The sequence below is a fragment of the Ictidomys tridecemlineatus genome, chromosome 13 (assembly GCF_052094955.1).
Source record: "Ictidomys tridecemlineatus isolate mIctTri1 chromosome 13, mIctTri1.hap1, whole genome shotgun sequence".
NCBI classification, from domain to species: domain Eukaryota; kingdom Metazoa; phylum Chordata; class Mammalia; order Rodentia; family Sciuridae; genus Ictidomys; species Ictidomys tridecemlineatus.
The window spans coordinates 92,361,181-92,432,329 of NC_135489.1; the positions used below are offsets into that span (position 1 = coordinate 92,361,181).

At 49.1% G+C, this 71,149-nt stretch overlaps 1 protein-coding gene and 1 long non-coding RNA gene across 3 annotated transcripts; one reads left to right on the top strand and one right to left on the bottom strand.

The window, feature by feature from the left end:
* Positions 1–24,091: 24,091 nt before the first annotated feature.
* Positions 24,092–54,355, bottom strand: Hsd17b3 (hydroxysteroid 17-beta dehydrogenase 3). Of its 2 annotated transcripts, XR_013429891.1 has the most exons (12): positions 54,142–54,355; positions 51,311–51,357; positions 40,989–41,064; positions 39,532–39,639; positions 38,127–38,194; positions 36,446–36,481; positions 32,874–32,908; positions 31,955–32,036; positions 30,993–31,058; positions 27,884–28,033; positions 25,852–26,534; positions 24,366–24,478 (listed from the first exon to the last, which is right to left on the bottom strand). XR_013429891.1 is itself a non-coding variant. In XM_078030546.1 (11 exons), exons 1-11 carry the CDS (start codon positions 54,293–54,295, stop codon positions 24,368–24,370), a joined length of 933 nt encoding a protein of 310 aa, XP_077886672.1. In that variant the 5' UTR covers positions 54,296–54,353; the 3' UTR covers positions 24,092–24,367. The 2 variants fall into 2 exon arrangements, 1 of the variants encoding a protein (XP_077886672.1); XM_078030546.1 differs by lacking the exon at positions 25,852–26,534 and having other exon boundaries at positions 24,092–24,478; positions 54,142–54,353.
* Positions 35,804–50,212, top strand: LOC144369994 (uncharacterized). The gene is made up of 5 exons (XR_013429892.1): positions 35,804–36,689; positions 42,755–42,938; positions 44,183–44,321; positions 45,291–46,005; positions 46,454–50,212. It is a non-coding gene; the product is annotated as an uncharacterized LOC144369994 (long non-coding RNA).
* Positions 54,356–71,149: the final 16,794 nt, after the last annotated feature.

Below are 71,149 nucleotides of genomic sequence, written 5' to 3' on the forward strand. Positions count from 1 at the left end.
AGGGTAGGTGAGCTGGAGACTGCAGGCCAGGCGAGGGGCTGGGGCACCATGTGTTCCAAGAGCTCTGCTTTGCACGTGTGTGGGCTCTTTTTTAAATTTTTTTTAATCAAACTCTTAACACTTCCATCTTGGTATTTGATCTAATCTCTCTAAAGCTGGATGGATAAAAATCAAATTTTAACCATAGCATCTATTTTAGTTCATGGGAAAAAAAAAAAAAAGAAGAAGAAAAAGAATTCTGCTCCTGTGAATCCATTCCAAGATCATCATGGAGTTCCTCCAGCGTGAGATCTACCTGCAGGCCCTGGGACACCCCACCCCCACCCACCCCCACCCCCACCCCCGAGGAGAACACCCAGATCTGCGCGTGGCCAGAGGGCTCCCTTGGGTTCCGGGACACTTCCAATGCGATGGCTGCAGCTCAGCCTCTTTCTAGTGAGCCTTCCCGCGAGATGCCTGCGTTGGCTCTACGGACCAAAGTGCGAGGCCCACGGTGCTCAGTGACCCTGGGCGGGGAGTGGGCTTACCCCCATCCGACAGGGGCTCTGAGACCCGTGAGCCGCTTAGCTCCAGCTAACAGGTTGAAGTGGCGTGAACTGGGCCACACATGTGCCGTTCCCATGACCACACGTGGCAGCTGGTGTCAAATGGCACACGTCCCTTCCGCCACGTGGCAGGGACAGCTCCAGCGTGCTCCAGACACCCACCCAGGAGGTGGGGGACCCTCAACATCCCTTGCCGTGACATTCTGTGGCAGAAGCTAGGAAGGCCCGCGGAGGTAGAACAAGACAATGCTCACCTTGCCAGGCAGGAGCCTCCGAGAGTCCTCAGTTCCAGCGCCCGCTCCTCCTGTCCCCGGGCCCTCAGGTGCTCTCTGAGAGACCCCTGGGTGGGAGCCCGCGGCCCCTGGCTGACCTTACCAGGGTCAATGTGAGGATTAAATGAGACACTCCGTAAAGCAGGCCTGGCACACTGTAACAGGGCCCAACAACCACGGTTACGTGACACAGTGGACTCCTTGGGGAATGGACCCGTCGGCATTTGGATTTATGGCTCAGGAATGTCATGGAGTTCCCCTTTCAGCCAGGGCCTCTAAGTTTTGCTTCTCTGTTCCTTGGAGTCTCTTCCTGGAGCCTCCGACATACATATCGGGCTCAGGCCTCCACCTGCCCAGATAACAAATACCGTATTTAAGAAGTCAACTCTGAAACGCATCTCTTGCCCGTTCTGGGTAAACCTCGAAATTGTACTAGAACACATCCTACCTTAACTTTCTAAGAGTTCAATAATAGTAAGTTTTTCAGTTCTTGCAAGTTTGAAAATGACTTCATTTTGATTCATAGTTTGGCTGGGTATAGAAACCTGGATTGAAAATCAATTTGCCTATAACTGTTTTTAAATAGATCATCTCTGTCTTGTATTTATTTATTTTTATGTGATGCTGAGAATCAAACCCAGCACCTCACACGGGCTGGGCAAGTGCTCTACCCCTGGGCTCCAGCCCCAGCCCCATCCTCTAATATTTAAAGGTATTATCTAACCACCTTCCAGCTCCTAGGGATGTTATGGGGAAGATCAACATTATATTCTTTATCATTCCATTGTGTATCAACGCTTTTCCTTCTCTTTCTAGAAGCTTGTAGGATATTGTTTTTTTATCTTGGCCCATGTTCTGTTGTTATGACAAAACACCTGGAGCTCGGTGATTTATGAAGAAGAGTTGTTTGGCTCATGGTTCTGGTGTCTGGGAAACCCAAGCACACCCCACCGGCATTTGGCATGGGCCTTCTTGTTGCATCAACACATGCTGAAGCCTGGGTGTGGTGGCACACACCTGTGATCCCAGCATCTCAGGAGGCTAAGGCAGGAGGATCGCAAGTTCAAGGCCAGCCCCAGCAACTCAGCAAGGCCCTAAGCAGCTCAGAGAGAGACCCTGTCTCAAAATAAAAAATAAAAAGGGCTAAGGATGTGGCTGAGTGGGTAAGAGCCCCTGGGTTCAATCCTCATCATGGAGGGGCACGCGCACGCGCATGCACACACATGCACACACACAATCACAGTGGAGGGAACTGCATGGTAAGACACAGCAACCAACTAGTTCTCGTGCTCTTCTTATAAAGCCACTAATGCCACCCTGGGGACCTTACCCTCATCTCCTCCTCGTCTAATTCTATTTCCCTCCAAAAGCCCTACCTTCAAATACCATTGGTATGTGAGCTTGGGAATTAACTCTAACACCTGGATGTTAGGGGGACACGTTCAAACCACACAGTAACTTTGATGTCTGGAATTTGAAATTTTACAGAGAAATATTCAAAATTCCTAATTTAAGAGAAAAAATTTCAAATAAAAAAGTGAATTTGAAATTCCACGGTAACAGGGATCGGCTTTCACTCATCATTCTGGGTGCATAAAGGGAACGTTGAGTCTAGAACTGTGCGGCAGGACTTCCTGCAGTGGTGGACATGCTTAGATCCACTTGTTCAAAGTGGCATTCACCTGAAATGTGGCTAGGGTGACAGAGGAACTGACGTTTTCATTTCAGCTCATTTCCATCTACTTAGCCAGAAGGGTTAAGGGCTACCACACTGAAGGGTGCAGATCTAAACACTCATGAATAAATTCTGATGAGTTTTTTTTTCCTTAATCTTTTATTTTTCCTCCTTTTGTCTGGTTCCGTTTTGAATTCTTCATATTTAGATTCCCTCAATCGACCGTCTCAAGTTTCTTACATTTTATTTTATTTTTCCCATCTTTCTTTTTTTTTTTCTTTCCTTCATTTGGAACATTTCCTTTTTTTTTTTTTCATTTTGACTTTTCTACTGACATTTTTATTTTGCTTTTTTTTCTTTAAGTTTCAAAAGCTCTTCTTATGATCGGTGGCTTTTAAAGGGTCCTCTTCATAATCTACAGATGCAATAGGCTACTTTATCTTTTAGGGATTTTTTTTTAAAAGTTTTTATGTATTCTGTCCGTTTTCTATCCCTCTAAGCTCCTTTTATTCTGTCTCCGTCAAGTTAATGGTGCCCCTTCACTGTCTGGTAATCCAGGGCTATTTGCTCATTTTTAAGATTTAAGCGCTGGGAGTCGGATTGAAAGCTCTGCGCAGGGGCCCAGCTTCTCGCCTGCTGGCGCAGCTTCTCTGACAGCCATCAGATGACAAGTCGACTCCTTAAACGTCAGTGTCAGAGTCTCTAGGGCCGTTGAGTTTCCCATGAGAATAATCCCTCAGCCGTGTGCCTGCGGGAGGTCACGGGCAGGCCAGGGCCGTGTTTCCCTTCCCATGTTCCAGGGGCGAGGGCGACGAGTCCACCGGTCACCGTGAGACGTCCACCACCCCGTCCCACCCCTGACCCTGCGCCCGACTCCTCTCCTGCACTGCGCGGGCTCCACGCTCTGCCTCCAGCTTCCAGCCTCCTGGGGAGAGGACGCCGGTCTCCCAGGGGTCTGGGAAACTTCATTCAGATCCTCCTCACCTGCCTACGTCTCCCACGATTCATTGACACAGACCTTTCGTTCCAGCAAATGTCACACTGATTTCCAACTTTTCTTGCTCACGTGGCTTTCTTTATTTTCTATTGATTTGACCTCAGATCCCACTCTCTCGGGGACGCATTCAAGGATTGGTTTAGCCCATAACATTTTTTTTATATTCTCAAATTCTTTGGGCGCCTCTGGCTTGCAAATGTATTCTCATCTTATTTATTTGTTCACACATTTCTTCCTTTACAGGTTAACTAGGATCTCGTTTCCAAAGAATGTTCGCCGACGTCTCGAGTCTCCTTTGGGTCCTTCCTACTTGGCCTAGATGGTTGTGTCTGTGCTAAATTCCTGCATTACTTTTCTCTTGTGATTCTCCAAACAATGTAGTACAGCAACTATTTACCTTGCGTTTACATTGTGTTTGGTATGAATTATAAGCAATCTAGAGATGATTTAAAAATACACAGGAGATGTGGGGGTGGTTATATGCACCGACTGTGTCATTTCATGTAAGGCGCTTGAGCATCTGCAGATTTGGGTATCCTTGGGGGGTCCTGGAACCTTCCAGTGATGAGGGATGATTGTGTACAAATGCAAGGTATTGTTGTCTTCTTACTGCCCGTGTCTTTCCTGCGGGTTAGATGACACTTGGAGAGGCCGTACTGCCAAATCTCCTGTTTTGAAGATGCTGAAGGCAACCTACCACACGACAGGCCTTGCGACCCGTCAGACTGAACTGTGTCAGAAGTCCAAGGCCACCTCCCAGCCTCCCCTGCCTGAGCTCAGAACAGGCAGCCTAACACAGCAGAGGCTGATACAGAGGGAAATGAGGTCCCTTGGGATGGCAACTGTGCCCTAATGCCTCAGGTGCCTCCGCAACACAGTGACACTTTATTACTCTGGTTTACAGAGAAGTGAAAGGAACGGTCCAAATATCAGCCAGCAAGTGCTAGGGAGGTTCAGAGTCCTACCCTCCATTGGGCATCCACCGCGGTCTAAATAATTTGTCTAAGCAGGGGCTAGGATGACGAGTCGGGTGGTCAGTTCTCCACCAACTGTAACCAACCCGGCCCTGCAAACGCACACTTCTGCATACACACATTATACAAAACCCTGATAACCCCCGCAGCAATGGCAACAAGCACATAACAGTAGCAGTAAATAAAACCCAGTCTTCTGGGGATACGGGCTGGGCAAGTTCTTTAAATCTGATTTAAAGTTAGGTTGGGGGAAACATGCTAGATAGAATCTTCATTTAAAACCCTGGAATAGGGGCTGGGGATGTGGCTCAAGCGGTAGCGCGCTCGCCTGGCATGTGTGCGGCCCGGGTTCGATCCTCAGCACCACATACAAAGATGTTGTGTCTGCCGATAACTAAAAAATAAATATTAAAAATTCTCTCTCCCTCTCTCTCTCTCTCTCTCTTTAAAAAAAAAAACAAACAAACAAACAAAAAAAACCTTGGAATACGGCGCTGGGGACCAGCTCAGTGGTAGAGTACTTGCCTAGTATGCACAAGGCCCTGAATTCAATCCCCAGTATTGGAGGCAAGGGGTTGGGGCAGGGGGCTTGGAGTACAAGTCCTTTGTTTAAAGTCTGTTTCACGCCCCAGGAAAAGAACATTGTCTTTCTTAGGCTTTGTCTAAGAGTAGAAGCCCTTCTGCTTGGAGACAGACCACTTCAGATGTCCCAGGGAAACATATAGAAGCAAAAGAAAACTCTGTTTCCCACAACTAGCTTCACCCCAAACATCAGCAGCCTATCATGCACCCCAAACTGCTGGACACGTAGATGGTCCAGTCATGGGTCACCAGGAGAGGCAGCCAGAGGTGGAGGGCAGAGGAAACCACTTACAGCAACATAGTTAATGCCCGAGTGACCAATAAGGTGCAGGACCCTGGGGTCAAAGGTCACCAGCATGTAGGCCTCAAGGTGGAGTTTTTGAGACTCCTAGTACACTAGGAGTCTTTACAAAGGCTGGTTAAGACTTAAACCAACCTTCCCACCCAAGATAGCTAAAAAGCTGGAAAAAAATTTTTTTAACCTGCTAAAAGCATTTAAAAAAAAATTTTTTTTTTTTTTTTGTAAAACCCTGATAATTATCAGGCCAAGACTAAATGAAGCCAGAAACCTAGAGTTTGCTGTGATTTGAAGCTCTCTTGCCCTAGGGGTGTTTGCTGAACTTGGCACATTTGAGCTTCAATTTTTACAGCCTCCTGCAGCATTAGGGAAGAAGAAGATACCTAGGGACCACCCAAGATGGGAAACCTAATATGAAAGTGTGACCCAGAAGGTGTGTCCGTCCCCCCCCCCCACCCCCGGACTGCAAAGAAAAGCGGCCTCAGAGCAGGGCAAAGGAAACCCATCCAAGAAAAGTTGCATCTGGGAGGCAGCCCTCCTGGGTATTCGCAGCCAAAACCCAGCGACCTCAAGCTGGGAATCTGGTTCACGGCATTCCACATGGAGACTGGCCTGGGGGAGCAGGGTGCACACAGAGGCTCTCGGAGGAAGTGCCCCCCAATCCTTATATAAGGACTTAAGTACCCAAGGATTTTGGCATCTGTGGGGGTCCTGGAACCCATTCCCAGAAGATACTGAAGGACAACTGTGTTTCCAACTACCAAGGCCCTTCTGCTTGGCTCTGAATCACCAGCCCACCTGGCCGGCTCTGCAGAGACCCCAGACCTGGAGCAGAGCATCAACCACTCACAGCTCATGGTCCTCTCAGAATCAGTCTCTGCAAGTTCTTTCCACCAATGCTACTGCACTTCCTGCAAAATGGGAGCAGTTTGGTTAAGGGTGATTAACGCCATTTCCTTTTGCTTCAAGACCTTTACACTGTTTTCTAAATAATCCGTCTCCACTTCAATAATAGTGTCCAAACCCGAGATCCATCTGACAGTCCCTCCTTTTTCTCCAGTCCTACAACTTCACCATCACTTTGACCACCCACCACCATCTCACGCCACCCAACCGACTCTACACCCTACAAGGGTTTGAGCCTCTGCACGTGGCCCTGCTCCTCTCTTGATGCTGACTTTCTATCCAGCCTGAGCTCCTGATCCGTCTCTGTGACACTGCCCTGCACTGGGGACCCACATCCCTCTTCCCTGTTCTGGGACTCACCCTCCATTCTTACACTAGGCAGTCACCCTTTCCCATGGTTCATGGATACAGCAGTGAACCTCAGCTCCCACCTGCCCTACAGGTGGGCACAGTGACCCAGGGTTCCCCCAGTAAGCAGGGGGCATCTTCTAGCCACAGTGATTGGTCCAGGGGTGGGGGTGGGGCCCAAGCCAGGCCAATCAGAGCTAAGTAGCTTTTCCTTGAGGGTTTCCCAGTCAGTAAAGATCTAGGTTAGGAGCAATTTTGTCACTACTTGCAAAAATGTCTTAGGGGAAAATAGAAAATAAAAAACAGGGTTAAGAATTAAAGAGTAGAGCATACACTTAGCAAGCATGAGGTCCTGGGTTCAGCCTCCAGCATCCAAAAAGAAAAAATAGAAATTAAAAAAAAAAAAAAAAGAGTTAGAGGGAGAAAGAGAGGATTCCTGAAAACATCATTTGATCTCCAGGACCCAGTTTCCACGAGACAGTACCCGGACATCTCTCACAAATGCAAGTGAAGGCTTTGATCTTTCTTCCCTGGGCCAGGTTGAGTGGGTTTCTGTCCCACTTGTAACCTGACTCAGGTACCCAAAACCCTGGCCCAAAGCCATGTGCATCTTATTTCTATTAACATCACTCTTGCCCAGATCACCTGTCCTGTCAGCCCTGCTTCTAGGCAAATGCCGACCCGTAGACAAGATGTCCTTCAGACCAGCACCACCCACTGGAGACTCAGGTAACATCCACAGAGGCTTGCTTCTCTAATAAGTTTATAAGTTCAATCATCTTCCCTTTTTTATTGACTATGTTCCAGGTTTTGTGCTGGGGACCTGGGAATCGGGCACAAGAGACAGTTAAGACCCCTACTCTTACGGAGGTGCATCTGGTCAGGAGTGGGGACAATCACAAAGTAGCCGCTAAGGAAACAAGAACATTCCATAAAGTGATAGTTGTTTTAAAAGAAAGAAGACCATAATGTGGAAGAAGATCCAACACAACGTGGGGTGGTCAGGAAAGAGGGCTTTGCTAGGGTCGCTAACCTTTGACACAAGACCTGAATGACAACCGGTGGCTGCCACATGGCATGTGAACCAGGAGCATTCCAAGTAGTGCAGTAAGTAGGTACAAAAGGCCCTAAGGTGGGCACAAGCTTAACAATTCCAAGAAACATACAGGAGGCCAGTACGCTCGATGGGGGTTGAGTGGGGCTTGGGGGGACCGCAGGAGAACACAATTAAATAAAGTTATAGGTGTGACAACATTGCTCAGTGATTGGCGCACCAGCACAATTACACTTCTTTTCCTTCTCCATTCAGTGGTATCCAAACACTCCCAAGCTTCTAGCATTGAAAGTACAGCCAGATCTGACAGGGGCTGGAAGACCAGGAAGAAACATTGAACTTGACCTTGATCCCATAGACAAGCTGGTAGAGAGTTTCAGGCAAAGGAATGATGAGTCTGAATGATAGTTTTAAAAAATCGTTTTGGGGACTGTGTGGACAGTGGATTTTCAGGGAGCAAAAATGAGTGTTCAAGGAGGCATTGAGGAGGTCCATCCCCCTGGACTTGCTGACCACTTGCTGACGGTGGCCAGCTCCAGCTTCCCACTGCTGCATCTGAGGGCTTTCTCCCAGAACCTCCACCCTCTGAGCCACAATCCCAGCTTAGAATGTGGTTTATTTTTAGGAAATAGAGATCAAAGCATTTAGAGAAAGGGGGACATGAGTCTGGGAGCAGGAAAAACAGTAATTCTCTGTATAATTCGGGTACTGTTTTCAGAAGATCCAGATTATTTCAGAATAAAAAGTTAAAAAATAAAATGGGCATTAACTCTAGAATCAGATTTTTTTTATTATTATTATTAAGAAAGAGAAGGTGTCTATAGCCATAGCTTGTGCTATCAATGGGATAGATTTCTGCTGTCAGCGGAGCTTCCAACAGCCCCCGGAAGAATAAGGAACCAAAGCAGAGCCCTCCTGCCCTTCTAAGCTGTCAGGAGTCCCAGACACCAAGCCCAGCCTCTCCCAGCTTTGCCGAAAGATAAGTGCTGATAAGAGCTCCAGGCCAGCACGACCCCCCAGCTCGCTGGAAGGGGGCAGCGCTCCCAGAGCTCAGCCAGACACAAACCAGAAGACCTGCCTATCTTCCAAGCAGAGGGCTGCGCTCAGCAGCTGAGGTCTGAGCTGCCCCTCCGCAGGGTGTCCACCGGAGTGAGGGCACTGCCTGCGCCCCTTCCCAGAGAGGTAGGAGGTCATGGCCAAAGCCTCCTTCAAGTTTACAGGGTTGAAGGTTGAATCTCCTCTGCCTTCTGATTCAGGAAATGGAACAAAATCTCAACATCACTCAGTGAAAAGATAAGCTATGAAAACAACTAGTGGCCTGCATCTGAGTTTCTCAGCAAATCCACAGCACAGTGGACCTCGGAAAGCCGGCATTTGGGCGGTGCCTGCCTGGTGGGCTGGGCCAGCCTTTGACACTAACCTCTTGGAGGCAAAAGACCAATTCCACCGGCCAGATTCTCTTTTTGGAATGGCCATGACAGCGATTCCTGGCCAGGTTGGCCACAATGACTAGTCTTCCCAGGGAAGTACGGTTCGTTATCTCCCCCCCCCCCCGCCCCCGCATCCATGCGCTGCGCTCCGCATCCGTGCGCTCCCCTCCGCAGACTCAACCAACCAAGGATCAAAAATATTCAGGGGAAAGTGTCAGCATAGAGCAGAAACAGACGCCCCTTCCCCCTTGCCATAATTTCCTAAACAATGTACCATAGCAACTATTTGAATAGCATTTGCATGGCTCTAGATGTGTCATCTAGAGAGGATTTAAGTACCGGGATGTGCATCCAAAGGTGCAAAGCCCGCACCATTTTGTAGAAGGAACTTGATGATGGGGGGGTGGGGCGGATAGGAGGTGTAGACGAGGTGTGCTGGAACCAGTCCTCCCCGGACGCTGAGGAACACCGATGTCACTTCGAAACAACTGTCGAGTCAAGTCTTGTGTCTGGAATCAGGACCCCAGTCTGCGGTGCGCAGGGTTTCATGGCAGCACAATGACACCGCGATCTCCCCGACTTTAATTTTGGGGAGAAGCGGTCTTTATACAGCCCCCCAACACACCACACACACACACCCACACACCCACACACACACCCTACCAACGACTCAAACCTTGTCCGTGTCGCGGACCCCGCGGACCCCGCACGTCTTCCAGGGGGCGCGGGGCGCTGGCGCGTGGGCACACTGCCCCCTTGCGATGGTTCGAGTCAGTCCGCTCGGCCGCTCGCTAGGACCGGGATCAGCGCCCCTCATTTGGCCACTTCCCCTCCTAAAGGGATGTGAGATGAAAGGGCGATCACTGCCTTCCTCCATGGTGGCTAAAGACCGGTCCATGAGCATCGGCTCCACCCCGGCCGGCAGGGAGAACGGTCCAGATGTCTCGGAGTGAGTAGCCACAGGTTGTAAGGTGTGGCCCTGGAACTCTGGGCAAGTTGCTGAAATTCTGTTCTCACTTCAAAGTCGGGAAAATAATTAAAACCTGTGTTGTTTATACAGAGGACTATGTAAAGCTCACAGGGGTGGTGAGTGTGACCAAGGGCTTACATGCTGTGCATACACACACACACACACACACACACACACACACACACGATCACGATTGTCCTCTTTCCAAGGGATTTTATTCAAAACACAGCCCCTAGTAATGCTCTCTAGCACAGCTGCCCACCTCTTGCTCCTCACACAGGGTATGTGGGTTGTAAGGAGCCTCCCACCCACCTCCACTGGCTCAAGGTCGGGGTGGAGCAGGTACCACAGCCTGCAGGGGACACTGGGGGGTATCCAAGGACAGCCTCTGTCCTGCAACTAAGCCCAGACCTAGCTCTGAGGGGTCCCAGCTCCCCTCCTGCCTGGGCTTCTCTGTCTCTCCCAAGCGGCCTTTCCCACCTCATGCACAGTCCTCTCTGCTCCTGGTCACTGGCACCCTGTGCATGGTTTCCAGCTCATCTTGTCTAAATTCAAAGTAGCTTTCATGGTCCCATGGTCACCAAACATGGCCACCAGCCTGTCTCTCCACTCCCATCCGCGTATCCTCTAAGAGACACGTCATCAGCCCTGGTCATCTTTTGGAGCTAGGCCCTGGGCTGACTGACAGTCTGTGGATGGGCCACACCCGAGACCAGGGAAATAGTCTTTTTTGCCTAAAACATGCATGTGCCTCTTTGCAGAATCTGTCCGGAATCGCTGGGAAGTGACAAGGGCCAAAGACCCAGCTGGAAGGTGGGGAAGGCGGAGACCCCACCTCTTGTGACATGCTGGCCCTGTGAACTTGACCCCCAGGGCAACTACGTGTGTATTTCCTTGAACATGGGAGTTACAGAGCCCTAGGACCTTGTGAGATGCCTCTGGGCCACCCCTGGCAGAAGGTCGGCAAGCCTGGGGATAAGAGGCTCCTTCCAGGTGGCAGAGTGGCAGGTCCACAGTGAGCCCCTAGGCTCCCTAGCTGCCAGCCACCCCTGGTGGAGAGACATCTGGTACTAGAACATTTGCAGGTGGTTCTCAAACACACCAGGGAGCTCAGGAGACAGGCTGAAAACAGATGCTTCTCAGCCTCCTCTGAACCAGACAGCCCCCCCCATTCCATGTGCCCTGGCCCTGCCAGAGAATCCTCCAGACCACTTTCCCAGATCCCATTCTTTCCTTAACACTTCTCTCTCTCTCTCTCTCTCTCTCTCTCTCTCTCTCTCCCTCCCTCCCTCCCTCCCTCTGTCTCTCTCTATCCCTCTCCCTTCCTCCCCACCCCACACATACAGAGTCAGCAGAATCATACAGCTTCTGAAGTAGTTCAGATCTGCCAGACAGGGACTCCCAGGGGGGCCAAGCCTCACTCTCCTGGCCCCTAAATAGCAAATCCAATAAAGTCCTAAGGCAGAGCACGAGGCCAACAGGGTCGCTTGCATTGCTCCACCCAGCATAGGTTCATGAACATGTGTTGGGGGAACACAGCATCCTGTTCAGGTGACCCTCTGTCCCTGCGCTTAGGTGAGATAAGCCAGGTGCATAATCGGCGCCTGATCCCCCACAGCCTCGCCACTGCACCCTCTCACCTCGTCGTGCAGAAATGAAACAGGGAAAGAAATGAAATGATCTTTAATACTCACATGTGCCCAACTTTAAACCCGATACCATTTCACTGCATCTTATGAAAGAGGGACCCAGTGATGCGAAGCTTGAGAAAGAGAAGAGAATTCAGCACAGTCTTCCAGGTCATGGCTTCAGCTGGCAGAGAGGAAGAGGAAAGAGGGCCTTGGAGTCCCCTCGTGGCTCCTGTGCCTGTGAGGTTGTGTCGTATTTCAGACAGATGCACTGCCTGCATGTCCAACCCCAAGCACCACCCCACTCGGGCCTCCGCCCACCTGGTCCAGGTCCCCGGGAGCACTGCCCAGATCAGTATGGTCAAAGAACAGCCTCAGACTGTGCGGGGCCTGTGGCTCACTATCGCTGGGATGGTTATTTAAAAATTCAGGTCCTTCGAGATGTGAAGCAACTGACCTCTCTCACACTGTGGGTGGGAATGTAAATTGGTGTAACCACTTTGGAAAACCACCTGGCAGCTTCTCAAAAAAATTCAAAAAATGACCTATCATTTAACCCAGATATTCTTCTCCTAGCTATTTACCCAAGAGAAATGAAATCTGTGCATACAAAGAACTCGAACACGAGTGTTGGTGACAGCTTCTACTTGTAATAACCCAAAATTGTCCACCAGCAGGGGAATGGATCAATTGTGGTTCAGCCAGTCCATGGAACACAGTGCAGGATTTAAAAATAATAAATTATTGGTATATGCAACAACGGAGTGAATCTCCAAATAATTATGTTGAATAAAAGAAGCCAGATCAAAAAGAGTATGGACTGTATAACTGCCCATGATGTAAATTTCTAGGAAATACTAATGAATCTGCAGTGACAGAAGCAGATCACTGGTTCCATGGCTTGGGATGGGGCAAGAGAGAGGGATTACAAAGGGCAGGTGGAAATTTAGGACAGTGGATGGTGGTCAATATGGTCTTCCTTGTGATTGATTGAGAGGATAGCTTCAAAACCCCAAAATAAGAGCTGGGGTTGTGGCTCAGTGGCAGAGCATCTAGAATGTATGAGGCCCTAGGTCCGATCCTCAGCACCACATAAATAAATAAATGTATTGTGTCCATCTACAACTAAATATATATATATGAAACAAAATGATATGATTTTAACAGGTGCGAGCTTATTGTATGTCATTATGTCAATGTTATCCCCTGTAAAGCTGTTTAAATTTAAAAAAAAAAAATCTTCAAATCCCTGGGCTGAACCTGTTGGAGAGAGAAGCAAATTTTACTCTAGAATCCCTCTCGGCAGTGACTCTTCAAAGCCACCCTGGCAAATCTTTTCTCCTGGGTACCCCCCCCCAAACGGTTGTTCCATTTTCCCCAGAATTTTGCAAGTTCAACATCCATGGTCTGAATCATGATTTGGGCTCACAGGAATGTTTGTTCCTGAACATTGCTCTATTGTGAAAAGAGAGAAGGAGGAGGAGGAGGACGAGGAGGAGGAGGAGGAGGAGAGTTGAGCTGGACACAGGGACGTGCACAGACAGAAGGCCATTCCAGGACATCCCTCTGCAAGCCAAGGCGGGGAGGCCTAGGAGAAGCTCCCCGCTGCCTGCCGACACCTGGGAGCTGGCCCTGCAGGCTCCCGAGCTGAGAGCGTATCTTCTAGTGCCTGAGCCACCCCATCACGGTATCTCATCAGGGCAGCCTGGGATGACTCATGCACCGGTCAAGTCTGTTCCTTAGCCCTTGACATGGAAGGTGGTAGAATGAATCCCAAGCCTAGTGCCTGACAGGGAGAAGGTGCAGACCCTACAAATCAGTGTGGATTTGCCTTCCAAGGGAAGGTTTCCAACCCCAACACTGTCCTCCATTACAGGGAAAGCACCAGATGACCAGGTCAGTGAAGGGAGGCACAAGCCCCTCGGGCATCTGTCTGGATGTGGTGCAGCGGCTCACGGGGTGGTCTCTGGAAGAGATCTTGAGACACCCTTCCTGCTGTCCAGGCAAAGCAGAGCCGAGTCCCGGGGTCTCGGTACCTGCCAGGGGGGAGGGACACTAGATCATGAGGATGGCCAGGCCCGACTCCAAGCCTGAGTTCGAACCCCTGTGGCTGATAGGGAGGGGAGGGCCCCGGGGAATGAGATTTGTGTTGTTTCCCACTGGAGACTTCATAAAACCAGGTACAAGTACTTAACTAGTGATCATAACTGCTAGGATTTATTGAGTGCTAATGAAAAGCCTGGCCTTCCCTCAGCTCTGCGTTAACTCACACCCGGACTAGGCAACAGACGTGTGGAGTCACGGAAGGAATATTCTCTCCTTCTCTCCCTGGAAGCCCCAGAAGCACCCGGGGTAACCCACAGGCAGGCAGCCTTGGCATCCCTGAAGAGGGCACGGGAGGAGGCTGGGAGGAGGCTGCCCACGGTGGCCAGTGAGCGGGGCTGCTGGCCTGGATGTCAAGCCAGGTTCGCCCCTGAGTAGACAGAGGTCCACAGAGCTTCCTCCAACCAGCACCCCGGGAAGCCCTCCTGGCCGGGTCTCTCCAGCACCATCCTGGAAATTCTTTTCTCCCGGGGTTCCTTCCAAACAGTTGCTCCATTTTTCCCCAGGATTTTACAAGTCCGACATCTGTGGTTTAGATCATGATTTGGGCTCACACGAGTGTTTGTTCCTGTAGATTTTGTATATTTTTAAAAGAAAAAGAAAAGTTCAATTTTTACATTACTTGTCCAAACAGATTTGCAGCTTCAATGTTTTTAAAACTGGGGTTTGGACTCTGGGTTGAAATTCCCTAGTGATTCAGGAAAGTTTTATTGCTAAAAGCTGAGTTGCTTCAAGCTTTCCTCTCCTCGCCTCCCACTTTCTGTGTGGCATAGAATCCCAGAGGGACATCGCCGACAGCCTCACTCCCGCAAGAGAATGTCCTTCTCTAGGCCAAACTGGAATAGAATAACTTGGAATAGAATAACTTGGAAAGAAGAAGGCCCATTAAATGTGGACAAGATTTAAGCCACTGTCCAACAGGCAAAGAACTGAAAAGAAAAATACAGAGTCAAGAGCTGTGGAATAAACTGCATTCATTAAGAATCATCTCTAAAATATATGCCAGCCCAGGCAGTTTTAGAAGCAAGTAATTTCACACCCTCCAGGAATTGGAAAGGTCTTTGCTATTTAAACTGCTGTAGGATAGAAACAAATGAAAAACCTCTAAGTTCGTTTCCCTTGGCTAACCCAACCCTGAGGCCAGGGCTGGTGGGGGGCCAGTGAGCCCATGGGATCAGGTTCAAGGAAACCAGGGTGTGGCATCAGGAAGTCACACAAAGCCAGTGGCCAAAATAAGAGCCAGTTAGTGACCAGTGGACTGGCAACATAAGGTTTGCTGCTGACCACAACCAGCACGGTCTCCACGGAGAGGTGAGAGTCGACGCTGATTGGCGTGAATGAGGAGGCCAGTGAAGAGAGGAAGCAGGGACAATAATACAGGAAAACTCCTTCTAGAAGCTTCAAGAAGGGGAACAGAGGGGACACAGCAGCTGCAACGTGATGACCACGAAGGACTATTGTTTTATTGGTACACACTAGACCTTGTTTGGATACTGATAAGAATGATCCAGAAGTGGAGGTGAAACTGATGGCGAAGATTGTGATGTGCACAGAGAATGTGTTGTAAAGACATTTACTGGAAAAAAAAAGGGGAACAACCTAAATGTCCAATAGGGACGTTGGCTAAATACACCAGATTATTATGCAGCCATTAAAAGTGATATTATAGACCTACAGCTATATAATATCAGTCTCTAACCACTTGTTAAAGGCTGAGTGCTTCCCCTAAGGTAGGAAACTAAGCAAGAATTCCTGGTCTCATCACACCTGTTCAACACCTGTTCAACATACTGGAAACCCTAGCCAGTGCAATAAGGCAAGAAAAAGAAATAAAAGGCATGCAGATTGAGGAAAAGAAGATATAAAACTCTCCTTCTTTCCAGACAACTATCTACAAAATATTTCAAGGAATCTACAAAAGAAGGAGAAGGAAGAGGAGGAGGAGGAACCCTTAAGACTAATGGATTTAGCTTAAACCAAAAAATACAAAGTCTGCACAGAAAAATTAATTGTATTTCTGGAAACTACCAAAGAACAATTGGAAATTGAAACTAAAAACAATATATTTATAACTTCTGAGAAAGGCAAGGAAAAGAAAGGAAAATAAGGGAGGGAGGAAAGAAATTGGGCATAAATCTAACAAAACATTCATTCATAAAGATGTGTGTTGAAAACTACAAAAGAAATCAAAGAAGAGATAAATAAATAGAGAGACACATCATGTTCATGGATTGTTAGGGCTCAACATAGTAAAAATGTCAAATCTCAAATTGATCTACAGGCTTGACACAAAATCCTATCAGGATTCTTTGAAGACATAGACAAACTAAACCTAAATTTTAGATGGAAAAGCAAAATAACTAAGTCGCAAAAACAATTTTGAGAAAGAACATAATTAGAAGAATTGTATCACCTGTTTTTAAGAATTGCTACACTTACACTACTGAGATAATATGGTATTGACAGAGCCATAGACACAAATCAAGAAAACAGAAAAGAGATTCAGAAATAGACCCACACAGGGATGGCCAACTGATTTTTTTTTTAATGTAATACAACTCAATAGAAAGAAATAGTCTTTTCAACAAACAGTATTTGAAAAATTAGACATTAACTTCAACACAAACTTTACATATTTTAAAAAATAACTAGGGCTGGGCTGGGATATGGCTCAAGCGGTAGTGCGCTCACCTGGCGTGCGTGCGGCCCGGGTTCGATCCTCAGCATCACATACAAACAAAGATGTTGCGTCTGCCGAGAACTAAAAAATAAATATTAAAAAATTCTCTCTCTCTCTCTCTCTCTCTCTCTCTCTCTCTCTCTCTCTCTCTCTCTCTCTCTCTCTCTCTCTCTCTCTCCCCCTCTCCTTCTCCCTCTCCCTCTCCTCTCTCTTTTTTTTTTTTTTTTTTTAAACAGAGAGTGAGAGAGAGAGAATTTCCAATATTTATTTTTCAGTTCTCGGCAGACACAACATCTTTGTTGGTATGTGGTGCTGAGGATCGAACCCGGGTCGCACGCATGCCAGGCGAGCGCGCTACCGCTTGAGCCACATCCCCAGCCCTCCCTCTCCTCTCTCTTAAAAAATAAATAAATAAATAACTAGGGCTGGGGATACAGCTCAGTCAGTAGAGTGCTTGCCTTGCACGCACAAAGCCCTGGGTTAAAAAAAAAAGAAAGAAAGAAAGAAAAGAAAAAGAGAAACAGTGGATCATAGATCTAAATAAAAATATAAAAAACTTTAAGAGAAAAATATAAGAGAAAATGTTTATGACCCAGGATTAAGCACAGAATTTGTGAATATGTCACCAAAAACACAATCCACAAAAGACAATATTAATCAATTATATTTCATCCAAATTTAAAATGTTTCTCTGCCCAAGGCTCTGTTTAAAGGATAAGAAGACAAGCAAAAGATTTGAAAACTGACAAAAGATTTAATTGCAGATGCACCCAGAACTCTCTAAACTCTGCACTAAGAAAAAAATCCAATTTATAAAATGGGTAGCCAGGCCTGGTGGCACACACTTGTAATCCCAGTGGCTCAGGAGGCTGAGGTAGGAGGATTGCAAGTTCAAAGCCAGCCTCAGCAGCTTAGTGAGGCCCTGGCTCAAAACGTAAAACGGGCTGAGCATGTGGCTCAGTGGTTCAGCACCCCTGGGTTCAATCCCCAGTACCTAATCCATTAATTAGGCAAAAGACTTGAGCAGGCACTTCATCAAAGAAGGCCCATGGATGGCCTGAAGACATGTTCTTTATCCTCCACTTGAAATCAATAGAAATAACTCTACCCTAGGTCGAAAAAAAAACAAAGCTGTTACTAAAAATTTACCGGGACATTCATGGGGCTTCTAATCACAGCTTCAGGCAACAAGTTCCTTCAATTGAAGGACGCAGGAAAAGAGACCTTCAGGCCCTCCCAGTCCCTGGCCATGGTCACCTCCGTCCACTCAGGCTTCCAGCCAAGGTTCCACACAGCTGGAAGCAGATTCGAGAACCTCCACCACTCCCTGTCCAAGCCGGGTATGCAGAAACTCTGAACTCAATAGTTGCTTGAAGCTGCTAAGGATGACTCTTGCCCTGCAGTAGTAACCAGAACAAGGCACACTCTTGTGTGCCCTCTCAAAAGCACACTGACTGCAGATCAGAGTCAACACCTTACAACGCTTGCCACCAAATAGAAAGCCACTGTCTGCCAGGTATCCGCTTGTTTCCTCCTACCAATGAAGTGATGTGCATATGAAGAGGCATCGTGTTGTTCCCCAGCCTGCCAAAGTCAGTTCTGCTCATTGTTATAAATACACAACCAAATTAAAAATATATAAACCAGCCGGGCACGGCGGTGCATGCCTGTAATCCCAGCTGCCCAGGAGGCTGAAGCAGGAGGATCGCGAGTTCAAAGCCAGCCTCAGCAATGGGGAGGCAATAAGCAACTCAGTGAGACCTTGTCTCTAAATAAATTACAAAAAAAAAATGAGGGGATTGTTAGGAATGTGGCTCAGTTGTTGAGTGCCCCTGAGTTCAATCCCTAGTACACCCTCTCAAATTATATATATATATATATATATATATATATATATATATATATATAGAGAGAGAGAGAGAGAGAGAGAGAGAGAGAGAGAGAGAGAGAGAGACCCAATCACCTCCCACAGGTCTCACCTCTGGAGGTCAAGGTCCCCACACATGACTTCCAGGAGACACACTACAACCATCCGAAAGAGCAAAAAATAAAAGTCACTGTGACAGAAGGAAGTGGGGGCAAGATAACTGTAAAATATCACTGAGGGGAATTTTGAAAATCCAAAAGGCTTCTGCATGCCAATGGCTTTTATTAAGTTCTCTGACCACTTTAAAGACATCCAAGCTGATACTGCTACCATGGGTGGTTTACGTAAGACAGACAAGCTGCCATTCCAATCAGCAGGCTCCTACTTGGAGGAAAGGGCTTGGCCCCACATCAAAAGATTGGCAACATCGTATAGTTTTGTATGTTTTAAGTTAAAATAAAATGTTTAATACACCCACCCTTTGACCCAGCAAATCCACTCCCGAGTATAAACCCAGGAGAAATGAAAACATATGTCCGCAAAAATACTCAGGCAGAAATGTCCGTAGCAGTACTATTCATGTCCCCCACGCTGAAAAACCAAATGTCCGTCAACAGGAGAAGGGGTGAACAAATTGTAACATATTCCTACATGAAATAATACCCAATGCAGTGACGCGGAGACAGAGCCGGCCGGAGGCTTGGTAAAAGAAGCCAGACCAGAGAGATCCCAGACCATACGTATGATTTCACTTACAGAAAACGCCAGTACAGACACCATTAATCCCTGGGGGGATGATTCCAGAAGCTTCCGGGGGTCATGGAAACGTTTGGTATCTTGACAGGACGGTGGATCCCACTCCCTCTGTATTTAAATATGTATAGATTTTACCTAAAGAAAATAGGACTTAGAAGGTCCAGTGGAGGGTGGGGAGAAGGATGCAGCTGCCGATAAAATGAGAGTGGACGAAGGCTGGGCACTGATAAACCCGGGTGATGAGACACATCACGTGTGTCTGGTACGTTTGCCCGTATTTGGAATTTCCCACAAGGACGTTTAAGGGACAATGTCTAAGGAATTTGTCCCCTACCTCCTGTGACTCCCGGCCTTACCCAATCTTCTGATGAACTGACCGCTCTCTGCTGCCGCCAGGGTCTCTGCTGCACACGTTCCCAAGTGCTGTCTCCAGAGGGTCTGCACTGTGCCCTGGAGCGGGGTCAGCAGAGCTGAGCTCTGAAAGCCGCAGCCAGCACTAGGGGACATCTGCTCTGGGACACCTGCTCTAACAGTTCCCAAATACCTACACAGTTTCCTAATGGATTCTTGCCTTGGTTCTGATTAAGTCATCCTGTGACGGGCAGGTGCTCCGGCAGAAAAGCATACAAACTTGAGAGTCGGGGTCAAGTCCCGGGTATGGCATTGTCCACCTCTCTACAGCAACTCAGTGTCCTCAAGCTTCTGCAGATTCCAAGATTGTGCAGGTTACTGTTGTCTCTGATATCTGTCCCCGCTTTGTGTGAATGGTGTCACAGGAGGTCAGCCTTCATGGCCGCTGGGTTTGGCCAAAGGACCAAGTTCAACTTGGGAGAGGTTAAGGCATGCGTCGCATGACCGCTCCTAGGAACCTTCCCCAAGTCCACACTGGCACCTACTGCTTGCTTCTCTCTCATCCTCCTTCTTTCCCATCTTGCTGCCTGGATGTGGACATGATGGCTGGAGATGCAGGCGCCATTTTGGACGTGAGAGAAATGGAGCAGAGGTTTACCTGGCATTTCAAAACTTCATGAAAGAGATATGGCATGGCGACCCCAGACTGCTAACTTAGAGATTTTTATGTGCCTTCCTTGTTGAAGCTATTGTTGGAGTCTCTATTACACAATTACCTAATGAACTTAAACCTGATACACTAGTCGTGAACTTGAGCCTAATACACGACCTGCTCCACTGTGTGCAGTGAAGACTGAATGTACGTATCTATACATAGCACATCAGCTGTTATAAACAGTAGGAACTGATTGCTATCATGACATCTGGTTCGGTAATGCCTCGTTGGCTTTCAGTATCCTGCTACGGGTCCAGCAATACGTCACACTTGGTGGGCTTTGACGAATACTCCTGTGACACCATTCACACTAGATTTTAGTGACAGGCGACATCTCCAAAGGTGAATAATTTAAAAGGATAATGGTTAATCCCTTGATCAGGCAAGATTTAACATAAGCCTAAAACCAAGAAGGGATGGAGGAGAACGAGAATATATGGACAGGCGCCTGGTCCATTTCAGATTGAAGTTCCTCACCAATGGATATTTGGGGACAGTTGATTCTGGGGGGGGGGGGAGGAAGAGGCTCTCCTGTACTTTGCAGAACATTTTCAAAAGCATCCCTGGCGTCTACCAAGGGCATGCTCCTTCCTCAAGGTGTGGCAACCAAAAATGTGTCCAGACCTTGCAAAATGCCTCCTGGGGCACCATCCGACCCCCACCCCGGCCACCATTTGCGGGAAGCACCGCTGAAGGCGCGGGTTGCACTTACAGAGCTCTTCCAGAAACCGTGTGGCAGAAAGCGTGAGGAACTTTAACACCGGGGGACGTTTCACCCAGGAATCCGTAGCCACGGAGAGAGGCACACACGTTAGCCAAGGACAAGCTGGCTTCCAAAACGGACCAAGGATCTGGGTGCACATTTCCCTAAAGGAGATACGCACACTGCCTCCAAAACTTCAACAGAGCACCACACCACCCCGCGATCCCAGGTACACACCCAAGAGAAACAAAAACACCCCTCTGTGCACAAACTTGTACAAAAATGTCCACATCCACCTGACCCATGGGATCCGAAAAGTGGAACCAGCCTAGATGTCCATCAACTGATGAATTAATAAAGAAAACAAGGACGTCACACAATGGAATATGAAAATAATCACACAATGGCATTGGGTACTACCGCACGTGACAGCATGGATGAAACGGGAAGACAACACACATTCCAAAGAACTGGAGGGAATAAAATGAGGGATTTCTTCCCCCAAGTCTGTCTGTCCTAAGTCTCTGCAGGATGAGGCAGGAGTGGCCGACAGTGCCTCCCCGCACCATTAGGGGGCATCAGCGAGTCGCCCGCTGCCCCACCCCCACCCCCGGCACAGTGGATCCAGGACAGTAAGGCCCACCCTTCTGGGCCTCAGGAGCAGACCAGCCTGATGAAGACGGTGCTGGCCCCAGGATGGCCGCCTTCAGCTGTCTCTGGCAAGCTGGCCACTCTGGTTCCCATCCTCGGAGCAGGAAAAGGGGGATCCCCCAGGAACCGCCCAGCCTCAGCGGCCAGGGACCCCTCCTCACCTCGTTTTCTGGCTCCCAGCGTGATCTGAGGGACTCCCCAGCCTCTGGCCTCCTGGGAGGCAGCCCGGATGGAAGGCCAGAAGGACGTCTCTCCCAGCCGCAGCTTCCCAGGCCCCTCCCTGGGAGACCTCGGCCTCCATGGTGAGAAACAAGAGCCCAGCCCTCTGCTAAGGAAGTGAAGGCCAGCCACGCCGGCCAGCCTCCTCTGCCAGCCTCCTCCGCCTGAGTGGTTCTCAGTCTGTGGTGAGTTTGGAAGGTGGTGGGTGGTGAGGTGCAGAAGGTGGGCCTGGCTGCAGAAGCCTGTTCCTCCCCACGTCTCCGTGACACGTGAAGACGAAGGAGCTGGAGCTGGGGGTGCGCCCACCTTCCCTGACTGTGACAAAACACCTGAGATGTCAACTGAGGAGGACGGAAGGTTCATTTTGGCTCACAGATTTAGAGGCTTCAGTCACAGCCACCAGACCCATTGCGTTGGGCCTGTGAGGGGGCAGAGCATCATGGTGCGAGCAGGCCGTGACAGAGGAGGACAGCAGAGGGAGAGGGGAAGGCACAGCGACCCGGGGCCCTTCTAGGGCACACCCCCCCCAGTGACCCAACTTCCTCCTCCTGGCCCACCTCCTGAGGCTCCACCCCCCCCCAGGTGCCCCAGGCTGGAGAACAAGCCCCCAACGCACAGCACCTGGGGACACTGGCCCACGGCAGGGGCAGAGTGTTCCCAGTGTTTGCCACTGATGACGGAGAAATACCTTCAGCCGGGACAGGTGCCACGGCGGTGTATGTGCCTAGGAGAGTGCGGACCGAGAGGAGAAGACCCCATCCAAATCCCACCTCTGCCCCCCGCTGCCAAGGCAAATCTGCACACGTCACTCAGCCTTTGTGGGTTTTTCTCCATTTCTTCATCTGTGAACCAGAAGCAGCAGTAAGGGCACCTATTTCTCAGGTTGCCGGGGGCTTCATGTAGCCCCTGACTGGGATCAGCGCTCAACACGTGTCGGCCTTCGCCTCACCGGAGGGTGATGGGGATAAAGATCTTCAAACACAGAGCGTTCCTGCCCCCAGTTTCGTACGTGTCTGGGGGCTTCTGCTGTGGTGTTAGTCAGCTTTTCGTTGCTGTGACCAAACGTGTGAGGAAAATCAATTTAAAAGGAGGAAAGATGGATCTTGGCTGGCCGTGTCCCAGGGTGCAGTCACTTTGGTGAGACAGAACGTCGTGGTGGAGAGCATACGGTAAAGCACAGTCCCCTCCTGGTGGCCGGGAAGCAGAGAGAGAAAGGGAAGAGGCTGGAGGGGTCCCAACCCCTCCTTCTGCTGCCGCTGGGACCGACTTCCTTCTACAAGGACCCACACCCTAAAGGTTCTGCCACCTCCCAACGGAGCCACCGACCGGAGACCCAACCGAGGACTTTCAGGGGACATTTAAGATCCAAGTTAAAGGACCTACAAAGGAATTCTCTCTTTAAAGGCTCTTAAGAAGCTCTTAAGAATCTCCCAGGCTTCGCTCTCGGGCTGGCCCCAGGGTGCATAACCGAAGCACCCTAACTCCTGCACACGAGGCTCTTCCCAAACTGCAGATTCACCAGGGCTTGAGATGAAGTTCCAGAAAACCGAGGCCTATATTTTACAAGTGACTTTATCACTGATGGGAAGACCAAGTCATTCATCAAAATTCATATGCGAGGACAAAAACTTAGGCAAAAATTAACCAGCGTGGCACTTTTCATTTTCCAAAGGGGGCCCGGACCCAGCTTCCTCCACCAGGCCCCCCCCCATTACATATGTGATACCCCTTCCATGGAGAAGAGGTTTGGGGTCCCCTCCTGCTGAATCTGGGAGGGCTCACGGTGACATGACCCCCATGCTGGCTGCCTCCTGGTTCTGTCTGGGACGCACGTGCTTAGAACCCGGCCACCTGGGCCACATAGAGCCGCGGCATCTGGCAGCCCAGCTGGGGTCCCCACTAACCACCCCTCAGTCACAGAATGTGTCAAGGCACAATCCTTCGGGCGATTCCAGCCCTGGTGTCCCCAGCACCCCTACAGCCAGTACCCCATTTCTACCGTCGGTGATTCTTGCATTGATTACTTTTAAACCATCTTTAGGAACATATTCTGTTTTTGTTTTTACACACGCAGTCTTCCATAGAAACACGAGTATTCATATAGAAGATAAAGCCCGTGCCCCATGGGTTGAAATGGGGGCTGGGGGCCAGAAAGAGGCCTGACGCAGCCGTTGCCCTGTGCTTTCCCCAATCCCATTTCCTGGGTCTCCGAGGAACCCAGTTTCAGAAATTGTGAATCCTCCAAGCCAACAGAAGTCCTGAACAAGTGGAGTGACCTCAGATATTCTTTGGATCTCTGATTTTTGTACCTAGCTGTCAAAGTCATTTACTCGGTATAATCGTTTCCAATGTTCCAAGCATCACAGGTTTCTTCTCACTGTGTTTATTTAAGAAGCCCCCTGAGACCCTTCTCCAGTGACATCCACGCCCCCCCTCCCCTCCTTACACATAAAACCCCAGAGACCCCTTTACAACAGGTGTTTTTAGGCCACGGTTTTCCCAAAGGCCTCCGGACTTGGGTTCTAGGGCCCCACACCAGCGTGTCCTCTGAGTCCCTGCTCCTCTGGCTCCGGTGGGACAGGCGGCCAGCTCCTCTGGTCCCTGCAGGCCAGCCAAGGGCGCCTGGGTCCTGGGCGTCCGGGACTACCTGGTGCTGATGTTCTGCCGCAGGTAATCCGTGTAGCGGGTCAGCAGGAACCTTTGGAAGGCGCGGCTGTAGAAGGCCCAGGCGGGGATGAGGCTGAGAAAGCTGGCCTTTAACAGACAGAAAACCGTGAGCGTCCGCAGAAGAGGGAGCCCAGAAATTAAAAATCAAACCCCTCCACTTAGAGTCACGGCGGTCTTCAAGAAATGTTTTTTCTAACTATTGAAGTTCTGAAGTTTTAGGGTCTTGGGACAAGACCTCGATTCTATTAAAAGGAGATTCCCAGGATCAGAAACACTGCCCGTCAGCTGATACTAAGCAAGTAGCCAAGGGGCTTTGCTCTTACCAGGAGAGGAAGCCCGTCGTGAAGGCCTGAACCCGGGAGCCATGCCTGCCCCCAGGATGCTCTCGCTAGTCCAGCGCCCCTGGGCCCACCCACTCCCCACACAGCAGGACTTCAGCCAGAAAACCTGAGCTGCTTCGGGCAGCCCAGCTCCTGGGACCTGTGTGCCTCCCAGAGCAACCGTCTGAAGATGGCTTCTGAGAAGCCAAGCTGAACTCTTCCACCGGCCACGTCACTGAACCAACCCAACGCCTTCCTCTAGAACTTTCTCCCAATTAGAGCTTTTTGGTCTCACAGCGAAATTAAGCCCTCCCATTAGCTTTTGTCTTGAGCTAAATGTTTTGGATTAGTGGGCTCAGCCATGAAAAAAATGAATGAATTAATTAAAATTCCAGGCCCCTTGAAAATGTTCCAAAACAATCCCTCCTCGTTTCCTTCTTTTGTCTATCCCCTCCTGAGCTGGAGGGGACAGGTAGAAGGAACTAGAAAGTCTGCCCCATCGGGCACAAGTGGACCTACATCCAGCACTGCCGCTGCCCGCTGGGGGGCCTGGGGCCAGCGGACTCAGCTCTGAGCTTCAGTTTTCTTGAATTGTAAAAGGGAATCCATAAAAGCATGATCTCTCGAGATGATGAGGGCCAGGTAGCAGCCAGAGCCGCCACCTTGATGTAACTGGCCTGGTGCCTGCCTTAACCTCCCCCTGGGTACACGGGATGCCATCTTTGCCTTGCCTCTTGGTAAAAGAAAGGATGCTGTTTGCTGTTGATTCAGTGCAATTACCCATCTCTTTAGATTCGATAATCTTCCTAAATCCTAACAAGGGCCAACTGATCTGAACGATTAACATATTTTCATTCCTCTCCTGCTTCTCCAGGCACAAAACTTTCTCTTTCCTAGCCTGTGCTAGGCATCTGTCTGCCTGAGAGATTAGAATTTGTTCCCTAAGAAATCCAAAGAGAATGGCCAGGAAAACATTCCACAATGTTTGACAATGCAGGACTGGCCCACGCAGCAAGACGTGTAGCAACAGCATCACACGCGATGGTCCCCAGGACACATTTTCCAGAAGCGATGGAGCCCCGTTAGGATGTCCTGGATGACTAAGGCCACAGAGTTCAGAAGGTGGAGGGGATGTCACACCTTCTGGAGATGGCTAACCCCGGAGGCCGGCAGGCGGTGGCACCAGGAACACGTGCAGGAGGTCTACACCTTTCCTGCCTTGGAGACGGTGGGTGTGGGAGGCGATTAAGAAGAAGTGGTAAGAATGTGCCCTCCCCTATGTGCGGCCTCTGGGCTTATCCTGGGGGCTGGAGAAATCGGGGTAAAAACAGAGAAGTGTGATAAATCAGTAAGTTTGACACTGAGGACCAAGGAGAAGTTACCCAGTCTGCTGAGGAACAACCCCCCAAAAGTTATGTCAGCAGGGTGAGGTGAGTGCTGGGGTGGTTATTAGTGAGCTCTTAACACAACTGCTTGCTTTTTCCCACATTGTGCCGATGCAGAATGCAGGCCGGAGGGAGGGCCTCTGTGAGCCAAAGCTACAGATGGACAGCAGAAGTGACAGAGATTCAGGGGTCTACGGCCCTCGGTAGCTGGGAGGCCCTGGTCAAGCCTTCAACACCCACTTTAGGACCAGCCTGAATCCCAGGACTCCTCTCTGCAACGTCATTTTAGTAAGAAAGGCAGCCAGAAGGGAGGCTCCCAAGTACACACAACATTTTTCTCTGTGTGATCGCTTCCTGAACAGCCGGTTTCTGTGATCAGATGAAACCGAGTCCAAACTCATTGGCATCTGACTAGTTTTCCTGCAGCCAAATGGAGACCTGGAGGAAGACCAGACCAACAACAGGAAAAATAAAGATTTTTTTTTTTTTAACATCAGGAAGCAGGACTTTATTCTGCAAGATGGAGGAAACATGCTTTGCCCACCTGCCCCCGACATAAATCATTACCACTCAGGAACTGGCCGGCAATGCCCCCTGTGGACCCCTTACAGGGTTCAAAAGACAAACCAGAGGCTGAAAATTCTTTCTTCCCTTAAACATTCTTTCCAAATGTCCCTTGTGTACTGTGAGTTAAATTGGTGATTCTGCACAGTGCCAGGGTTCCGCGGGAAAAGGCAAGCAATTGCGATAAGAAAGTTCAGTATCTCCTGTCAAAGTCTCTGTGTGTCCCAGGAGGTACGTGATGGGGAACACGGTGCATGGGGCCAGGAAGCCCCTGGCATCCATGAAAAGCCGATAGCGATAGAGGGGACAGGGGCGAGAAGAAGGTGGAGGAAAGAGGCGGAGACACAGGACACTAATAACCATGCCGAGACAGAAGAGCCATGAGCAGAGGAGAAAATGGACAGATGATGGGCAGTGGACAGGGTCCATCCAAAATTGGATGGGGCTGGAAACAAAGCTACATTGGCTCTGTGTGTGTGTGAGAGACTGTGTGTGTGAATGTGTGTGAGTCTGTGTGAGTGTGTGGGTGTGAGTGTGTGTGAGTGTGTGGGTGTGAGTATGTGTGAATCTGTGTGTGAGTGTGTGCATGTGTGTTTCAGTATTAGTCGCAATGCTCAGTCTCCCTTGGTTTTTTATGTTGGTCTTGCAGCCCAGAAATGGAAAGCGCCCAGTGCCACATGCCATGAACCTCATTTCTATCGTACGGGGTTCGAGGCAGGCTGGACTGAGGCCTGCTCACAGGGCGGGACGGTGTGCACCTCTCCTCCGTTCACGTGCTTGATAGTCACGGTGGGATATTTATACCACGGAAATCGGCAAATGGTACAAGTCACAATGGCCCTCCTCTCTTTCCCCTGGAGGGCTGATAGTTCCGTGTCGACTAGAGCAGAGAGCCGAGGAAGAGAGCGGTCCCCATGTGGAAGCTCCGGGAGTCCTGGTCCTTTGTACCCAAGAGCTCCTGGGAGCCTCTTCCATCCCAAGGGGAAAAGCAAGGCGTCCAAGGAGCTCTGGGCTCCCCGAGGACTGAGCAGCCAGGCCTCCAGCCTGTCCCCTCCTCGCCACAGACTCCCGTTCACTGGCTGTGACCATGTGGCAGCACAGCCACTGGCCTCGTGTGGGTGCCATGAGAGAGAAGGGCTGAGTGTCCCAACAGCAAGGAAGACCAGCTACACCCGGCACCTCCCTCCTGTCTGGTGTCAAGGGGAGAAGAAGAAATGGGTTACCAAGACTTCATGGGCCAGGCAGCCACAGGTCTCATCTCCCACCGTGACGAAATTCAGTGATTCTCTAACAAACTCATCGGCCCTCTTGGTGACCATGTTGGTATTCAGATACTTGGTCATTGGGGTGGAAACCGCGTATGGGGTCAGCACCTACAGGGTGAGATAAAGACAGAAGTATGCATGACCCAGAAGGCTCCGTCCACACCCCCTTTACCACCCACCATTTCCCAACTTTTCTCTTCCCATAAACAGTTTAGGATCCTTAAATATAAAAGGTGTAGAACCAGCACAAAGCTGGGAACCAGAAAGGTTGACTTCCCGTGAGCTGTCATCACACAATGCTAGGTGGCTCAAATTCCTGCTGCAGCACACAGGGTGACCGAGAGGGGACAGGAGCTCTCTGGGAACAGGGACGCTGGACACAGCAAGTGAAAACACAGGAGACGCTAAAGTCCAGGCTGACAACCAATAAACTTCAGCGTGATCATGTACATGTGGCATGGGACACACTTACTGCAAAATATCATTCGTACTCATCTGAAATTCAAATTGAACTGGATGTTGGATATTTCATCAGAAATATTAGCTATTAGATAAATATGAGATATTCATCTCAGAAGATCATTTCTAATCCGTGTAATAACCAAAGTTGAAGAACTTAAAGCCTGTTGGATTCCCACTCTCACACCCCACTTTGGCACCATGATCTGCACGAACGTCATAATCTTTCCTCTCGAAGTAAGAAGAGTGAAGTGTGCGTCCTGGAGTCCACAGCCGTTGCTCCTGCCGTGAGGACCCAATCTGGGGTTTTGTGACGTCCCCCCAGAATCAGAGACCTGGCATCATTAGAAGGAAAAAGATCCAGGATAGTGTTCCCAGTTTTATTTTCCTTCTCATCCCATCTGAAATCACCTTGTTTTATAACTGAACGTGATTATGTGTCCACCCATCCAATTGAATTGGTTCTTATGGAAATCAATGCTGTGATTGATTTGACACTTTTCATCCAGGGACCTCAAAATGTTCCTCTTTGGGAAATATCAGGAGCACTGTCAAACCCAGACTTCAGATAGGGAAATAGTAGTCAGTGTTTTCATTCCTACAGTGAGTTTGGTACGGAAAGGCGTACAAAAGAGGAGCTCAGTAAATACGGTTAAACTTGCACATTTACTTAGTCATTAGATCTTTGTGATTAATCCAGAGAAATCGGGCGCTATTATAAACCTGTTGATGGATGGGAAACTGAGGCTCTCAGATTTTAAATGAGCTAAGACTTGCTCAGGGGGTAAGAGCCGAACAGGGGTCGAATTTAAACCCGTGCCTGCGGTACACAGGTCCGCACTGATTTGACACACATTTATTGAGCACCAACCCTAGAGAAGCCTGTGGGTTTTGAAAGGTCACAGCTCTTTTGCCTTCACTCCCTTGCCTTGTTGAACCCAGCTGGGGCAGCTGCAGTACCTCTGGTCCACAAGAATCAAGATCAAGTTGATGCTGAGTGTCACGTGGCTAAGGAGCAGCAGGTGGCTAGGGCAATCGTTCATGTTTAGAAGTGACCAAGGCCGGGCACAGTGGCGCGTGCCTGGAATCCCAGCAGCTCGGGAGGCTGGGGCAGGGGGATCGATCTCAAGTTCAAAGCCAGCCTCAGCAACTTAGCAAGGCCCCAAGCAACTCAGTGAGACCCTGTCTCTAAATAAAATACAAAAAAGGGCTGGGGATGTGGCTCCGTGGTTAAAGACCCCTGGGTTCAATCCCCAGTGCCAAACAAAAGACGCCACCAAGGATCTCCCTTCTTTCTCCTCCCACACACATGCTGGATCTGAACCTCCTGGAGTAAGATCATGTTACGGGATCTGGCCAGTAAGGTATGAGCAGAAATGCCCCGTGTCACTTCGGGGCCACAGCACTTAATTGCCAGAGCAAGATCTTGTAGAATCCAGGCTACATCAACTCTGCTGGATCAAATGACAGCACTCAAGATGGCAGCCGCCCATCATTAACACAATGAGCTGTGCCTTCTGCCGGCTCCCAGTGAGCGGGGAGCATGAATGCAGAATGGAGATTTCAGGGGTTGTTCTTGACTGCGGCAAACTTAGCCAGAGTGGAGAAGCTCTGTTGCAAAAGGAAGTGCCAACCCCACTGGGAGTCCGAGTGGACAGCCCCGTGTGGGGGAGAAAGACCCCCCCCATGGTGAGACGGGCTCACAGGGCAGAGAAGGGGACTGTGGTACCGGGACACGGCAGTCACAATCACGCACTATGGCCAGGAAAATGTTGTGTTTGGCCAAATTCCTACCATCGACATATAGCCTGGGCCCTGAGCTTCATTCCATCCCTGGTTCTCTGGGTGCCTGACCTGCTCCCCGCGTGGGGAACTTCATCTAAAACCACTGGGTGCAGCCATGATGATGTCACCCAACCTCTTCCCCGACAACAATGACAAAACAACACAAAGTAAACACCTCTGTGTGCTTAGGTTCTAGAAACCCCTGAACTCTGAACCAAGCTCGTGTAGGTCATCAACACCTCAGAATGTCACTCGTTCCGTCTGCAGAGGGCAGCGGCCACCCAGCCCTGTTGAGGTGGAGGCAGGGGATCTCCAGGACGGCCCTTCCCTCCCTGCCCGAGACCGGAGTGAAGGGTCTCTGGGGTCCATCACAGATCAGCAGCCCCTGGGGGAAGACCCTCCCCTGCCCCGTAGTGGACCAAGTACCCAGCTTTCCCTTGTTCCGTCTCCACAGTTCCTCCCATGTGAGCCCACCTTGTGAATATGAGTCAGAGAAGAAACGGTGGTCAGACCAGAGCCCCATTTCTGTTCTGACGCAGCATGAGGTGGCAAAGGGGGCCACATCGTTTTTGAGCAACCACATCCCTGCCTCATTTCCTCCCCCAGCACCCAGGGCACAAGTGAGGGCAGCAGAAACCACAGCAGCAAGTGGGATCACAGTGGCTGCAGCTGCTCCAGCAACGATCACAGGAACCCCCATAGCATCCACCCAGTCCACCTCCCAATTGGCTGCCTATGCATAGCCAGTCCTGCAGGAGTAGAGGCCCCTGCCCCACAGAGGGCCAGAACTTCCTCTCCCAAGGACGACAGCTCTCTACTTCACCTGGATGATGATTCCTTTTGCTCTGTATTCTGCTTGCAGTGCCTTGGAAAATGTGCACACAAAAGCCTGTAGTAAGAAAAGGAATCACGTCAGGTTCCAGGGCTCGTCCTCTCTGTTTACAACCAACTTGCTCTGATTTCAAGGGGCCCCACAGAGACGCTATGCTGCAGAGACACAGCCTCCCTGGAGGAGATGTGGGCAGCAATTTTCGTTCCATGGGATAAAGATTTCAGAGATCTGTTGTACAACACAGCGTATTATATACTTGAAAGTTGCTAAGAGCGTAGATCTTCAGAGTTCTCCCTGCAGAACAATAAGTACATGAGGCCAAGGCTACGCTAACAATCATGTCACACTCTGTGCTCTCATCAAAGCATAGCCCCACGGTGTAGATCATACGCCGAATTTATTTGTCAGTTATACCTGGACAAATTTAGGGCAGGGGAGGAGAAAGTAGAGGAACTGCAGTGACTTGTCATGACGGGCATGTGCACTTCATCCCCTGGCCTCGGAGGAGGCCCTGAGGGCATCGGGAGCACGAATGTGTATTTTAGGATAATACATCCCTGAGGCCATTCAGTGTGAATATATCTCCAGGGCCACTGCAAACCGATTAAATTCCTGCGGATGCTCTTCCTGGTAAGGCACGTGCTATCCCAGGGCTGTTTTTGTGACCAGGGCTTGCCGACACCAGGCTAGGAAGTCACCGGGGTCAGTGGGAAGTGAGCCAGGACCCCGGTCTAGGAGGCCCTTGGGCTCAGCCCCTGGGCTGGCTGCGCAGAGGGGGCGTGTCTTTATAATTTGCATACAGACTCCCCATTGGCTAGCTCGCCCTGTACCTATGAGACTGCCTCCAGGCAACGCTCCATCAATCAGCCAGAGTATCCCAAGCAGAGCACCACTGGGACACACACCCGGCCCCCAGCAGAAGAAGGGAGAGGCGCGGACAGCTGATCACTCACCTTGGAAGCCGAGTAAAGAGTGTACAGAGGCCACGGGCAGAGCGCTACCCCAGAAGAAATGTTCAAGATGAGCCCCCTCCGCCTAAAAGGCAAAGAAGCAAGCTTCCATTACTTTGCAGCTTGATCCCAACTCGGTGGAAGGAAACCAAAGGGTCTCCCGTGAGCACCGTCCAACTCCAGCCTCCCCAGACTCCCACGTCTGCCCAGAGCTCTGCTGCCAAGAACAGGAGCTGAACTTCCCCTAAGTTCTTGAGGAGGACATCACACAGTGGTGTCACTTGGCAGCCATGTGACATTAAAGGCTTTTTACTGGAAACAAAGGATCTGCTAGGACAAGGGTCTCCATGTCAAAGTACAGACAGCCAACCCCGCTCAGACAAGACTCAGGGGCAGGGACCTTCCACCCTAACTATGACCACAGGAGCTCTAGGTCTCTCTGGGCCCAGAGAGTCACCCTAAGACACGTCACGGGTCATATGGTGGAATCCCATCTCGAGCAGAATTAGGATGATATAAACTCGCAATAAATGAAGGAACTGATACAGTGGAGATTTTTACCCATGTATCAGAGTCTTCATTCTGACCAAAGCTGAAATTCATACTAACAAAGACACGCTCTTGGCCTCAGGCCAACTGGCTTCTTTTATGAGTTAATTGTTTTCAATCCAAGGTGTGCTGACACCGCTGCTGCCTCCCTCCCTCCCCTGCGTCACACTTGACCTTCCAAGTGCCAGTCTGTCTGAGGAGCTGCCTGGCCCAGAATGTTACTTTTCCCCCAAAACCTCCGAGTCTTCTCATCCTAGTCTTTATCTTTGGTTAAGGCAGCAGTGGGCTGAACGCTGTCCCCCACGTCCCCAGGTGGGTTGACAACAGGTCAGGGAGGCCATGTGACTCCACAGTTTTCCAGCAGTGACCTTACCTTGATTCCATGGGTTTCAGAACGAGCTGTGTCATCTGGAAGAGAAGGCCACAGTTAGGCCCTGACGGAGGAAGGAGCAAATTACAAGACGCTGGAGCGAATTACAAGACCAAGGAGCAAATTACAAGACCCATCCCAACCCGCCACCCCTGGAAAGGTCTTCCCTGCTTGTTCTAAGCCTGCATGTTGATTAAAGAAGATTTTTGCCAGGTACAGTAGTGCACACCTGTCATCCCAGCTACTCAGGGGGCTGAGGCAGGAGGATGGCAAGTTGGAGGTCAGCCTCAGCCAACTTAGTAAGACCCTAAGCCACCTGGTGAGGTCCTGTCTCAAAACCAAAGAATTTAAAAGAGCTGGGGATGTGGCTCAGTGGTGGTGCACTTGCCTAGCATGAGTACCTAGGTTCAATCTCCAGTAATGCAAAATAGTAAATAAATAATGCTTTTTACTAAATAATTACAAGGCACCCATTTGAAGAATTAAAAAAGAAAGCTGGGTGTGGCGGCACACACCTGTCACTCTAGTGTATTCAGGAGGCTGAGGCAGGAGGATCCCAAGTTGAAAGCCAGCCTCAGCAATTTAGAGAGGCTCTAAGCAACTAGCAAGACCCTGTCTCTAAATAAATTAGTAAAAAGGCTGGGGATGTGGCTCAGTGCTTAAGTGCCCTGGGTTCAATCCCTGCTACCAAAAAAAAAAAAAATTAAGAAAGAGGCTGCCCATGGACTAAAATGTCCTCCAAAGCACAACAGTACTGAAATCAGGCTTTGTCCTTGAAGCAGGTCTGAGACAGAAAGGATTCCAGTGGAAGAAAGAGGGACAGAAATCAAGGACCTGGGGAATCAGCAGCATATTTTGGCCAATATCTCTGTGCTATCCAGAGCCCTGCAGCAGCTTCTCAGTGGACTCTCTCTTGACACTGCTCCTGTCCCCTAGGCCAGGCCCCCACCCCTGTCTCAGAGACCCTCCGTACAATGTCTTCCCTACAGGGGCCCATGGGGAGGGGGCAGCAGAACTCTCTAGACCACCCTGGACTGACACTGAAATGTGGGGTTCGGAGGGAGGTGAGAGAAGGAAGTGGGTATTGGGGTGTCCTGCACCCTCCCTGACTCTCAGCTTCTTTGGGAACATTAAGTCCTGCTGGACACACAAGCCCATCCCCAAAGTCTCCCACACGAGCTCCCCAGCCTTGCTGGGTGCACGGTCCCAACTGGAGAGGCAGCCTTGGACAGGGTGGGTTCCTGTCCCCCAACGCACACCCACTCCCCTGCCTCCAACTCATTCTCCGGCCCTGCCCTTGACCTAGAGGGAGCTGGACAGGTTCCAGATGGCATCTTTGAAGTCGTTAGGCAACACCGGCCATGCTTCCAACCAGCGAGGCCAGTGAGGGCCTGGCATCTTGAGATGCTAACCTTTCATTACTTGCCTTTGTTACTCAGGGAACTTAGTGTCTGTCAGTAAATAAAACAATTTTTTGAAAAACAAATCAAAGCATTTCCCTGCTACAGGAATCAGAAGGTTGTCACATCCATTTGGGGAAACCCAAATGATCAAACAGCCCAAGATGGAAAGATCAGTGTGTAAAATACTGGGGGGGGGGGGGTCTAGTGGTAAGGCTGCAGACAACGCTGGACATATAAAACTTAAAGTGACATCGGCAGAGAGCTGCCCACGGCCATCGATTGCTCAGCATGAAAAGAACGTGTGCGCCCAGTAATGACGGAGCAGGAAACTATAAAATTCCAGCATGCTGACAGAAAACAAGCAGCACTGGAAATAACTGCGGTCGCCCTACTTATCCTCCCGAAAAGGATCTGTGTGTGTGTGTGTCTGATGGGCTTCCATCGCCCCTCTTTCTGCTGACAGTGACCCCATGGCTGAGCACCCTCGTTGTCTATACTAGTGACACTGAGCTTCCCTGTTCTCCATCCAGGGTCCCAGCTCTTTGAAATCAGGGATCAGACCTCATTCATCGCTGCAGGTCCCCTGCTCCTCCAGAGCAGTCACCAGGACGCCTTGCACGGTTGTCCACTTTGTATACTGAGCAAGGTGCTCAGCTGCCCGGGGACGACAGGTTGAAAGCACAAGGCTGACTGGCTAGCTACAGTAGAGGAAGGGGACTCTACCCCCCAGAGGAAGGGGAGACATCGTATTCACAAAAAAGCACCATCCAGCCGGGCGCCAGAGAGCGGGCCTGTCATCCCAGCACCTCGGGAGGCTGAGGTGGAAGGATCACAAGTTCAAAGCCAGCCTCAGCAACTCAGCAAGGTCCAAAGCAACTCAGTGAGACCCTGTCTCTAAATAAAATATAAAAAGGGCTGGGGGTGTCCTCAGTGGCTAGGCATCTCTGGGTTCAATCTCCCCAGTACCCCCCCCCAAAAAAAGCGTCATCTACCCACCAAGCCACGAGGCCTGAGACTGCGTCCATTCTTAAGAGGAACCTTTCCTAAACTGTCTGTCCCAAGAGGGGCGCCTCTTTCTTCTCCATGCAAAGACATAGTACAGGGCAGCTTTGGGGGAGTCACCTAAATTGAGAACGCAGCTGAAGAGCCAAAGGCTTCCAGGCAAACTGCACCTAAGGGCTTGCTCCAGCACGCCTTAGTAACAGGGGCAGAATCTGGGGCTCAGGGAGCTGGGTGACCTGCCCAGTGCTGACCAACCAATCAGCCGCCTCGCTGGGGTCTGAATACAGTCGTCTCCACTGACCTGTGGGGATACCCTCCAAGACCCTCAGTGGAAGCCTGAAATCAAGGGTAGAACTACCCCTCCATGCGCCACGGTAAAGTTTAACTTATAAACTAGGCCTGGTAAGAGATTAACAGCCCCTGTGACAAAACAGAACAATTACAATAGCACACTGGGGTAGAAGTAATGCGAATGTGCCTTCCCTCTCTCTTTCTCCCTCAAAATACGGAATTTCCAGCCTGGCATGGTGGCACACGCCTATAACTTCAGCAGCTCAGACGCTGAGGCAGGAGGATATCGAGTTCAAGGTCAGCCTCTGCAACTTAGCGAGGCCCTCAGCAACTCTACAAGACCCTGCCTCAAAATGAAACAAAAAGGTTGGGCACGTGGCTCAGTGGTTAAGCACCCCTGGGTTCAATCCCTGGTATGTATATATAATTTTCTATTTGATATTTGTGGACCAGGGTGGGCCACAGATAACTAAGACTGTGGAAAGCAAAACCTTGGGGAAGAGAAGACAATGGGATAGATGACCTTGAACTTCAACTCAGTAAATACACATTGAACCACAAAAGTCCAGGAAACCTAAGTCGAGCCCTCTGGCATTTCCCCCAACAGAGTGAACTTTAGTCTATTTACAAAGCCTCGAATCAGAGAAAGCGTTTAAACTTTTTAAATGTCCCTGGAATTCTGAACAAGTCCCAGCATCACAGGCCTCACGCGTGACCAAACTGAATGTGGAAACAGGCTGCAGATACTGGAGAGAGAGAGAGTCTCCAGGTTGTGTCTCAGGCCGTCCTCCCCCTTGGGGCCGGGGGGGGGGACACTTCCCCTGCACTTCCGAATTCCAACGGCCACCACGGTTCAATTAGCACAGGGGCACCACGTACCTTGACCACGGAGGTGACGTTGCACTGGATGAGGCTCTGAAATAAGAAATCACAACCACACATCAGCCGACCAGCAGGGAAATCGTCCCAGGAAGGGTTCAGGGCTCGGGAACCACGAGTGGGCAAAGGACAACGGCCAGTGGGAGCCTCCACCTCAGCCTTCATATGAGGCTCCTGACTGCCGTCCAGCGAGGGAGCTCCAGAATCCAGTAACATCTGACAGTCACTCGACGATTCTACCCAGGTATGGCTTGGGGCTGGGGAGGGAGTGTAACCAGGGATTGAACCCAGGGCTCTCTACCACAGAGTCGCATCCCAGCCCTTTTGATTTCTTAGAGGCTGGTCTCGAATTTGTAGATCCTCCCGCCTTAGCCTCCCAAGTTGCTGGGATGACAGGCATGTGCCACGGCACCCAGCCCAGATAGAAATCAATTAAGAGTCTGCTGTAAAAATTAGGAGGAATATATTTTTTCACAGTAAGATACCGAGGATTCCTGACTCAGGATGGTTCACCTTCACAGGTGCAAAACCAACACCTGTGTGGCAGAAAACACACTTTGAATTTGGATCTTTTCCTGGGCCAGCAACAACATGTGACACAATACTCTCTTTTGGTACCAGGGAGATTGAACCCAGGGCACTTAACCACTCAGCCACATCCCCAGCCCTTTTGTTTAATATTTTGCTTAGAGACAGGGTCTCACTGAACTGCTTAGGGCCTTGCCAAGTTGCTGAGGCTGGCTTTGAACTCGTGATTCTTCTGCCTCAGCCTCCAGGATGCTGGGATTATAGGTGTGCAGAGGCATAGTGTAGGGGTGGGATTACGGGCGTGCAAAGGCACACCTCCTTGAGCTACTGGCGCACCCCATGACTTCACAGCTCAGGGCCATGAGAATGGCCAGTGGCCTGCCTTTGAGGACTGTTCAATGCAGAACATTTACCCCTGACCACACCGACAGCCGTGGGCCTGAGCCGAGATCACTGAGCATACAGCACCTCCAACCACAGAGTCTGAGTCAGACACAATCAGTCCTCCATGTTCACAGGCTCCACGTCAGCTATGGATCAAAATTGTTTCTTTAAAAATTGCACCTGGGGCTGGGGTTGTGGCTCAGCGGTAGAGCACTCGCCTAGCACGTGCCAGGTCCTGGCGTCGATCCTCAGCACCGCATAAAAATAATAAATAAAATAAAGGTACTGTGTCCAACCAACTACAACTAAAAAATAAATATCAAAAAAATAATTGCACCCGACTGAACACATACAGACTTTTTCTTGTCCTTATTTCCTAAGCAATATAGTATAACAGCTATGTGCAGGACATAAGTATAAGGGAAGTCTTAGAGCATACTGGATGATTTGTGCAGGTTGTATGCAAATTCCATGCCCTCCATGGATTTTGATGTCCCAGGGGGCCCTGGAACCAGACCCCCTTAGATACGGAGGATGGCTGTACACCCCTTGCGCTGAAACTTGAATAAATCTTATTATTTAGGGAAACAGACTAGAGCCAAAGAGTTGGCAGCTCCCAGGTACATCATACTGTCCCTGAATTTGTTGGGCATAGTTACTCTTCTATAAAGCAGGGCACAGAGTCCCCAAAGAATGATCGTCCAGCGGCACATAGTCACCTGTGCTCATCCTGTTCCCTGTGTACCTGGGAGGGGAGAACACGGCCCACCTGGATCTCATCCGTCACACTGAGGAAACGGCTCGGGAGAAGGTTTGGAAGCATCCCAACGTTGTTGACTGACCAGAGACACAAGACAAGAATGGGTCAGAAGAGCCTGAAGAAACCTGGACAAAAATATCCACATACAACGTTGTTCAATGCGACAGGATTTGACTGCAGTAAGGGAACAGATGGCAGAAAACACGTCGTCCGTAACAGGAGGCCCGCGAACCAGACCAGGGCAGGTCGGTCTGCAGCCCAGTCACTAAAAACCATGGCTGCTACCACAAGATGCGAGGTTAGGCCCTGTGTCGGTGTGACAAGTCAAAAGACATTCTGCTGTCATGTGTAACTAAAAGGAACCAATAAAAAAATTTTAAGAAAAACTATGGCTGCTGAGAATTTTATAGACACGGGAAGACATTTGTGATACAAGTGGATTTTTTTTTTCATGTTACAAAATGCATGTACATATGATCCCAGTTTTGAAAACATGTATATAGGTTGGGAAGAATGCACAACAAGATGCTATCTTGGATTTGGGGGATTTTAAGAAATCCATAGCTGGGTGAAGTGGCCCATGCCTGTCATCCCAATAACTCAGGAGGCTGAGGCTGAAGGATCACAAGTTCAAAGCTAGCCTCCACCATTTAGCAAGGCCCAGAGCAACTTAGTGAGACCTTGTCTCCAAATAAAAAATAAAAAGATGTAGGGATGTGGCTCCGTGGTAGAGCACCCTGGGTTCAGTCCAGGAAAAAAAGAAGAAGAAGAAGAAGAAAGAAAGAAAAAAAAGAAAGAAATTCATATTTCTTTTATGTGCCTAAGTCTTCCAATCCTTTCCAACTTTTCTGCAATGATATGCTTCCCATTTTTACTCGTGAAAATGTAATTATCTTTTAAATTCAGCAGGAAGTTTAGAAACCAAATCTTACTTTCTTCTGTGTACAGCACAAATATTGCACTTGGCATGTGGCTAGAAGATACCTTCTCTATAAATCATTACAGAAAAATACTGTCTTGTGTTCTGAAAGCAAAAGACGTGAGCTCTCCAACCACCACACTGGCTCTGCTTGGTGGACGACACCTCCTGCGTCTGTTTGCTGACCCAATTCCTTCAGGTCAGTGTTTCTGGGATGGCTTTTTGGTATCAAACATCAACGTCAGGTCTGTGAAAGAAAATTCACTTTCGTATTAAAAAATCTAGTTTGGAAGGTCAGAATATGGAAGTCTGACGCGTCCCTCGACCATATATTAATTTTTGAATCCTGTGATGGCTGCAGAATGATCCTTTTCATGCTGCAGCTTAAAACACAGTCGTGGGTTAGGTTTAAGCTACCAAGAAATACTTGAGCGTCATCAAAGATGATTGTCTTCACTGCGGCATCCCAAGCTTGGCATTTTGCAATGCACTCACCTAAAATCCCAACTTCTAAGCCTTTCAGTTCTTCTTTGATCGACTCATAGATGTCATCTTTGGTAAAATCTGCTTGGATCACCCTCACACGGCTCCCTGTGGTTCGCTCTGCGTGAGGGCCAAGGTGGGATGTTTAAGGAACAAGCGTGCAAGTCCCTCTCTGGACCTTGAAGCTCCGGGCACCCTCCTACGGTCCCTAAGCAGCCAAAGCCAGATCGGATGCGGCCTCTGCTCAGGGTCAGGTCCCTCCGCAGGGTCCCACCAGCCCCCGTCTGTCCAGCACTGGAGCCCTTGCCTGAGCCATGTCCTGTCTTAATCTCCCTCCCGCATGAAGTCAGCCCTGTCCCCAGGTGCCACCGCAGGCCGAGGCTCAGGGAAGCCAGCATCTGGCCCCAGGGCTGTCCACTGCTCTGTTGGCGTGCCTGGTGCCAGGGGTCTTGGGGCGGAGGACGGAGCCTCAGACACTTCAGCCGTCCCCTGGTGAGATCCCTTTCCCTTGGGAGGGAGTGAGGCCCACTGTGCTGAGGAGCCAGCGTGAGGCAGTTTGGGGAAATGGGATTCTCTTGAAGACACTGCTTGCTTCCCAAAAGGATCATGAAAAGCACAGTTTACCCTGTGGGGAAAGCCCTCAAGAGTATCTGGGTCTGAGCAAAAGTTACTTCTAATCGGCAGACGCAGAACAAAAGCGGAATTCAACAGTTTAAGGTCACTGAGCCTTCTGGGAGTGACTGCACAGCCCCAACTCCCACGTCCACCCCGTCCCAAACCTCCCCGGACAGATATGGCCGATCCCAGACAGCCTGCCACGGCCCTCGCAAATCTTCACAATCGAAGACCCATCCCTTGGCATTAGAAAGCTTATTCATTAATACATTAACGAGTACTAAAGTTCCAACACCCCAAGGGAAATATATGGTCGATATTAACTCATGATACTTCTAAGCAAATCATCTTAATAAAACATTCTGGCATAAGAGCTGCCTCTGTGGGTTGTACGGTGTACAACTCTCGCAACCAGACATGGCAACCCTTGATCAGATCTTTTTTAAAAAACTCTGACGAGCACCAGGAAACCTTCTCACTCACCCTCCTGCAAGGAGCAAGGCAGAGACACAGGAAGGCCCTCACACTGATCCTGCTTTTGAAAAGAACCGCAGAAGCTACCAAGCAGCTGAGACCTCTGCGAGAGCAGACATCGTCCTAAGCATGAAGCCCCTGGGTCAGACAAGATGGTGGACCTACTTGTGCCTGAGCCTCTGCCTGCCTCCCCCAGCCCACGAATCCACGATGAGCCAAAGCCTGCGCCTTCAACCTTGAGCTTCACCTCATAAACTGGGTTCTCCCTGGCACCAAGGTCACCCCAGGCTGCAGACGCCCGACTGGGAGTCCACAGGCAGGACAGGGCCTGCTGGGCTGGGGGCTCCATGAGCACCTCCCTTGTTTGGGGCATCACTCACCAATCTCCCTGGCAAGGACCTGCAGTTTCTCCAGGGTCCGGCTGATAAGCACCACGTTGAGTCCACATTTTGCCAACTAGGGGGTGGAAGGGGAAGGATGAAGACGTTAATCAGTGGGGCAGGAGGCTTGCTGGCCAGGTGGACTGGTCCCAGCTGTCTCTCTGGGTTATGGGCTGCGGTACTTGTTTCTCCAGGCTTCACCATGCAGAAGGGACAAAGAGTTTGAGTGATGGGCAACACGGTCCCCTGGACAGGGCTGACAGCGGCATCGCCATAGTAACCGGTGCTTTGTCACATGTGACGTTTGTACCAGGAACTACCATAAATGCTTTTCTTCTACAGGCCCAACGTCTGGAACACGTGGGGTTCGCTGCGCATAGGAACTCATCCCATTAGGGACCGTACACTGTACCCAGGTCTCCAGATTCTGGGGTTCCACGTCAGTGGAGTCAACCAATCACAGGTTGGAAATATTGGGGAGAGAATCATCATGTCTGTACTGAGCATGTACAGACCTCTTTCCCTCGTCATTTTTCCCTAAATCATATTGTATGGTATTTAAAAAACCATTTCAGTAACCTGGAGATGATTTGAAATGTTCAGAGGATGTGTATAGATCTCAGACAAAGTACTGTGCCGTCTTGTGTAAAAGATCTGAGCATCGTGGTGTTTGGTGACAACAGGGTTACCAGTCCTGCTCAGGCACCCAGGGACAGCTGCATCCGGTAGCTGGGTCTAGGACAGCGCCCCACAATTTAAAACAATGTTTCTTGGCTGTGATTTTAATAAAGAATTGTATGTTCCCGAAAACACGGAAGGAGCCGAGTTATAGAGTTGACTATGTGGCCCCCAGGACCCTCCTGTGCACTCTTCAGGCCCAGGTGTCAGGACCACCTGGGGAGCCGCCAAGATCCACCCATTCCCACCAAAACCATCCAAGTAAAAAAATCTCCGGAGTTGGAGCCTTAACATTTACATCTTTTTCTATTTTAATTAGCAAACTGCATTGTTAACCCCAGAGCTACATTCTCGTTGTAGAAGATTCAAACAACACCAAGGCAAAAAGAGTCCCAATGTCCCCTAGTCCCATCTCCCCACATGGCTCCTCTGCCTCCGGTGCGGCATGGATCCTGCTCCGACTTCCCTGCACCTGTGGCATGTATAGGTACAGATAGGAGTGAAAGTTGGCTTTGGGGGATCAATGTCTCCAAATCCTCCATAACTGACATCTTAACTATGGTCTTGCAACGTTCCCTTAATGATGGGTCTTGTCTCTGGGGCTGTATCCACCTCCACCCTGGGCCCTGAAGGACCACGTGACTCTTTCCTCATTGCTTCCTAGTGTTCTGTAGTTCCCCTTTCGCTGAGCACCTAGGTTATTTTCAAATTTTCCTACTGCCAGTGTCACTACAGAAGAAGCCCTTCTTGGCGTGTCTGTAGACATTGATTCCTGGAGTGGACGGGTGGAATCGCCACGTCACGGGCTACATGCTTGTCAAATTTGAATACTATTGTCAAACCACCCTCCCTTCATATTGTGTCATCAACAGCATGATCATCGCCGTCCCTCCACGGTCTCATTAAGATCTGTTTGATGTTCACACCTTTTTCAACCTGATGTAGCCCTTCATTGTTTTAATTTCTGTTTTTTTCAATTATCAGTGTGGCTGAGCATGTGTGAATTACCAGCATACCATTTTTATCCTGTGTTATTTTATTTATTTGTTTGTTTGTTTGTTTGTTTGTTTTGGTGGCCTCTGGGGCAGGGGAAAGGAGTAGGCATGACGTGGCTCAGGTGTCCAACATGCCGGGGACTGAAAGAACCTGGATACTGGTCCCCATGGAATTGGAACCACATTTGTATCTGGAAGCAAAGCACAGCACCTTCTTCACCTAAGAGGGGTCAGAGGCCACAGGCCCGAGGCCGAGAGGAACCGCAGTGAGCAGCAGGTTAGTGACGGACCTGAATGGGGACAGGCCTCCTGGTCCCGAGAGTCCTGCTACCTTACAACCCTGGTTGTACTTCAGATTTCTTCCTATTTCCATTTCTGAAAAAGACATGATGATCCCCCACCGTGTGGTGGATTTTTCAATCATTTCTATTTTGTTTAGATTCTGTTTATATTTATATCATATTTATATTTCGACATAATATTGGCAGGAATAGAATAAGTTCGAGACCAGTGACCTGAGTGTTATCAATGTGATTTTCCTCCTTCACCACTCCTTGTCCTGAGTTACATCTTGTCGGGTATGGACATTGCTCCGAGTCCTCTTTTGTGGTTTGCGTTTTCCAAGCTGACTTTTTCCCACTCCTCCATTTTTCGACCTTCCTTCAACATTGGGTTTTGTTTTCTTAGCTTCACCTGAGTCTCTGTTACCGACGGGTAGATTTAGCCAAGTAACATGCATTGGCGTGTCTGTGGAGCTGTTCCAGTAGCCTATCTTATTTCAATGTTTCCATTCCCTTAATTTCCAGTGTTATTTTTCCCCCTTATATGACTTTAATAGGCTGACCAGGAGAGACAGTGCTACGGCGTCACACAGCATCTCCTGCAAGCCATGTGACACCTCAGGGTAGATCTAGATGATCAGTGTGTGTGTTTGTGTGCGTGTGTGTGTACACATATGTAGACATACATGTTCATGTGTATGTAAATCATACACACGTGTGAACGACATAATATAGTTAAACTATCTACATGTGTAAGTCTCCAAAACTCCTACGCTGGGGTTTGATGGTATTAAGAGGTGCGACCTTTCAGGAGGTGATTAGGTCCTGATCGATGCCCTTACAGGACGGCTTCAGAGAGCAGCCTGGTTCTGCTCTTCACTGGGCAAGGACCAGCCAGAGCCGCCATCTCGGTAGCAGAGAAGGGGCCCCAGGGAGACCCCAGATCTGCCTGATCTTGGCCTTCCCCAGATCTGGGCAACACGTGTTTATCATCCATGATCACCCAACGTAGCTGCACGAACAGACAAGCAGCAAGCAAAAACCAAAGAGAAAAAGGCACAGCTTTATTAACGTGAATCAAAATGGGTGTTAAGCAAGTAAGCACTACCAGAACTGAAACTCGTGAAAGGTCGAATTCCTCAGGAAGACACCAGGGGTCCAACCCCGGATTGCCTAGGTGAAAGGCTCGTGTGGAAGGGTCTCTGTGGGAGGTGACAGGAGATGTTCGTTTGTCTTGCAGGAATTGTGGGATGCAGCACACAGACATTTGACAGGGACGTGGACCGGCTAAACCTCAGGAACACGGCAGCTGGTGAAGTGGGCCGTGTGAACCCTGCAGAAGACCCTGTGGTTTGGAAAGCTGGCTGTCGGGATCAGTGGTAAGACTGACAGGTCTCCAGCAAAGTGGTGGGGAATCAATGTCGGGTGTGATTAGAGACACAGCCTGGGTCTACACTACAGAGAAGGAGAGAGGAGAGTGCGTACACAGCCAGTTTTGCTACCCCCTAAAGTCCTTACCGAACCATGGGAAAGGATTCTTTTCTAGACAAACAAATCCACAGGAAAGGTGACAGCGAAGACAGAACCCAACCCCTAAACTCTTGCTTGCTGGAAAACAGATAGGCAAGATCTGAAATCTCAACCAGGAATAGGGTCAGCTGAGAACTGACAACATTTTTTTTTTGCTTTATAATATAAATTTTTTAAATTGAATCCTAGCAATTTTACAGTGTGATGGGTCAGTACGTATACACAGTATGTAATGATCAGATCAGATCTGACTGTGGTGTGGTCTCCACATCTGTGCCTGTCCTCTGGGAGACAGACCTGTTCATACCAAAAAAAAAAAAAAAAAAAAAAGGGAACAACTTCAATATCTGCCAACAGAGGAAAGAAAAACTAAAGCTGGACACATCGGAATACTATAGTGTTATGATTGTGGGATACTACACAGCACTGAAAATGAGTGGACCGTGTTCTACACACATCAGCATGAATGGATTTCAAAAGCATAGACAGTACAGACAGTACAGACTGTAAAAATGCCTATGACTCAATTTACATGAGGTTCAAAACAAACAACCCAACCCATGTGTGGTTTAAGGGAGCACATGTGTGTAATAAAACTGTCCTATTAAAAAGCAAGGAAATTAGTAACACAGCGTTCGTGGCGGTGTTTGCATTTGTGGGGTGAGGGCACAGAAATGTAAGGCATAACACACAGGCAGCTTCAAGGACGCTGGGTGACCAGGGACACAGGACTCTATTATTATTTTTTGTGACCTCTGGAGGGTCTCTATGAATGCTATGCACTCTTGGGTGACTGTCCCTTTCTCTCTGCCTCTCAGAGCCATGGCACACTGTCACGGGCTCACGACAGCCCCAGCCCGGGTCAGAAATTCCAGGGTGGAAGCCAAGCAGCCCAGGAACAACATGGGTTCCTCCGAGAGGAACCGGAAAACAACGGAAAGCTGCTGTCTCCAAGGAAGGCCAGATGAAGGGGGAGCAGCCGGAGCCGTTTAGACATCAAGGGGACTCTCACTGGCCTGAGATGTCGCCCCACACGGCAAAGGACACAGATGACGGTCCCAAGAGCTGGCGGCTGTTTCCCCAGCGTTGGCACAGACAGAGCTACCCGGTGACTCTAGGCCGGCTCTGTCCCTCACCTGGAGCTGCCAGGGCAGGACTTGAGAAGAAAGGGGACGGCCCTCTGCCATGCAGAGGTGGGGGGCCTTCCCAGATGCCCCCCAAGTGGCCAGAGGTGGAGGGACGACGCCAGGCCACCTTTCAGCATGTGACTTGGTTCCGGCACTCTCTGGTCATGGACAGCCAAGAAGACAGGTCGTCACGCATCAGAGTGACAAAAAGTAGAACTTACAAGCTCTCGTGCTAACAAGCGGTCCGTGAAACAGACATGCGCATCCAGCCTGGCGATGGCCTCCGGTCTTTACGGGCACATCCCCCTGGACAGCAGCCTGACGGCAGAGGACGCACCCGGGTGTGAGCTCGAGTTGCCAGAGATTCCTGCCCACGTCCGCCTCTGGACTTTGGACAGACGGCAGGGTAACGTCAGACTCTCCAGTCCCCTGCCATGACAGGTCACCTGGGCCCAGGCTGACGGTGGACCTGGGAGGGGCTCTCTGGAGGCTTCTGTGGGATCCCCAATATAACTGGAGCTCGGGAGAGGCACACTGTCCCGTCCTCTCTGAGGGCACCCACGCTCTCCCTTGGGGGTGCCCCTTGCCCCGGGAGTCAAGATTCTCTGAACTTTCACTAAAAGGGATGGTTTCTCTTTCCGTTTCCTGAAGGAAACTCCCGCTAATTCTATCACCTTCGCAGAGAGCCCCAGGTCAGGGTGGGGCAGGGGGCAGGTGTATTTCTCTTTCTGTGCATTTCCAAAGGCTCCGGTTTTCTAACTCTAGGCTGCGCCTCTCTGATCCTTAGCAGGATTTATCTGGGCAAGGAGACGGTGGCTCTTTTTATTCTCGGTCTCTTCTTTCCATCTCTTTAGATTCGACATACATGTGTCGTGACTTCACCCTCCACCCAGGAAATGCAAATGAAAACCACGAGACGTGGCCGCTCCATTTTAACTTCGAGGGCTGGGATCGAGTAAAGGGTGCTGCGGAATCAGGCGCCTTTGTCTCCCCGTGCCCTGGGTCAGCGTCCAGGGGAAGCCCCCACTAAGTGGAAAACGATTTGCATCTCCAGCACAAAGGGCGCTGTCTGCCTGGTGGCCCGCCACCTCCTCTCAAGAGCCCAGAGCCCCTGGTGAAGTGGCCTGGGCCAGGAGGGGCCAGAGGCTGGCTGTCTGGGCGGCCATTGTTCCCTTTGTCTGCAAAGGACTCCATCATCTTTGTCAGCAGGACTCCATCTTGCTGCCCAGGTCGGGGCTGACAGGCTGCAGACGCGGAGCTGAGCCCCGGCTTCCCACCGCCCACCGCCGCCCCTCCTGAGCAGCCATGGCGTGGCCTGCTGAAGGGCCTCGCTCTCCCTGCTGCTCTGGGGCCTGGGTCGGGGCAGGTGTTTGTGGCTGATGGACCCCGGGGGGTGGCAAGGCCAGGAAAGACAGGGCTGCCTCTGTGTGGCCGGGGACAGAGAAAGGCCTGGGGTTCAGGTGCGGAGGAAGGGGACGTGGTGGGAGAGCAGAGTGGGCACGGCTGGGGGCCACCAGGCCACCCACCCACCCATTCCCACCTGCTCCCAGCAGGGCTCCAAGTGCCTGACTCCAAATGTGCACACAGACTAAACCAAGAGGCAGCGGGGAGCAGGCTTCCAGAAGACGGACCATCTTCCCTTATCCCTTCTCTCACATGCAACTTGAAAACCTGGATAATAAGAGACTCTGCAGAACAGGACAGTGGGGTGTCCCTGGGCTTCCTCTTTGCTTCCCATAGTTTGGATTTATTGCTGGAGAAGCCAGAAGACCAGAGATGCCAACAGGTGCAAATGTAAAAAAAATAAAATAGAAATCTCAAGAAAAGTCTGCTCTTTCTATCCAACGGACAAGAAAAGGGAAATCCTAGCAAAACAGAAAATGTGTAGACAGAATTGCTCTCCCCTTAACAGACACCTTGGGGAAACCACAGCCCCAGCCCCACCCCTGCCAGCAGGCTGAGAGGAAGAGGAGACTCCCACCCTGGGACCGTGTGACAAGAGCCATCACCACCACCACCCAGTGTCACGTGCTGTGGTCTGTGTATGGTTTGTCCCCCAGAGCTGAACCAAGAAGGCCACCCAAGTTTGGACTTTCAGCCTCCAAATAAACCTCTTTTCTTTTCACAGAACCCAGCCTCAAGTATTTGGGTATAGCAGTGGAAAACTGACCAACAAATACCCAACCCTTCACTCCCCTCCTCTCTCTCTTCCCCTGGGATGATAACAGAGCAGAGCTCATGGTCAGCCACACACAGTGGTCATGAGGCCATCCCCCCAAATATCCCTGGAGACTTTGTGGGGAACAGCAAAGAGGCATTCCTGCCCCTTCTGCCAGAGTGGTACCAGCAGAGACCTAGGAGGGAGCCAGGACCCCGCCCCCATCCCAACCAGCAGGAGCAAGGAGGCTGCGACCTTTAACGGAGGCCAAGCAGAGAGCATGGGCCTCCACCCTACCTGGCAGGGGAAAAAGTGGAACCCCCTCCTCCCCACACTGAAGAAATGTCAGTGTAGGCCAGTGCAGGCAGATTCAGATGAGACCCAGTCTCCACACAAAACCCAAAATGCCCAAGGTTCACGGAACAGTCACTGATCATGCAAAAAGTTTTTAAGAAGTCTAGTTCGGAGGTAGAAAAGAAAATCATCAGGTGACAATGTTGAGATAACACAGATTTTAGAATGATCTGAGCAGATTTGAAGCATTAAAAATTCTTCAGCCAAGCCATTGTGAACACGCGAAAACCCACAGAACATTCCCGCAAAGATTCAAGAGACCCAGGGAACAGGGTAAAGCCAAGAAACCCGACGGCAAGAAACATCCTCACTAAACTGCCGACCCAGGAAAGCTCTTGGCGCAGGAAGAAGCCACCCCGTCTCTGGAAGGGAAGGCTGTAGGTCTGTCCTAAGGAATCCCAGAGGCCAGGGGAGGGACCGTCTGCTGGCGGAAAAGGACAGTCAGTTACGGAGCCTGTGTCCCGAGAAAGGACGCTTCGGGAATGAAGAAGAGACCCAGACAGTGGGAGTGAAGAGAACGTCAGTGTTTCCTTCCACCAGAACCTACTGGAAGGTTCTGCCACCACCCAAGAGCACCACAGGCAGGGGACGGGGGCCTCTGGGGACATTCGGATTCCAAACGGTAGCACACGGGCTTCGTGCAGACCACAAGGACGGCTTTCCCTCTGACGTGGGGGTGGAAGACACTTGGCTTTGGAGAGGAGGTGCTGAAGCCTCCTTCCAGCCTCAGCACCCAAATCCACAGCCCGTCCGTCTGTGGACGGTCAGCCACCACTGGCCTGAGCAGGTCCCAGGTGAGAACAAGGAGGCGCCCTTCACCTTCAAAGAAGCAGACTTGAGACAGAAGGTCACTGGCTTCCACCCTCGGGGGAAATAGGGGCAGATGCCTGAGTCCAGCACAGGGAACTCTCATCCCCAAGTGTCTGTCGAGTGCCTCCAAGACACCCGTCACTTCTCACAGCAGGGCTTAGTTAAGATGCCATCTCTGGGGGGGATGACACTCCTGGGAGTGCCACTTTTCATAGGCACTGAATGTTTGTGTCCCTCCAGAAACATCCTGCGTTGAAATCCCGACCCTGGACAGGATCCTATTCAGAGGCGAGGTTGGGAAGTGCAAATCAGGTCACGAGGGTGGGAAGCTCGTCTTGGGACCAGAGTCCTTAGAGAAGACAGAGAGCTTGTCCCTCTGTCTCGGCTCTCCCGGGGAAGCCACCGCCTGCAGACCAGGAAGAGGGCTCACCGGCCACCAGAACAGCCGAGGCTCTGGATGTCCCGGCCTCCACAACTGTGAACATCAGTGTCGGCTAAGCCACTGGCGTCCAGTGGCTTGATGTAACAGCCTGAGCTAATCCCAGGCCTTTTTCACAAGTTAAATGACCCTAACGTCAGTGGAAAGCACAGAGGCTTAAAGATGTTCAAAATCTCCAAGCCACCGAGCCCACTGCGAGGAAATGAGCTCTTAAAACAACTGGAGATGAGCGTAAAAGTGTATGATTCATTCACAAGCATGTTCCCAATTCTGTCTAAAATGAAGAAAATTTGTAAGTGAATGTGAAATTATAGAGTATCCGTCCATTCGATAGAAAATTATGCTCCCACTTAAAAAACTATGTTTTTGACATAAGAAAATGCTAACAACCAAAAAATGACACTTAAAAAAATAATGGCATGTGTAATCTGGGATTTGAGCCAAACTTGAGGAAAATGGCAAGGTTTTCAATATCCTTCTATTTAAAGAGGTGGTTATTTTTTTCTCCCTTACTCAGAATCTCTCATCTTTCTCAACAGAGTCTTACAGTGTTCTTTTTAAAAGACCTGTAATTTCATTTTGTTTGTTTCCAGTGTTGTTTGGTTTTTCTACTGTGAATGAAAACATCTTTCATCGTATTTTTAAGAGGCTATTGATTTTTTAATCAGACTTCCTTTTATAAAGATTTCGGGATTCTTTCTGTTTCTTCCATTGTTCTAGAAGTCAGCCTAACAGAATGAGGAAGAAACAAAATGGGTGATAATTATAGGAAATTACAGTGATTAGAGGAATAGTGATTATAGAAAACAATAATTAATGAAAATGTAGAATCTGCAATAATAATAGTATACGGAACAACACTGGCTATGAGCGCATGTTTTTTAAAAAAATCCATCTACTGAGCAGAGGGTGTAGCTCAGAGGTAGAGCCCTGGCCTAAATCCCTGCAGGTCCGTGAGTTCCCTCCCCAACACCTAAAAAAATAAAACAAAACAAAACAAAAGTCTATCTGCAGAAAAGCAAGCATAGAGCAACGCACCCAAAGAGCTCCATCAGATGCTCTTTTCACATAATACTTTGTAATGCATATTAACCTATTAAAATTAAAGTCACAAGTAATACAATTTGCCCACACAAATAATTATTGAAGCAATATTTTCCCTAGCTGTGTGGGAAGCATAAATAAAAAGGGAGTATTTATAATTTTTAAAATTTGGGGGGGGTGTTTGTCCCTTTTTTCTTTTTCTTCCCATCTCCCCCCCTAGGTACCAGGGATTGAACCTAGGGGTGCTTGACCACTGAACCCCATCTCCAACCCTCTTTTTATTATTATTTTATTTAGAGACAGGGTCTCACTGAGTTGCTTAGGACCTTTTGCTACATTGCTGAGGCTGGCTTTGAACTCACAGTCCTCCTGCCTCAGCCTCCTCCAGAGCTGCTGGGATCACAGGTGTGCCCCACCGTGCCCAGCTTTAAATTGTTCCTAAGTGTATACACCACATGAACGCTGTGACACGGTTACATTGGAAAATAGCAATGTCCCATAAATTCCTGAAATAATTCTTAGGGGAAGGAACTGTCACCTTTGAATACCGCTGTATTTATTTTGGGGGTGGGGGTGGGTTTGGTTTGTTTATTTGTTATTTTAAAGAAAGTGTCCAGGCGATGAGATTATGATTTTTTTAGTCTTCTATAGAAATGTTCCTTCTTAAGGGAACGTCTCTTGCTTTTATATATGTGGAGAACTAGTGTTTGAGGGGGGGTGTCACACGATGTGTTGTGTACCGGGACATTGTCTCTAAGAGGACAATCCCAAACCGGCTCAGTGGTACACACCCACGGTCCCAGGCACTCCCAAGCAGATTGCCTGAGCCCTGGAGTTCAAGGTCAGCCTGGCAACCCAGCAAAACTCTGTCCCAAAGGAAAAACAAAAATGGCAGAAGCCCCTTACCTCCAGTGAGTATGCTTTTCCAATCCCATCTCCTGCTCCGGTGACCACTGCAGAAGGGAACAGAGGATTCATCTGTATACGTTCCTCCTTCTCCTAGGCTACCCTGTCTGGCCAGCCTGGGGTCTAGGATACTCAATGCCCACAGCCGCCTGGCTCCACACTGCTCCAAATTTCCAGCCCTTGGCCAACCCCTAGGAACCCTCCAGGGGGAAGGGCGAGTTGTTTTGAGGGTGGGGTTTGTGTCTTTGCTGTTGTGTTGTTTAAGGACCTGGAGAGGCAATGAGAAATGTGCTGTGAAATGTGCAGAGAGCCTCAGCCAGGAAACAATGGATCCAGACCTGAGGATTGAAACAGGGGACGCCACATGGTCAAGGGCAAGCAGTGCGCCCTGTAATCACTCCCAGGCCCAGTGCTTCCACCCCGCCTCCATCCCCACCCCACAGATAAGGGACCTAGCAAAGAGGAGAATACAGAAATGCACAGAGGGAATGCGGTGGCCTGAAGGAACTTGGAGAATTTGCCCTCCGTAGAACTTTCTATTAGCATACGACCAGCAGGTCTTGTAGTCCTCTTGTCTCCAGCACTGCAGAGCTGTTGGTGATGAGGTCCAGAATCAGCCTCATTCACGGGAATGTCCCAATTTGGACATTCACTGCATTAAGTACACACACACCCGTGAATGACCTTGACACCAACATTTCAAGGCCAAGGTACCCACTCAAGGTTATTGTACATCTTGCCCACCCCCCCACCCCCGCTCCACAATCACCCGCATAGTTAAGGTAATGACAGGTGTGATGATGGTGATGTACTGTTCTGAGTGTCATAGGTGTGTGACTTCATTGCATGCTCAAAACAAGCCCAGAAGGTGTCACGATCCTCTGTTCATCGTTGAGGAAGCTCAAAAAGAGGAAAGTTCTTCATTTGATCAAGGTCTCACAGCTAAAACTGAAGACCAAAGGATTTGAACTCATGCTACCTGACTTTGGGACCACAAGCCTATTCAGATATATACCAGGGAAATAATTAAGGAAATCAAGCTTGGAGCTCAGGGTACTGTCATCTGTAAAGTTGAAAACTTCTGTCTCTAGTGACGGGTTTTCCTGTTGTCCCCACTTGTCCTCCCTGAAGTCTCTCTGTGCCTCAGCAACATTCTACTCTTGCTGGCAATAACTCTACTCCCTCTTACTCATAAAAACAGGTGAGGCTGGCCAGATGTGGTGGCACACACCTGTAATCCCAGCAGCTTGGGAGGCTGTGGCAGAAGGATGGCAGGTTCAAGGCCCTAAGCAACTCACTGAGGCCCTATCCAAAATTAAATAGTTTTTTAAAAAGGGCTAGAGATGTGGCCCAGTGGTTAAAGCTCCCTGGTTTCAATCCCCAGTGCCAAAAAAAGATTTTTTAAAGTTAGGTTTTACACCTTGAGTCCACAAGTGGTCTAATTCTCTGGTCCATTTGAACTTTTTTTTTTTTTGTGGGGGGGGGCTGCATCCTACATCAGGGGGCAGGGGCTGAGCAGAGTCCTGAGTCCACCCAGCGTGTGAGCATTGAGTCTGTGTGGAGCAGGACATTTGGAACCAGAATATCCAGGCCTCAGAACTAGGTAAGTTCACTGGAAACAGCATGCCCTCCCAGCAGGGGAGACGTGTGCACGCACACACACACACACCCACACACACACGCAGGCAGCATGGGTTATAAATCCACGGGTCATTGTAGACAATGTTCCATGTGGTAATGTTTTTAAATTTCCATTGCTATGTTTGTAAAGTTGCCAGGTTTAGCAAAGAAGGATACAGGATGCCCCGTCAATTTGAATTTCAGGTAAACAACCAATAATATTTTAGTACAATGCATTCCGTGCAATATTCGGATTGCAATATATTAAAAAATCAGAACTTGTTTATCCGAAACTGCATCTTAACTGGGTATTCTGTGTTTTTCTCTGAAAGCCCCATAACGGTGTTACAGTCTTTCCTATTTAGCCTGGACGATATTTCTTTTTTTAAAGGTTTTTTTTTGTTTTGTTTTGTTTAATACCTTTATTTTTATTTATTCATTTTTATGTGGTGCTGAGGCTCGAACCCAGGGCCTCACACATGCTGGGCGAGCGCTCTACCTCTGAGCCCCAGCCCCAGCCCTGGATGGTATTTCTAAAGACCTTAGCATTTCCTTCAAGGAGATGCTAAAGCCGTGACCTCATGGTCGTCACCTTAACCCGGTCAGGGGCTAAAATCCCACACGGTGGTTCCGCCAGACACATCCCTCGGGGTGACAGACAGCACTGTGATCAGTGAGAACCAAGCCCAGGTGCCACATCTGACATCTTGAGGACACAGCGCCACAGCCATCTCCGCGGCCTTGATTTGGCAATACCCTCACTTCATTGGGGGCCTGGCCAGTCTTATTTTCTAATGAAGTAAATCAACATTATTTGTATTTCAGAATTTTGAGATACCCCTTAGCAAAATGGGCATGACCTAGGGTCTAGGAATCTACAGAGATGTGGCTACAGAAGTTTCTGCCTTTGTTTTATTAATTGTGTCATCAGAGAGAGATCATCACGCTAAGAAGAAGAAAACCCAGGGGGTGACGTTGGGGGGACAGGTGCACAGCAGGAGTTGAGGGGGGCAGTCCACCACATCTTGCTTGGTGGACAATTCTGATTTCACTCACGCTTTCTAGACTTCCCAATTAAATTCGATTGAACTGAAATTCCCAAAGGATGGAGATAGACCTATGAGAAAAGAGGCGCTATATCTTTGGGGACATAAATAGGAATGAGCAGGAATAATAAAATAAATGAGAGATGGACAGCCCCCCCCCCTTACCTGCCCACTGTCCCATCGACTGCAAGAAAGACCTCGGCAGGACTTTCCGGAAGCTCAGTAAAACGCATTTGCAGAATCTCACGCACTTTGCCAGGCCGGCCAGGCACACCAGCAGCCCGAGGAGAATGAAGCACTGTTCCAGAGTCTCCCCCATGACAGTATGGCCGCAGGTGCTGTCTCCGGCCTGGCCCTGTCCCCTCCTGGGGTGGGGCCACCTAGGGGACGGCAAACCTCCTTCTGGGAGTCCCTGGGTGAATTCCATTAACTCTGGGACATTGAGATTAAAGTAACATCTTTACACAACCTCTGATTCACGGGCCTTTGAATGAAGTATTGTTTCTAATATCTTCAGAGCACTGTCGGGCTTTGTTACCGTGGGCAAGCTGGTGGCCCTGCCTGTAATCCCAGTGACTCAGGAGGCTGAGGGAGGAGGGTCACACATTCAAAGCCAGCCTCGGGAACTTAGTGAGGCCCTAGGCAACTTAGGGAGACCCTGTCTCCAAAAAATAAAATAAAATAAAATAAAAATTTGAAAAAGGGCTGGGGATGTGGCTCCACGTGCAAGCGCCCCTGGTTTAAAAAAATAAAAATTTAAAAGTGGACATGAAGGAAAGGAAGACAGTGAAGAAAGGGCAGCCCAGAGTTCTGGGATCGGGAACTGCTATGGTCTGTTCTCACAACGACTCTGTGGTGGAAGCGTCGCCCCCAGCATGGGGACGTGAGGAGCAATGGAACTCTAGGTAAGGCCTGGCGGGAGGTCCCTAGGTCCTTAGGCAGAGGGGCTTTCCCTCGGAGGGGAATCCTGACCACCTAGAGAGTTCTCTCAAGAACAAGTGCTCATCACTGCCTGACCCCAACCCTTGAATCTCTCTGAGTTCCGGTTTCAAGCCGCGGCTGCTGCTCTGTTGTAACCCACCATACGCTTGTGCAGCCCAGGGGGGCCCTCACCAGAGCCTACACCACGCTGGTTGGACTTTCAGCCTCCAAAACTGTGAACTAAATAAGCCTCTTTTCTTTATAAAGTTAGCCTGCCTCCGATATTTTGTTATAGTAAATGAAAAACTGGGTGATCCAGAAACCAAAACGGATGCCAGATCAAGTCACTCATTCGTTCATTCAACAAGTAGGTGCCGGCTGCCTACAGATGGCGGCCCCTGTTCAAGGCCCTGGGGACATAACAGTAATGAAGCAGGGTCTCCGTCTTGGAGCAAGGTGGAATTCACTGTGGCGTGCTGATACATGCACATTTCCTCCCCTTTCCCATCCCTCCTCCTCCAATCTCCTTCTCCTCCTTCTGCTCCACTGGTCTTCCCTGTGTCTCTATGACATCCAGTCTCCACCTCCTATTTCCCCTTGTTTTGCTCCAGCTTCCACAGATGAGAGAAGACACCTGGCCCTCGACGTTCTGCATCTGACTTGTTTCACTTAGCACGATGGTCTCTATTTCCACCCATTTACCAGTAAATGCCACGATTTAATTCTTCTTTATGACGGTCTTCATCTGTTTCAGGTTGCTAGAGCAAAATGCCTGAGGCTGGATAATTTGTAAAGAAAAGAGGTTTATTTAGTTCACGGTTCTGGAGGTTCAAGGACATGACACCATCACTTCCCGAGAGTCAGCCCTTGACCCTCTGCTCTTTTATTCGCTCACTCCTTGGTGATGTCCTCTGATCTCTTGACCTTATGGACTTGCCACATGCTGAGGAAATTCAGATTCATCACTTCAGCTAGTCACCCTGGCTGACATCCAAACTAGCATGACCTGCTTGATACCATGGTTTGAACACCTATTAGCTGTTACTGAATTTGTCACTATTTATAAGTCTTTCTGGGACAAAACTAGGAAAACCTTTTTTTTTTTTAAGTGAATATACTTCATGAGTCATTAGAATTTAGGATTATATGAGTTTTACTTAATATACTATTTTTTTTTTCAGATTTCAGTGGACACAACATCTTTATTTTTATTTTATGTGGTGTTGAGGATCGAACCCAGTGCCCCACGCGTGTGAGGTGAGCTTGCTACTGCTTGAGCCACATCCCCAGCCCACACTTAATATACTTGATTCTGTATTCAGATCATCCTTCTCTGATACGGATCATCTTGAATCCTAGCATTACGTTTGCTTTTATGTCTGGGATATATATATACTAATGTTTCTTTTATTTTTTAAAGAAATTATATCTTTTTTATTCTTTGTGATTTAATTTTGTTTTATGAATGTGTAAAACAGCCACATAGTTTCAAAGTCAAATTTACAAAGGAAGAGGCATTGAGAAAAGTCTTGAGTTGATCTTAATGCCCTCTGTTCCCATTGCTTCCTCTCTCTAAAGGTAACCTCAAACTTTTATTCAGTTTTTATTATTCATCCATTTGTGAACACACACATTCATATTTCTAAGAACACACATTCATATGCATACACATCTCTACGAATACAGACGAGTCATTATGTGTAATACACACACACGTACATACAAATTTTTACTACTTGTCTGTATTTTTAAAAAATATTTTATTAGTTGTTGATGGACCTTTATTTGTTTATATTCGGTGCTGAGGATGGAATCCAGTGCCTCCCACGTGCTAGGCAAGCGCTCTGCCCCTGAGCCACACCCCCAGCCCCTGTATTTTATTTTTTTAATGAACTCCAGCACCACATTCTTTTCTGCACCTTGCTGCTTTTTACCTAACAACAGATTCTGTAATTGCCCCCCAGTAGATATAGATGTCTTCTTTCCTTTTGGTTATTTTTACACCCTCATAGGACTCTGATGAAGATGCACCATACTCATGGACACCCCTACACATACTCTTTGATGGTCCCCAGTCTTTTGCTAATACAAAAAGTGCTATGATCAGTGGCTTTGTGCAGTCCCCCTGGGAGGAAAACTGCTGGCCCGAAGGTAACTTCTTATGTCCTTAAGCTAAATATTCAAATATGTCCAATTTTCCTTCCTGTTGAACTTTTTGTTGCACATGAATATTCACAGCAGCAACTTTATTTATAAAGGCCCCAAATAAAGAATGAGCCAAATATTTTTGGACAGGTGGATGAGTAAACAAAAATAGAATGTGACTTATAGTTTAGAGAGCAAACTAGGAACACTACTCAGCCAAAACATCAACTACTAGTACACACAACTGCACAAATACCCAGAACACTATACTAAGTTGATAAAGCCAGACACCAAAGAATGCTCCCTTTATGCTCCCATTTAAGTAAAATTCTAGAACACGCAAAACAGGTCGGGTGATGGGAAACAAAATAATAGAGGCCTGAGAAAGTGGCCAAAGGAACTTCTTTGGGGTGACGGAGACTTTCTATAAGTTGGTTATGCTGATGGTCACACATGGGTGAATTCATTTGCCAATATGCGCTGGACTTAACAATTAGTGCTTTTAGGACACAATTATGCTTCCATTTAATTTATATCAATTTGTATTGATTAACTTAATTATGCTTCAAAATAAACCGTGGCAGAGGTAATCGTTGTTGCAGAAGTTTAGAAATATTTAGAGGTGAGAGAGTCCATGAAGGGCTGCAGGTTTCGCGGGTAGAAATGCCGCTTCTCTCTGAGGACGGTGAAGGACAGCCGTCCTGGTCTGGGATCCCTCTCTGAGTTGCTTCCTCTCAGCTGACTTGCACTCAGATTGTAAATGTCTGAAAGATGTTCCTCTGTTGGGCTAAAGGTCAGACAGGAACCAGGAACCAAACAAGAAGAGAACTCGTGGTGTCTGGTCAGAAAGCAACTTAAAGAAGCAACTTAAAAAAACAAACTTTCTCCTGAGCTGCCATCAGGCTGAATTTTGAATTCTTCCAAACAGTAGAGGAGGGTGATCTATGGCCCTGGCAGTAGAGCAGGGTGTGAAGCTTTGGGGTTTTTCTGCAAGGTGAGAAACAGCATACGATGTTATTTTGATTTTAAATTCTTCCTCCCCATCTGACCCCTGTGATACTGGAGGTTGAACCCAGGGGTGCTCTGACACCCCACCCTTTTTATCTTCATTGTTTTTAAGAGAGTTTCTCAGGCCAGCCTCAGGCTTCACGTCCTCGGGCCTCCACCCCTGAGTAGCTGGGGCCACAGATGTGTGCCACCTCATTCGGCTTAAATTATTTCATTAGTGGAGTTGAAGATATTTTCGTAGGTCTAAGGGCTGTTTGTATTTTTTCTCTGTGCTATTTTCTTTTTCCTTTCCCCTGGCCATTGTTCTGGGTGGTTTTTGCTATTTCCTTCCGTGCACAGGTTAAGTATCGATTATCCAGAAATGCTTGGGACCCATTTTTCTTTTTCCTTTTCTTTCAGCTTTTGGAAAATTTGCATGTACAGAGCCATATATCTTGGGGATGGGACCATAGGAAGTCCACCTATGTTTCATATATTCTATGCAAAGCCTGAAATAACCACCCAGAACTCCTTAGCACACTGCAGTTAGATTGCCACCAGTCACACAGAGTCAGGGGTGGAATCTACCACTGTGGTTTCCTATCCACCCTCAGAAATTCGAGAATTTGGAAGCATTTCCAGTTTGGGAGTTTTGCATTAGGGGTGCTCAACCTGTATTTCCCGTTTGTTGTTGTTGTTGTTTTGTTGTTGACCTTGGGCTTGAGGCCTCCTCATTTCACTATCAGGTCCGCGTTCACTAATTCTCTCTTCAGTTGTGCCCGGTCACTGCTCAACCAGAAATGGTCTTAATTTTGTTTCTGGAAGTTCTTTTTCTGCCTTTTCAAAACTGGTTCTTTTTTAGAGGATGGTGTTTCTTCCACGGAGATGCATTACTTTTGACTTTCCTTTATTTAGCACAGTCGAATCCTAATCTCCGTCATATGATCCAATACCTGGGGTCTTTCTGCCGTGGTCTCCTGGCCCTTCTGGCTCCCACCCAGGGTGCCCTCTTTCCTGGTGCCCAGATGAACCACCAGTTTGCACCCAATTCAAACTCAATTTGTGGCTGGAAAGCCTGAGTTCTTCTTTCCTTCTTTCCTTCCTTCCTTCTCTCTCTTCTACCAACTCTGGGAGAGTGAATTTGCCCAAGACAGCATGCCGACCTGGGTGGACAGACCCTCAGCTGGCTTCCTGGCCCCCTCCACCTGCGGCTCCGTGCCGTTTCCTTACAACCCGTGTCTCTTCTGGATCGCTCTTAGCCTGAGAGAATGAAAGCCTCTGGGGCCTCAGCCCCGTGGAGGGAGGTTCTTACAGTGGCCTCTTCCTGGCCTCAGCCTCTGCCTCCACACCATCAGCAGCACCAAAGCTCCATCCATTCACCCCCTCAGCAACCGTGGATCTCCCGTGGCTGGGTGCCCCCTCGTCTCTCCGGGTTACCACTTTCCCTCATGCTGGAAATGTTTGCTAGAATCTTAACAGGAAACGAGGCTCCAGATCTATCATGTGCCTGGGGGCATCCCAGGAAGGGGATCCCCAATAACCCAGTGGGATTTGGAAGCTCATCGGCCCTCTCCCAGGGAAGGGGGGGAGCAGGCAGGTTCAAGGAAGAGGGAATGATTTTCAGGGGAGATGGATGAACTGGAAAATGGTGATAATCTGTGACAAGGTCTGTCTGGGCTCCGGACACAGGGTCAGCTCTTCCTTCTTGGTCTTCCTTCTTGCCATAGGTTTCAGTCTCTTCCAGCTGATGGAATATCTGGGGAAGGGATTCCCAGCGATCAACTGTCTTCTGGAGAATCTGACCTCAGATCAGCAGGAGAACTTCAGAGAAAGGCTCTCCCGGTAACTGCTGCTTTTCTAAATTCCCAAGTTTGGAGGAATTGGCACACCAAAGCGCCATGCTTAGGGGGGTCTTGTTTTCGGATCCCCAACAAAGCCAAACACAGAAAAGTACTGCTTTTCATTATCTAGGTTGTATAACAAATCAACCCCAAACGTAGTGGCTTAAGAGAAAGCCATTTACTATCTCATGGCTTCTGGGGGTTGGCAACCCAGAAACCCAACCCACAGACCAGCTGGTCTCTGGCCCCAAGTCTTCCACAGGCGATGGTAAAGGTGGAGCCAGGGCCGAGGTCTCTTAAAGTCCAACAGGGGCAAGAGCTCCTCAAAGCTCTCTGGGATGTTTCTGGCTTGGAGCACATTCCTCCCCAGGTATTCCGAGCAGTGTAGGCCTCTTCATAGAGTAGCTCACAAGATGGCGGTCACCTTCACCCCAACAGACAGGTGAGAAGAGTCAGAGAAAGAGAGGGGAAAGACAAACGCTCCCCCCTCACATTAACCTAATCTTGGAAGGGTCCTCTCCTCCCTTGTGCTGTATTCTATGCCCTAGAAGCAAATTTCTAGGTCCAGCCCACAGCCATAGGGTTGGGGTCAGGGTTAGAAAGTGAGGAAGCAGGATCACTGAGCGCTGTCTTAGAAGCTGCCTACCACTTGTACCCACTAGGAACACGTGCAGGCAGATCTGATCTTCAGCAAAACAAACCAGAACACTGGTTGCCTGATAGAGGGGCAGAGATTGGAGAGTCTTGAGGATGTCTTCCCTGTGGGTGGAGATGCTCTGCACGTGGTGACTTTGCGTTCATGGGGTACACCCTCCTCAAAACTCATCTCGCTGTACATATTTCTACCTTAAATTATATCTGGGTTTTAAGTCAGCAACTCACTTGCACGCTTGGGTCCCACACCAAGACTTGCCCATCTTCACTTGTCAACACCGAAAAACATATCCAGTCCCATATAACAGACAAATCACAAGCAAAGCTTTTAGATAAGCTTGTGCTTCACTACGCACAAGACCCTGTGGATGGAATTGTGTCCTTGCTCCCCCTCAATTCGTTATGTTGAAGCTCTCACCCTCAATGTGATGGTATTTGGAGATGGAGCGATTAGGTCCTGAGGTTGGGCCCCTCGTGATGGGTTAGTGCCCTTGAAAGAAGACACACGCGATCTCTCCTCTCCCCTGCCCTCTCCCTCCTTCTCCCTCTCTCGAGCTCCCCCTTTCTTCCTCCCTCTACCACATGAAGACGGAGCAAGAAGACGGCCATCTTCAAGCCAGAAAGAGGAACCAAATGGGCCAGCACCTGGATCTTGGACTTTCCAGAACTGTGAGAGAAGAAAATGTGTCATTCCAGCCCCCCAGGCTATGGGGCTTTGTTACGGCAACCCGAGCTGGCGCAGGAGGACCTTGATCAATTAAATTAAAATCACACCTTCACGGGGGACACACGTGATTCCGCCAGACACGGCAACGGCTGTTTTCTTCCCTACTCAAGAAATGCAGCCGGACAAACATCAACCCCATGTCAAACTTTCATCATTGGAGTTCAATAAAACGTAGTTAAAAATCTCTCCTTGGCATGCGTCTGGCCACTGTCCATGTCTTCTGGAAAGGATGGCAACCTCCTGACTGCAGTCAAGGTCGGCAGGCGCAACGCGGATCCATGAAACAGACCTACGCGGAGCCCCTTCAGTACGGACACACAGTAGGTACAATTGTCACCTCCACAGCCGGCCTCAGTCCTGTGGAAGTTCTAGACCATGTGATAAATCGTGATTTTTTTTCTTTTAGGTGATACCAAAAATCCAGGTTTTAATGTGACGTTTCTCAGTCTGTATTAAAATTGCTTCTATTAAAATGACAAGTCTGGCCTAGAAAGCGACAAACTCCCAGAGCACGTGTTTGGTGGTGATGGGGAAGAACGGAGGCTGAGGGGAAGCATGAGCAGAACTCCATCTCCCAGGCCTTGGCGTGGGTGCTGAGCGCCCCCAAAGGCACGCTGCCGGAGGCTTGATTTCCGGGTGGGTACTATTGGGAGGTGGTGGAAATTTTAAGAAGCGAAGCCTGGGCATGGGTGGTAGCTCAGTGGTAGAGCTCTGGCCTACCATGCAGAAGGCCCTGGGTTTCACCCCAACACCACAAATAAAATAAAAAAGAAATGTGTCCTAGTGGGGGGCACCTGGGTCAGTGGGATTGGGGACCCCAGCCTCTTTTCCCTCCTTTGACATCTGGTGATGATATGAATGGTTTTGCTCCATCACATTCCCACCAGGCCCAAAGCAGCACGCCAACCAATCATGGACTGAGACCTCCAAAACTGGGAGCCAAAATAAACCTTTTTTCTTTGCAAGTTGATTATGTCAGGCCTTTGTTATAGTGACGGACAGCTGACTCACACAACCAGGTTCCCCAGGGAGCCTCTCTCCATCACAGGTCGGGAGGAGCGGAGGCAGGTATAGATACACCCATAGTAAGTCAGGTAAACCCAGGCAGATACGGGCCCCAAGCACAGACACAATGCACCAACTCTAAGATCAAAGGACATCTGGAAGTAAAAGAAAGCGAAAAGCCAATTAGTGTGCAAATGAGTAGAATATGGGACCTCATGTGTTATTGGAAATGTCAACTGGGTGAATAAAATACTGCAGACACATAAAGGAGTACATAAAACTGGAAGTTGTTCTTAGTACTCATAAGGATACAATGAAAGCCATGTTTGCCTTCACGCCTCTGTGGCGGTACAGTAAACTGAAGTGTCTTTATACAAAGCAGGTTAGCGGTTGCCCAGGGCTGGCTCTGGGGATGAGAACTGACTGCACGTGGGTGGGAGAGGTCTTTGGGCCACGGTGGCCATGTCCTAAAATTGGGTTGTGGTGAAGGTTGCCCAACTTTCTGAATTTACACACATACACCCCCAAAAATCATTAAATCGTACACTCAGAATTGGCAATTTACTTAAATAATACCCCATTACAATGGCTTTTTTAAATTGGCAGAGGCAGGATGTCACCCCAGGTCACGAGATTCCAGAAGCCACCATCACACAGCCACAGCCTCCCTACATTGTCCCAACAGGAGAACAACGTCACGGCTGGGAGAGTCCAGTGGTCCAGTTGTCGCCAATCCCACAGTCTGTTTTCTAGACTAAATGCACAAGCTCCGGGCCACCTCCTCCACCTGTAACCATGGTAACCTCATCCACCTCCCACTCTCAAAGCCAATGCCCTGCACTGAGACAGAAACGCATGAAAAACTCAATCTAAAGGAACTGTCCCAAACTAAAGTCCTGAACTGCTGGCGAGTTCCTGAGAACAAGAATACTGGCCGCCCTCCAGTTATTTTTAGGATCCACCCCCCCCCCCCGAAAGCCAAACTTCCAGCACAGTTTTCCATCTCAAAGCCACAAAGGCCAAGAAAGATGCACCCACTCTCCTGGCTTGGGTCTAGAATTCAATCAATCAAGTCGGTTGGTCGGCAGCGTTCCTCTCGTGCCGATGAGACGCTCTGACCGGCAGGCGCACCCTTTTGATAAAGTCCAAAAAGCACATAATAATACTTTATAATGCTTATGAGTCTAATCTTATTGTTCTTTAATTTTCCAAAGCCTTCAACTGTGGGAGCAACACCTAAGGGACACTTGGGTGGGAAGAGCTGGGAGACTGGGCTGAGGAGTAGCACAGGGCAGGCGCCTGCCCAGCATGTGGGAAGCCCTGGGTTCCCGCCCCAGCCCTGAGAAGCAGAAGAGCCGGAAACCAGCGGGAGAAGAGGACGGAGGCATCAACTCCCACAATTTCGTGTTTCCTACAACAGGGAGTAAAGAAATGGAAGTTGTCGCTGACAGTGTTAGCCTGCAAATGTGATCATTATTAAGGAAACCTGGGAGGAAGAGTGTGCAAGCTCAGACTGCTACCCCAAAGGGCCCCCTCTTTAGCAGCTGATCAAGAACACCCTGGGAATGCAAGAGGTGGGGTAAATAGAGGTGTCTCTCTCTGCTGGGGATCCTGCATTCACAGAGCCAACCAACCAGGAATCAAAACATTCCCCAAAATGGCACCTGAACTGACCATGTGCAGATTTTTTTTCCTGTCATTATTTCTAAACAATATAACAACGACTTACAATAGCATTTATACTGGATCAGGTATTGTAAGTAGGCTAGAGGTGATTTAAGGTGGTATGCAGGAGGCTGTGCACCAGTTATATGCAGATACTGTGCCATTTTATAAAAGGACATGTGTCTCCTTGGACTTGGGTGTCCCCCGGGGTCCTAGAATGAATCCCTGATTTCTAAAGATGTCGAACATCTTTTCATCATTGTCGGCCGTTTGTATTTCTTCTTTTGTGAAATGTCCATCTAGTTCACTTGCCCTGTGGATACCAAAGGATGATGGAACTTCTTTGTTGCTCCTTCCTATTACCTTCCAAGGCCATGTTGGCCTCCTTTCAGCTCACCCACCATGCCTGGTTTTGCCTGTCACCTCAAGTCCCCAGTTGTCCTGGATATGCACTCTTCCAGGAAACAACCTATAAGCAAACCAAAGCCTACCTTGCTCAACTCCATGCTTTCTCACACCAGAGGTGAGAATGTGGAGGGACAGGGAGGGAGAGAACAGAGACCCACCCCCAGCTGAACAGACTCTTGTGAACGTTCCAAGTTTAATTTTTGTTTAATTTACCTGGAAGAGAGAACTTCAGCCTCATTTACATTTTATGGAAGTACATTAGGGAAAATGGATTGGAGAAAAGCAAATGAGACCATCGTTCAGCTTGCCCCTGGATTATATGGTTCATGCAGATCTGTAGTCAACAATTATGTCTTGAACACTCCCTATTTACCAGGTCCTCTTCTACTCAATTTAGATTTTTTTTAGATATGGTTCACAGACATAAATTCCACTTTAAGAATCACAGTTTTATTGGGAATGTGGCTAAGTGGTAGAGTGCTTGCCTGGCATGTGTAAGGCACTGGGTTCAATTCCAAGCACCACTTTTAAAAAAAAAAAAAAATTTAGCCAGCATGGGGGTACACAGCTGCAATCCCAGCAGCTCAGGAGGCTGAGGCAGGAGAATCACAGGTTCAAAGCCAGCCTCAGCAACTTAGCAACTTCCTCCAAATAAATAAAAAATAAATAAAATGAAAAGGGCTAAGGATGTGGCTCAGTGGTTAAAGCACCCCTGGGCTCAATCCCTGGTACCCAAAATATAAATGAGTAAAAATGTGTTTTAAACCATTTTCAAAAGAAATCAGGGGCTGCAGCTGCAGCTCAGTGGCAGAGCTCTTGCCTAGCACATGTGAGGCACTGGGTTCGATCCTCAGCACCACTTAAAAATAAACAAATAAAATAAAGGCACGCTGTCCATCTACAACTACAAGAAATTTTTAAAAAAATCAGTGTCTTCTATGCTAGACTTGGTAAGAAGCCAATTAGTAACAAGACTTTATGTAGCAAGGGCAGCTCACTTTCCCCTCTCTCTTCTTTCAGGGTGATTCATCCTTATTCATGTTGAAAATGCTCATTAACTAAGGATTGCAGGCTGAGGAAGACGATGCACTGTGAAATCCCTGGAGCAGATGTCACCAACCCAGTTTGAGGTTCCAGAACAAAGTCTTTTGCTTACGATGTCAGTACTAAAGAATAAGAGTAATCATAATTTTGCTACTGCGAATCGTGCTGTTGTAGACGCGGAATGCATGCATTGCTATAGTATGCTGACTTTAATTCTTTTGGATAAACCTAAGAAGTGGTACAGCAGGCTCATATGACAGTTACCTTGCTAGTCTTTTGAGAAGTCTGTACTCGGTGGTGATTCTACTAATTTACAATTCTGCCAACAGTGTAAACGTATTTCTTCTTTCCTCACATCCTCACCAGCATTTAGTATTTTTTTTTTTTTGTATTTTTAATGACTGCTATTCTGACTGGGGTGAGATCAAATCTCACCATAGTTTTGATTGGCATTTCCCTGATTACTAGAGATGTTGAACATCTTTTCATACATTTGTCGGCCATTTGTATTTCTTCTTTTGCGAAATGTCTATCTAGTTCACTTGCCCATTTATGAACTGGGTTATTTGGTTTGGGGTATTAGGCTTTTTGTGTTCTTTATATATTCTAGATATAAAACCTCTGTCAGGGGACTAGCCAGCAAAGGGCTTCTCCCATGTTTTCCTGATTTCTTTTTCAGCAGATTTATTATTGCTGAACAGGACAGCCATTGATTTCTGTATTCTGTGACTTCACTAGATTTTCTGCTAAGTTAGTTCTAGACATCTTCTGATGGAATTTTTTGTGTTTTTAAAAAATCTTTCCAGTATGAGATCATAACATCTGAAAATAGAGATGACGTGACTCTTTGTATCCCTTTTATTTCCTTCTCTTGCCTAATTGGTCTGGCTAAAATTTCAAGCAGTGTCTTGAAGAGGCACAGTGAGTGTAGAATCTTGTCTTGTTCCTAATTTTAAAGCAAATGCTTTCACTATGACGTTAGCCTTGGTTTTGTCATACAGAACCTTAATGAAGTTTAGATACGCTCTTTCTATCCCTAATCCCTTCGGTGTTTTTAAGATGAAATGGTGTTGAATTTTTCAGAGGTTCTTTCTGCATCTATTGAGACGATGATAATTCTGTCTTTAATTCTTCTTAGGTGATGAATCAGGTTTATTGATTTGCACATGTTGAACCATCCTTGAATTCCTGGAATGAAACCAATCTGATCATGATGTACAATCTTCTTAATGTGTTTTGGGGTAAGAATTGATGATATTTTATTAAGGATTCCCACATTTATGTTCATTAGAGATATTGACCTGTAATTTTATTTCCTTAATGAGTCTTTATCTGGTTTTGATATTCGAGATGCTGGCTTCCTAGAATGATCTGAGCAATGTTCCCTCACTTTCTATTCTGTGGAATAATTTGGTAAGCTTTGGAATTAGTTCCTCTCTTAAAGTCTGATAGAATCTGGCTTGGAATCCATCTGGTCCTTTTCTTTGTTGTTATTACTGCTTCCATCTCATTGCTTATTACCAGTCCGTTCTCTGTATCCTCTTGATTCGATTTTGGTCGATTGTATGTATCTACGAATTATCTATTTCTCTTAAATTTTCCAAGTTATTGAAACATTTTAAAGTAGTCCCCAGTGGCCCTCTGGGTTTCAGAGATGTCTCTGAAGATATCTCCTTTTTCATTTCTAATTTTACTAATTTGTCTAGGGTCAGTGACTTTAGATGGAACGTCCCCGGGGCTCCTGTGTCACACATGTTCACCAATGCCACCAAGCTGAATCTTACCCTAAACCCACGGCCCACCAAGACCAGCACAACGCTGAGGTAGTGAAACCAGAGTCTGACTCCACTTCTGCTGGTGGGTGGGCCTGTGTGAGCTGCAGGCCTCTGCAGCCGAGGAAGCCTACTGTAGTGTGAGCAGCTAACCAAGGCAGGGGATGCAGCCGCTGTCAGCTCTGAGGGTCGCAGCTGGCAAACCGTGGAGTGGCATGATGCGGCTCCTAATGGCAGGCTGTGCACCCCAGGCCTGCAGCAGACTCCAGAAGCTCACCACCAATTTCCTCCCAGGTTCTTGTTTCGTGAATACGAAAATGGAAATAGTCAGATGAGGATGAGTGAGTGGAGGAGTAGGATTTATTCAAGTGTGAATAGAAACAGAACTTCCACAGGGCAAGAGGGGACCCAAGAGGTGCTGCGTTTGAGTGTGCTAATCTAGGGGTTCATACAGTACTGAGGTCAACGCTATTGGTTGAGATTTATGCTAATCGGGATTTGGAAAAGCACTAATGCGATTGGTCAACGCTTGAGTCTGAACTTCCATTCGGGTCTGCCCTGTTCCCATTTTCTCATGTTCACCTGCAGTCCCAGCTTCCCAGGGGTTCAGATGGGCAGATGGTGGATGCTCAGAGGTTCAGAGTGGAGGCACTGCGTGGAGAGTGTTCACCTCGGGCCCAGGCTGGGCTGCCACCATGTGCCTAGGCCCATGCCAGCCTGGTGGACTCCACAGGACCAGGGCATGCTCCAGCCCACCAGGGCCACTGCCCCACCCCTTTGGGACAAGGGCTTTTGTGGACTGCCCATCACGGAAGTGGACTCACAGCCCAAGCTGCTACAACCAGCCTCACATGGCACTAGCTAGACTAGAAGTCCAATAGAACGGGCTTCATCTGGCCCTGGAGCTGTCCCAGAGACTCCTCTGCAGCCAGATCTAGAGAGGGGGCTCTGGGGCCTGCCCAGTATTGGGTGTCACCAACCCAGATTTAGGTTCCAGAACAAAGTCTTTTGCTTACTATTCCTTCCTACCCCAGCAAATAAGGCCTTATGCCACACTGTGCCGCCTAAGGTCAGGGCAGTGCTGGTAAAGGCAGACCCTGGGCCACCAAGGCTGACACTAAGTTGGCCGTGCTGAATGTTCACAGCCACAGGGACTTGCATGGTCTTGGGGTACGCCAGGGCCTTCAGCGGGCAGTGATGCAGGCCCAGGTGAGGCCATCCCACTGGAGTACAGGTCTCTCTCTGGCACGCAGCAGTTCTAGAACCCTGTCTGTATGCACTGGCCTGGCAGCGGCTGTACTGCCCAAGGCCAAGGTGGGCAGGGTGGGGTGGAGATAGTCCCTTGGCTGATGATCATAAGCAGGGTTATGCCTGAGTCTCAGAGCTGCAGGGGCCTGCACAGTCCCAGGAGCAGGACAGGTGTGCCTCAGGCCCACTCCAAGATTGGCACTGATGTGGGCCCAATCTCTACCTGATGCTGGATGGGCTCTAGGCTCCATCAGTGGGCTCTGGCCTGTGTAGGGGCCTTCAGCTTCTCCTGGTTGCTGGGTCTCACTGAAGTGGGTCTGGCATTGAACTCCAAGACAAAACCCTAGGCTCACTCTCATGCCGCCCAGTGGGTGGAGTCTGGCTCCCCCCTCGATGGACACAGTCAGCACCTGGCCGAGCCGAGTTCCAGTGACTTGGTCCACAGGCATTGATTGGCCTGGAGGTAGGGGTGTGGGCTCTGCCCAGCCCTGGGTTTCATCATCCTGGGCCTGGAACGAGGTTTCAACCCCGAGGCCTGGACTTCATTCTGTATGTCCCCACCAAGGGAGAGGGAGCTCCTCCATTCTGGTCTGTTCAGAATTTGGGAAGGGATGACATGGGCAGTTCTTTCCTTCCTGCCTCCTTCCATGTGTCCTTTTGTTTTGTAATAGAAAAGAAAATAAAAAATGAGCAGGCACTTTGGTCTCTCACCTGATTTCCTTGGCTCTTGTGAAGGTGTTTTGGCGGATGACTAGAAGCCCAACTTGGTGTGTCTGTGGGGAACCACCGTCAGAGGATCCTGGCTGCCATCTTGCTTCTGAGCCGAGACCGTCTTCATCCAGTCTGAGAAGTTTCTGCTCATGTTTCTTTGGAATTTATTCTCTTTTTTCCTCTCCGGGTTGTGCTTTCTTTGTTCATCTTTCTTCCTTTTCTCGGTTCTTGGGGTTGAATGATTACTGATTTCTCTCGGAGTTCCCTGATCCCCTCTTCTGGGAGCTAACATCTACGGTCAAGTCAAGCCTCTCTAATAAGTGTTTGATTTTGGTTCTGCATTTGCCAGCTCCAGAATATCCTCTGGGTCCTTTTTAATACTTCCTCTTGACTGAATTATTTGATGAGACATGGTCTTCAGACTTCATGGACTTCTTTAATCCTGTGTCCTTCGGTCCTTTGAACCTATTTACAGTGACGACTTTGAAGTCTTGTCTGTTAAATAGGATATCTGGTCCTTCTCAAATACTAGGTCTGTTGCCTGCTTTTATGTCACACTTTTATGACCCACGCTGTTTCTTTGAATGTCTTGTAATTTTTTTTTTTTTTGAAAAATTGCCATCTTAGATAATATGGCAACTCTGGATGCGGGTTCTCCTCCCTGCTCCCTGGCGCTCGCCTCTGTCGCTTGTGGTTTGTGTCCTAGCTGGGTCCTGGGCTGCGCAGATGCAGTCTGGCTCCCCTTTGGGGTGAGTCCTCTGGAGGCACGTGTTCGCCCCACGGTGTCTGGGTTTCACAGGGCATGGATTGTCCGTGTCCCTGATTTTCATTTGAAGCTGTCCCATCCCCTGGGCTGCGGTGGGCAGCGCCTGGGCCGTGGTGTTTGACAGGGCTCTGAGGCTCCGATGGCTCCGGGCCTGATGGGGTCCAGTTCAGTTCTGACGGGGCCGTTTCTGAGGCCAGCTTTTGAAGATTTCATCTCAGCTGTAGCGTTTCCAGGTTCTTCCCGGCAAACTAGTTGGCCTGTGATTTAGCTTGTTGCTCTTGATTGACAAGGTGGTTGCCTTCAGGAGTTTTTATGTCTGTTTCCATTGAAGCCCCCCACTCCCCCCTTCTCGTGTGCATCGTGGAGACCTGAGACACCTGGGGCGGGGGGCCCCCCAGGCAGCCCCCTCCCTTCGGATGCCAGCTGCGAGTCTGAGCCGCTCCCCAAACCAGTCTGTTTGGATCCTTTGCTAGGAAGACTCACAGACCCCACAGGGAGCTGCTGCATTTGTGGACACAGTTGACAGAAAGGACACAGATTGAAATCAGCCAAGGGAAGAGAAACTCCGGGCAGACTCTGGGTAAGGACCAGATGGGAAGCCGGCACCACGTGACAATGTACCTAGAGAACACCAGCCTGGGGACCCCCCGAGCCTCCGTGTACAGGGTGCTTCGGGGACTTCACTATAGAGGCCCACCTGGGTGTCCTCAGCACCCTGCACCCCCAGACATCACCTGAACCCCCTCCCTGAACTGCATTGCTGGTGGTTAGCCCCGACTCAGATACGACCACCCTCCATCCAAAATCACATTGCTAGACCATCCAGGGTGACCCAAGTCCCCAGGTAAATAGAAACGCTGTTAGGCATGATAGTCCAAGACACGGAGGTCAAAGGTCAGACAATGCTGGAGCAAGATTCAGTTCTGTGCAGGCTGCTCCTTCCCCTGGGCAAACTCTGACCTGCTCCTCCATGTGGGTAAGGGCTTGGTAAAGGAGATGAGAAATTTAGAGGAGATGAGAAAGTCTGGCGTCCTGACCCTCCCACTCAGGTAAGGTGACCCTTGACTGGAACAGAACAAGCCCCGTCCTCTGGGCCACACTCACCTGGAGTGGAACATGCCCCAGGCTGAGCTGCAGGACCTTTGGAGACACAGGGAACTGGTCAAGTCTCGATGCCGTAGATTCAGACTGTTCTTACCAAGTTTTATTTGGTGTTCTTGAATCAACGTTTCTTCATTTGCTTTATGGCCTTACAATTTCAAGAAACTTTAAGTGCCTT

Coding starts and splice junctions, on each gene's coding strand:
- Hsd17b3 (XM_078030546.1), bottom strand. CDS start 54,295: ATGGGGGAGACTCTGGAACAGTGCTTCATTCTCCTCGGGCTGCTGGTG. Junction 32,037..32,873: donor CTGAAACCCATGGAATCAAG/GTAAGGTCACTG, acceptor TTTGCCTTTTAG/GCGGAGGGGGCTCATCTTGA. Junction 31,059..31,954: donor CTCTTTACTCGGCTTCCAAG/GTGAGTGATCAG, acceptor TTCTTACTACAG/GCTTTTGTGTGCACATTTTC.